General features: G+C 43.7%; 1 protein-coding gene and 2 long non-coding RNA genes across 14 annotated transcripts in view; 1 reads left to right on the forward strand and 2 right to left on the reverse strand.

Moving 5' to 3' along the window:
• The window catches only part of BBX (BBX high mobility group box domain containing), a 265993-nt gene extending 260169 nt beyond the window's left edge, over positions 1 to 5824 (forward strand). For all 11 annotated transcript variants that reach the window (XM_040621187.1, XM_040621192.1, XM_040621196.1 and 8 more), the window contains one exon: positions 1 to 5824. This exon is cut by the window's left edge and continues 8 nt beyond it. In XM_040621187.1, coding sequence (XP_040477121.1) covers positions 1 to 80 — 80 coding nt within the window. In that variant the 3' untranslated portion in view covers positions 81 to 5824.
• A 19563-nt stretch (positions 5825 to 25387) lies between these two features.
• On the reverse strand, positions 25388 to 27017 carry LOC121100483. The gene is made up of 2 exons (XR_005832255.1): positions 26703 to 27017; positions 25388 to 26602 (listed from the first exon to the last, which is right to left on the reverse strand). It is a non-coding gene; the product is annotated as an uncharacterized LOC121100483 (long non-coding RNA).
• A 7059-nt stretch (positions 27018 to 34076) lies between these two features.
• On the reverse strand, positions 34077 to 47253 carry LOC103677345. Of its 2 annotated transcripts, XR_005832256.1 has the most exons (6): positions 46394 to 47253; positions 42896 to 43056; positions 37701 to 37775; positions 36012 to 36236; positions 34462 to 34574; positions 34077 to 34359 (listed from the first exon to the last, which is right to left on the reverse strand). It is a non-coding gene; the product is annotated as an uncharacterized LOC103677345 (long non-coding RNA). The 2 variants fall into 2 exon arrangements; XR_005832257.1 differs by lacking the exon at positions 42896 to 43056.
• Between the last annotated feature and the right edge of the window lie 24836 nt (positions 47254 to 72089).

Here is a 72089-nt window from a genome sequence, read left to right on the forward strand (position 1 = left end):
GGTCGACTCCGCTCACCCATGACGGACAGCCAAAAGAAATGCCACAGGCTCCTGTACTTATTTCCTGCGCTGACCAGTGAAGCGCCCTTTAATTGTAAAACATTGTGCTTTACCTACTACCCTAGCCTTGTCTTTACCGAGGGATGCTAGTGAGTCCGTGTGGTGGGAAATACAGACTGCGAACCAGTGCTCATTGCCCTGCACGGCCCAGATTCACTTGAAGCAGAAGTTAGCATCCTGGGCTGGTGTGTTCTTTTGGAACCCAGAGTCTTTGGGGGTGATGTTATCTGTCTGATAATGAGCAGAATGATCCTGGAGCTTTGCTTTCTATTGAAGGCTTTTGATGGTAATCGGTGGTGACTTGGTAAAAGGCTGCCTTTACTGTAGCTCACCCAGCGTCTCTTTTACCAACCAGAGAGTGTGAAACTAGTTTCGTATATTACCTAGTTATTCTTTCCAAACAAAAAAACAAAAAACAAACAAAAAACAAAAACTGACGCACTGCACTAGTTATTATTAGATATTCTTAGTCTTTTTTGTACATGGAGATTTAAGTTCTAAGATGGTTTATATAATAGGTATACCTACATTTATATTGTAGAATAATATTAAAAAGCCTGTTCCAGAGACTCCCAAGCAGCACGGACAGGCAGACGTACCATTGTTAGCGGTGTATGCTCGGCCTCGTGGTCCATATATTCTGCACTTTTATATTTGCCACCAGAGTGGTAGTTTGCTGGCAAAAAAAAAAAGAAAGAAAGAAAAAAAGAAAAAAAAAAGAAAGAAAATTAGAATTCTTACAAGCTGAATTTTTTTCTTAGCCTTGAGTGACCAAGAAGAATTTGCTTGGGGCACATTGTGGCAAATATTTTCCCAGAAGAGTCCTGCAGATTACAGATTACTGATGTTTTCATGCCTTGAGGATTCTTTTATTTTTACACAGGGGTCTAAGTGACCAATGGATCGTTCATACAAACAAAAAAAGAAAAATATTATTCAGAAGTGACCTTAGTATTACTTCACTATTCTGAACACATTGAAGGCACTCACTTCATGTGGACTTTGAGCTACAGACCTTTTCCATCCATCCCAGACCGACTGGACGGGTAGCAACTGCTATGCACAGCCTGATTGCCGCTGCAGGGTTTTAGAGCCATTTTGAGTTGTGTGTTGTGAAGGAGGTATGGAATAAATGATGAGGGAGGTATGCCTGACCAGGGTGGGAGTCTTAGTCATAGAGCCACTGCAAGTTTGTTTCCTTTTTGTGTTCTGTTGCTTTTGAACATAAAACCAACCATACGAATGCCAGTGCCAAGCAGATTACCTGGCTTATTAGAACATTCAACATATTGACTTAACCACCTGACATTCAGTGTCTTGTTTCCTAGCAACACATGCAAAGTGATACATCAAAATTAGTCGGAGGCTACCGATGTTACAGGGTATTTGTTCCATAGCACAAAGTGTATCCCCACTCTTGCATCGCAGCACAAACTACCAAATTTTAATTATTGGATTCCAGCAATAATTTTTATTGGTTTTCAAACTGGCGGAATTTTGATAGCATTAGTTCGAGTTTGAAGCTTTTGAATTAGATCTCTACATGGTGACAGTTTACAAGGTTTTATCTAGCTTTCTTATTTATACTTGACTCAATTGTAACGACGATTTTTTTTTTCTAATCTTAATCTGACCTAACAGCCATACAAAAAAAATGACTCTATTAGTACTGACTAGGTTTAGCTTTTCATAGTTGTAGATATTACTTCAGTTTTGGTGCTGGAAAATATGTACAACATACTAACAGAATTGAAAAAGAATATAGGGATTTGTTTGGTTTGTTTGTTGTTTTTTTTTTCTTCAAAGCAGATAAAGAGGGCAGCAGAGCATTGGAAAGGTGTCCTCAAAAATGCATAATCATTGTGGGCATGGAGGAAGAAGGAATTAGTAAGCTAGGTTAGTCAGAGGTTAAAGCTTAATCCCATTCACATAGAAATAAATCAGGCGAGCAGCCCCAGATTTTAGCATAATATTTTTACTATGATGCTGTTTTATTAATATTTTCTAAACTTCAAAACACAAAGTGAATGTTTGAAAATTGCTGGGTCCCAATGTTGGTGGCTGTTGGAGTTTTTGGACCACTTGCTAGCAGTGATTTAAAAATTATAATTAGCTAAAAATCCAAAAAAAAAAAAAAAACCAACAACAAAAATTGTTTGGTGCAGAACATGCACCTTGACAATGGTACTAACTTGTTATTCTAGAGAACACGTTAGAATAGATCTATTTTTGCCAGAGCACACCCTCCTTCAGTCCTCCAGTTACATTTCACTAGATTTCCTTAAGAGATTGCTGTATATTCATGGGACCTTTTTTAAAAAGAAGCAAAACAGAAGATTACTTTTTTCTATGTGATTAATATCTTACTTGATCTGCTTTTCCTAAACCTCAGTGGCTTTTCCCTTAGGCAGGGGTGGGGTGGGAGGGCAATCTACTGGATATGACTGTTTTCAGATACTTTTAAAAAAAAAAAAAAAACCTTTTTGTAGAAATGCTTAATTTTTAAGCGGTTAGGCACTGAGAGTAGCAGAAATCCTGCAAAGCTTTATAGTCCTTTAGCCACTCGCCTTGTTGTTTCTCTGAGTGAAGTCTTGATTTCAATAATAGTGCTTTTCTCATGCCCTGAATCCGCTGGAGAGGGGTGTTGGTATTTTCAGGTAACAACATTTGTTAGCACAAATATTTCAGACCAACATGTAGTGCCCCCCCATCATTTTCATTTCATTTCACTCATTCTTTATATTTTGGAAAATCATATTGCTATGGTGTGTACCTTAATCTGCCAGCAAACACCATTGACACTAACATTTGTCCCACAAGCATCCTCAAGAGAAAAAGTTGTTGCACCTTATGTAAATCTCAAGCAAACCAAAATATGATGCTTTTCTGCTTTGTTTTATTCTAAATTGTTGTATCATATCTTTCTGAAAAACCATTCTGAATCTAGTTGAAATTATCGATATTTATGCTTTTAACCTTAATTTCTGGATTCAAACCTGTATATAAATCTTTTGAAAAAAATTGTCCTAGCCCTTCTCTGTGATGCCGAAGTGGATGATTTAGTCTCAGATGGAGACAGAGTACTGTTCCAGTTTTCTTTAGCCTTTTATTTATTTAGTTATTCTGGGTATTTTCCTATGTAATTTTGAAGTGTGTAGAGTATATTATAGTAACTGAAGCCGCAGCTCTAAGAAGCTGAGTGAAAGAAAAAAATACTGTAAGACATCCTTCTTAAGTTTTTTATTTGTTTGGATAACTGTAATGAGATCAGGAAAAGGAAAAATGTCCCACAGCCACATTGACGATACAGGTTCTTATCCCCAAATTAGGTTAGTTCCCAGATTTTAGATCAAAATGTAATTCGTCAAAGCCCTTTTATAAGGATAAATCCTACTGTTGTAATTCTGACAGTCTTTTCCCCACAAGTACCAGAACTGTGTTCACTGAATTCTGTCAGATGAGCTTTCTACCAATGCCAGCTCAAAGCCATGCTGAAATCATTCCCACATTATCACTGATTCTAGTTCCTGCCATTAAAACTGCTGGAGAGGGGAAAAAAAAAAAAAAGTGGTGGGACACTCTGAACAAAAGGAGCATCTGAACTGGTCCAGTTATTTATATTCCAACATGTGTATCCCCGTCACTTTCTTACCCAGTCAGATGCTACGCTGCCTAAGTCCTAGAAAGTTTTGTTTGCACTCTGCAGTCTTTGGCTCATCGTATGGAAAAGTTTGCACCTCTGTAAAATCTCAAGCAAATTATAAATTGATACAGAACCAGGAGTAAGCCGGAAACGGAATGAGACGTTTTGTTCATACGGTGTGGGGGTGGGGGGGGAAGGAGGGTGTCCGATGACTCTGTTCCAAGTTTGGCATTTGGCATTAATGTGAAGCAGTGGGACTGTGCTGCCTGCTGAACTACTGTACGAATCCCAAGCTTTCTGGAGACCGGAGGCTGGAGGCTGGCCTCCACAGAGCAGAGGGTAAGCGCCACCGCCTCGCTGGGGAGAAGGAAGGAAGTCCTGCAAGGCCTGGAACCACCCCTTTGGAAAGGGAGAGTCGGGAAGCTGTGGAGGAGACTCCCCTTCGACTGCACTGCTCCTTGGAGCCCTCACAGAAGGCCAATCCAACGGGCTACCTCGGCTTTCAGAGTTCCTCTCAGTAAGTCCCGTTTCCGAGCTTTGTCTTTTCTTGCTCCGACTTCAGTGCCACTGTTGCCCACTGCAGTGTTGTGACTTCCCAGACTGCCTTCTCCAGAGAGAACAATGTATTGCTGAAAACGGGCAGTAGAAGCAAATGTCGTTACTACATCTGACCTATAAAGTATTCAGAGTGACTGCTAGGTGGAAATTACATCTTAGCTCTCCCCACATAGGACCTTGTTTTGCACCTTACAAAGAGTGTACTAATTGTTAATTAGCTGTTGCTTTTATTTATACAAGCATTCCCAAAGAACTAGATTTGGATTTTGTTTTTATTTGAGTTTTGGTATTTTTTTTTTAAATCATCTTACTTAGACTAACATCGTACTTATAATAACAAACAGTTGTTCAGTTTATCTTACCAGATACGTCTGGTGAAGTATTCAGGGTTTGATGGACTGCTTTGCTTTAGTGTGGAAGTGATAGCTAAGTTTATTATACTCCATATTAAATCACCTTGTCCTGTTCACTGGGGACGTTATTTTCTTTACATTTCAGATGAAAGAAGTGACAAAATAGTGAATAACAAGACAAATCTTTTTGACTCCCCTGATACACTTCCATCTGTTTGTGCTAGGCTTTCCTTAAAAAATAGAAGTACACATTTTCTTCACACCCAAGAAAGAGTTTCCTCTCCTGGCCAAATCTTATTTGTGGTGGTAGGATTTATGCTAATAAATTGAAAGAGGAAACCTTATATTAAGTTCTATGGCCACTGTTTCCTTGTTGCAGTCCGTGGTCAAAATTGGTCCTGCCCTCAAATCGATTTTTGTGCACAGAACTAGTTATCGTGAGCATTACTACTCCTTCCAAAGACCTCCCACTACCTTGGGCCAGAACCTGTTACTGAGTAAAAAGGACCTAATTCGATGCCTCCAAACCTTACCACCCGCACCGCAAATCATACCTCACAGGCTCTAACCTGAATCAGAGGCACGTGGGTTTCGAGAACCAACACTGCTGTCCCTTTGTGGCCCCCAGGGGCTGGCTCGTGTCCCCTGACACCTCACGTTAGTGCCTCAGCTGTGAGAGCAGCAGAACGGGGATGGGGCAGGTTTGTGACCTGGAGCTCAGCACATGTTCAACAACGTCCTTCTCATTTCCTTCGCACTAAACGGTCTCTTGCTCTCAGGAATTTGTCCAAAAAAAGAATAAAAACCACCTGAGATTCCATGTACCAGATTATGAACTTTTCTCAGAGGTTTGAATTGCTTACTTACACGTCATAAACTAACCACAGCTTCATTTGACCACCGGGTCTTAAGTCTGTTGACTGTTTCAGCATGACCGAATCGCTCATTTTTTTGCTTTCAGAAATTGGCTTGGTTCTCTTTAGAGTTGGTGTAAACATGCCATGTAATAAATGATTTCCACTTAATGGTACAACAGAATTATTGCTTTCTTAGATGTATGTGTAGTAAAAGTCAATATACACATTTATATAATTTCTTTCTTCAGAATCTTATACTTAATTTGATATTTCTAAAAATTGCACATGTAAGTCATGTGTATAACATGCTAAAGTACTTTAACTGTGATCTTAAAACTGAATAAAAATATTTAATAAAAATTTGAAATATTTTAAAGAGATTATTCAAACATATTTCTTGACGTTCACCCCCCTGGCCAGACAGTACGGTGCCTTCAGTAGACCCTATCTACCAACGATATTTTAGCTATTTCAGAATGTCAAATGCTGGTCTCCCCCAAACTGTTTGCCTGAGACTCCCCATGTTTGAGCAGCCTAGGCTGCTTTTCCCTCATGGGTGGAGTAGAAATCAGCCTGACAGAAGAAAGAAGATACGCTTCATTCTGCTGCTCAGGAGGACAGCCTCCTGGCAAACGTCGACCTGAACATACCAACTTCCCCCGAACTGTAATCAAACTATGGAAGTGATAACATTAAGACTATAACCTAGAGTATAAATTCAGACCTCAGTTTTGCTGAATACAATGTCCTGAACCTTAGAACCTCGGATATGTTCTTTCAATCCTTCAGAATAGCACACGCACGCACACTCACACAGTGTATAAATACAGGGTATAATGATACCACAGGCTTTGCGTTCAGACTTATTTCAAAGTCTGGTTCCACCCATTTATTATTGGATTTTTCAACCTCCCTGAACTCCACTTCACTTACTACATGATGGTGGTGATAATGCCTCCTCACACTTCTTCTAGAATGTAAAGGAAATACATATGAAAATGTTGACATAGCGCCTATAAGGGAAAAAAATGTTCATTAAATGATAATTGTTGATTTTCTCATTTTTATTCCAACTCGAAGGTTGGTATGTTTAAGTATATTCCGAAGAGACCCTAACTATAGCTAGCTCCCTCTTTCAAATACACTCGTAAGGGCCTGATGCAGTAGGAGTGAGCTCCGTCAGGAGATACAGTGGTGTAGGAGACCCAGAACACGCTACATTCACACGGGTAACTCACACTTGCGTGTGTTGTGCTGTAGGAATGCTCCGTAAAATCGGTCTGCCTGGTGAATTACATGTTCTAGTTCTCCAGCACGCTTTTTTGAATAACTGAGAATAAAATATCTTGTAGTGGGGTGGGGGGAGCTCCGTACCAAAGAGTGTAAGTTCCACTAGGCCAGAAGATGACAGGTCATGCACACGTGTGCTGTGCTGGGTCTGCGTGGATTCCATGGTACGTCGGTCCTTTGCGGTAGAACATACAGTCTCTTGCGAGGAAAAGTAAAGTGGTTATCAAAGAGCTAAAAACCAATAACGCTGACTCCACTCTGTTCATACCGAAAACAAAATTGTTCATCATCACTTTTCAGAAACCTTTTCACCTTTTGGAAGGATGGAAATTTTCAAATATTTGCAAAGGGAAGAGACTAGCAGCATACTGAACTCCCTGGACCCATTGCCCAGCTCCAACAAATACCAACATTTTCTCAGTTCCAGTTTCATTTGTATTTCACCCATCTTCCTTCATTTCACCTCCCAACCCTAGCTCTGCATATCCCAGAAGTGTGATTTCGTGTATAAATACTTCAGAGACAGCCTTTAAAAACAAATATTTTGATATGCGCAAATTTTCTTTTTTTGATCAATCGCCCCCTCACGATTCCAAAAATATGTATGTTTCCTGCCCAAAGCAAAAGGAATCTGTGAGCCACGAGAGGAGTCGTGCTGGAGTGAAGATTATTTGGAATTAGGTTACGCTGTTCATGTTAGATATCTCTATATTTACCTTTCCCAATCCACAGTTTCCTAAAGAGATCATCAGAGAGACCCTTTTCTTGGCATGTCTTTATTTTTGGCCTTGCTTCCTATGATCTTTACTTTTTTTTCCCAGACAATGTCTAAAAAGGCCCAAGGGCTAAAACTTTTATAATCTTATGTAAAATTTTCAGGAACTTGTATGTCCTCTACGCTTTTCCCTCCAAGCCTGTTCCCACTTACGTTTTCCTCTCCTGGACTTGCAAGAGTGATGTCGGTTGTAGGGGAGCAGTAGAGGTAAATTTTTAGATACACTCTGGAAGGCAGGTGGCCAAAGATTTAAAAAATCTGAAGTCCTGGCTCAACAGGCCAGAAATTAAAGCGTAAAATGAAATCCCTGCTGGAAGAGAGAAAATGATAATTCCTACTTTAAGGCTCACCCCACTTGGAGATCCCTCACCTGAGGGAATTTTACTAAAGCTCATTTTGTCTCAAGGTGGTGTCTTGCAGAGCCAGAAAAGAAAGACGCGAGGATTGAACTTTCTTGAGAATGATGGAGGATGGAAGATGAGGGAAGTTCGTATAAACAGGTCTTTCAAGTTCGATGTCTACAAGTCCAAATGGTTTTAAAGCCAGCATGAAAAGATTTCCGAGGAATGGGCTCAAGTATAATGATTACGTTTTCCTGATCTTTTCTACTATTTGGCATCATACCTGTGCTGCTTATGAAAGGCAAATTGAATAGATACTACAATTCATATCTTCCAGAGACAGGCAGGAAAGTATTGAGAAGATATATATAAATAATAGAAACGCACTCAGTAGATGCAAAAATAGGTAATTTGCCATCTAATTTGAAGCATGTATTTGAAATACACTTAATGGGAAAGCAGTATTGATACAATTTAAAATTATTTTTCCTCCAAGATCCATAATCCTTGAGAGATGTTCAGATGGCGTTTTAGAATTTAAAATTTTCACTTCTCCCATGCTATATCTCAGCTTAGGTATTTATATTAGAAATAAAAGCAATGTTCTGCACAAGTCCTCGAAAATCTACACCCTTTTTGTTTAGAATAACCATTTGTTAGAATATGAGGTATTTAACACACTGATGCTAGCCTCACCTGCATTAAAACTGTTACAGTATACCAATCAAAATCAAAATTGCATTGTTAGAATAAAATTGCTTAAAAACAGTGCTCTGTTGCACTTCTCTGTTCAAAGCCCATGGAAATTATTTCAGCTCACTTGCTTTGACTCCAGAAGAGTTCTTTGTTATCCACACCTCGTGTCCATTAAATTGTATATGTCCTGCTCCTGTAACCATCTAATCGTTCAGCAGAGCTGCAGTGGATAGCTGCTCTCGGATGCAGGCTAAGTCCCAACAAGACTGTCTTCGGTGTATATTCTAGCGGGGGTGTGGATAGCCTAGTGGGGTTAGAGAGCTGCACCATTCTTTAATTGAAATGCAGTACAGACGAGGTTGGGCATGAAAATCAAAGGCTGTCAGGAAGAAGCTACATATAAACTCATGGGAAACTTGATAATCTGCATTTTGAAGACTTTAAGGCAAAAAAATGGGAATGTGTTACTCTGCTACTTTAAAATTTTTATTTTTTTAAAGCCCTTTCTCATAGAAGAGATCTTGGCACAAAAATCGCTGCTAAGACAAGGCCACAGATCTCAGAGAATGACAAGAATGAGAGAACAGTCTTTGGGGAAGATCCAGGATGCAGTGTGTTTCCTTCAGGTGTGTCCGGGGCATGGAACATCCCAGCTTATGTTGACTCCAGGACCCCTGAGCAATTAGATAGCTCAGCCTTGGCACAGCCTCGGAATCTGCAATGGTAACGTCAAGCAGCACGGTTTCAGCATCTGGCTTCAAGAGTTAGAGGTAATCCTGATAGCCAGAAAGTGCGGTTCTCTGACTTTCTTTTCCTTCTCCCTTGGCTGTATCCTTTCCTCAACCGTAGTCCCAGGTCTTGCGTACTGCTGAGGTGGAAGTTTTCCCATTGTTGCATTTTTCTTCAGCAATGGCACACCTCCCTGCTTGTGCACCCTTCACACACACAAGCTGTGCTAGGTGTCCCTTTCTTTCTTCTCCACTGAGAATATCTAAGGATTTCGTGACTGGGTGAATGACTCAAACTCCTTTGCTCCAAGAGGATTCCTGGAGCAAGAAAGAACTATTGTGAAAGATTCTAGTTTTTGATGTGTTGCCGCTATTTCAATTTGGGTCTGAATTGTGCATGTGAGACTTTATTTGCTAATCCGCAGTCATTAAAAAGGACCTTACTGGAGCACCTGGGTGGCTCAGTGAGTTAAGCATTTGACTCTTGATTTCAGCTCAGGTCATGATCCCTACTCAGCCAGGAGCCTGCTTCTCTCTCCGTCCCTCTGCCGCCCCTCCCCTGGCTCATGCTCTCTCTCTGTCTCTCTCAAATAAGTAAAATCTTAAAAAGTAAAAAGGACTTTACTACAGAAGTACCTATTCTTATCTAAGACTGCAGGATTACTTCCCTTTTGGGAGTACTTCCCCGAAGGCGGTGGATCTACTTTTTAAACTAAATATTCATCTCAGTATGGCCAAATCAACCCCCGTCCCCTTTTTAGGGATTGATAATTAAAGGAATTCTTTCCACTCTGAAAGTATCTGCTTTAAAAAGCAAGATGATCTCTCTTAGGTCTGCAAACTGCACTGTAATTTATGCATGAATTCAGAAAAGTTTTAGAAATTTCAAGAGTTTAATTTGGAGTTCATCAGGCATCTGTCTGTGGCCCCCTGAAGACTGTCAATGAGATCTGTGTTGCCAAAAGGCTTCATTGGTCTTCCTCTCCCCACTTCCCAAAGATCTGACTTTCCATGAGTGGGTTACTATGGAGCAACCTTTCTTAAGGACCTAGTTGTGCTGAGGACCTGGCTGAAGCCGCAGGAACGATGACCGTCTTCACCTGCACAAACCCACCGATAGGACACCTGAAATTCAAAGGGGAATACAGAGGGTCCACTGTTCCGCATGCCACCGTCCTCCCTAGGACACCGTTCAAACTAGGATCAGACCAACATCTTTTCTTTTCTATATGAACATTTATCCATGTGAATTACTTTTTTTGGGTTCCTCTTTCACTCCTACCCACACATCCAATATTCCATATGCCTTCTTTTAAGAAACAAATGGTTTTCTGGTCCGGGTGTGCACTTTTCTCTTCCGAGTTGCCTTTGGGTGACATTCTAGCCTGCCGCCACCACCACCTGCTCCTCAGCCCCAGATCTATTTTAGACCAAATCTGTCCCGGCGTTCGAGCCTGCTGCAGAGACCAGCATCAGTAATTGGCAGTGCAAGTGAACGGAGTCCTGCATTAGCCGATGAATACTATTTCCTGGGGAAGAGCAGGCTCGCGCTAGCAGTCAAACACAAGAACGAGCCAACCAAGTGGCAAGACGGCCCAGCGGGCGGGAGCCTGGAAGACACCCCAGGTGTGGAGCAGGGAACCGTGTCCCCCCCATGGATCTCCTTTCCCTGCTGAGGCGTGCTGGCTGCCGGGACTCTCCTCCAAGTCTCAAAACCGAGATGAGTTTTCTGAGACTAACCTGCTGCAGGTTAGCAACACGATTCACGCTTCCTGTTCCCCTTTCTTCCTAGTCCATTTTATATTAAGGTTAAAACTTTTGAACTTGAACGTTAACCTCCAATTAGCTTGAGCCATTTACCTTCCGAACTCACCATACACGTGCATAGTTCTCAGTTTGAAAATCAGGCAGAAGAGTGATCCATTTCATGTGTTGGGGAGCAAGAACGTCCTGTCCCCTTTCTGGCCGGACTGAGAATCAAACTGACATGAGACAGATTAACAGGAGAAAATCATATTTAATAGCATACATATGGGGAATCCACATAGAGATGGAATTATCCAAAGACAGGCGAAGTACGGTCTAGATGTCATCCTGAACTAAGGAGAATCGGGGAGACGTCTGGGACTTCAGAGGAAAGGGAAGCAATTCACGGGAAGATGAAGAAGAGTAAATGGTAAACACATGTCTGCTGGGCCGCTCAGAAACAATGGGACTTGGAGGACTTGGATGGAACAGGACTTGCCAGGTTCCTGCCCGTGTACCACACCCAGTTCGTATCATAACGTGGGTATCTATGGTGACAGCCCTCTTCCTGGACCAGGTCCTCTATCTCAATTCTTTTTAGGCATTTGAGGGGGAGGTAAGGAGCTTTTCCTAAATCTGGGTTTTGATTGCTTTTTTTTTTAATAGATTTATTTATTTTTTAGAGCGTGCGTGGGTGGGCAGGGGGGTAGAGGCAGAGGGAAAGGGAAGGAGAGAATCTCAAGCAGACTCCCCACTGAACCCGGAGCCGCATGCCCGGCTCCATCTCATGACCCTGAGATCACGATCTGAGCTGAAATCAAGAGTCAGACGCTTAACCAACTGAGCCACCGAGGCACCCTGTTGATTGCTTTTTAACTCAAAATAATCTTCATGCCACAGTGACCCAACTTGGCAGTGGCCTGCACTTGCCCCCCAACGCATGTAAACAAGACCTCATTGTGGCCCCGGGACACAAAATAAAAGCTAACAAACGGGGACTACCCTATCCTCTTTACCTGTGTTTAAAAATAAAGCTAGTATTTTTAAGGCACTTACGTGGCACTTGCACCCAACGTGTTTCAGTAGAATTCTGTGCACTGCAGATTCACAACACAGCCTGATCCGCATTTTCCGGTTTAAAAGTACAAATCTTCCCAGTTGCCCAGGTTTCACGGAGCAATATGCAACAATGTTGTATGAACCTAATTATGTTCATTTCTATGGGGCCGTGTTTTCCTTGACATCCATACCAGGTAAGTGTAACTCAGTGTATAAATCATGTTTATAAATCATCTCCTCTAACCTTGCACTTCCTAAACCTGAGTTGGGGACCTACTTCTCACATCCTGTCGGAGACAGAATGTCTGGCTCCTTTCCAGATCAATAGGCGCACCATCGCCCTGCAACGGGGCCTCCGGGGGACCTGAGAGGGGCAGAGCCACCAGACAGCCTGAGTTCATTTGCACTTTCCACTTGGCTATGATTATCAGCCAGAGCATATTCTCCTGAGATGGATGAGATCGGGTCTATTTCAAATGACTTCGAAAGGACAATGCTGTCATCGCCTACTTGAGGAAATTGCCGGCTGTACAGAGGAAGGGAAGTGACTTTCTGAAATGTGATAGTGAAGCATGACTGTAAAATGAAAAGCAATTTAAATGTATTACTGGACAAAAACCATTAGCCCAATGAACATAAATAACCTCATGGAGGAAGGGCACCTGTTTCCAGATAACTTCTCTTTAGTTTCAGGGAAATTTCTCTCTTACTGGAAGGCCCTTGAGTGTCATTAAGGGGGTTTACAACTGAAGCATGTTATCAAGGAGTCAGATTTTTCCACTTGTGTAAACAACTCCATTGAAATTACTGTGACTTTTTCTTTATTTATTTTTTCTTTTTTTCTTGCAGGCAGGGAAGCCACTAACGACTGGTATAACTAGAAACCAGGCAATTTTGCTTTCTGAAAGAAGGGTTGTCAACTCCTGATTATTCCTCTCAGATTATCCTCACAGATACTGCCAAATTCCTGTTGACATCACCCACACCATTACCCACTCCATTAAATTCTTTGTATTGTTAATGCTGTCTTTATTTAAACCAATTCAGCAAGAACTGGAAGAAAGGGGACTTTAAATCTCTAGGCTCGGGAAAGATGAGAAGCTCAGAGGCCCCAGTAAGGCCTTAGGCTGGACCTGGACCTCCAGGTGGGCAGAAGTTTGCGGGTGGGTCCCTGTGCTTGGATGACGTCATTGGCATTATCCACAATGCAGAGTTACCGTCGCAATTCCTTTGTGACTCCAGCAGTACACTGAAAGAGTTTATGCGGCTTCCTCCTGTGCCCTTGAGTGTCAGGGTGTGGTACCGTCCTCCCCGGAAGTTGAGATGGTAGAGTAAGATGGTGGTCAGCAGTCCTAGAAATGTGTGCACCGCTGAGCCACCAGGCAGCCCGGCACTGCCCAAGGAAAGAGGGCTTCAATTTTTCGTTCTAGTATCATTTGTTGCAGTTTGCTTGTTTGCCAAAAGAGGAGACGGAGTCTCTAGGACAATTACCTTGGACTCTGAAAAAAAAAAAAAAATTGTGGAATCTCTTGTCACAAAGTAGCTGCTCCCCAAGGGGACCTGGACTACAGGCGCCCAAGAAGAAAGCCGAGAACTGGTAGAGGGGGATCCCCCACGTGAGGAATGTGGGGTGAGGACTGCCAGATGTAGGAACTCTGAAAACCAGGTCCTCTTTAATATAAATCTTCAGGCCGGCACAAACAGAAAACAGACATTCCCATCAGAGCCAAGTTGGGAGGAGTGGGAGCCATTTTGTACGGCTTTGTAACAACTCGCTAGCATACTGCCAACACCAGAAGACCCCATTGATGCGGCAGACCTTTTCCCCCACTGTCCCCCAAACCCCCGAATGACCAGAATCAAACCACCTCACCTCTTTATTTCCATATCTCTAATGTGGGCATTACAACATCTACTTCCCCGGGGGTATTTTGTGGATGCAATGAGATACTACATTTGAACACATTTTGTAAACTTTAAAATGTGATTTACAAATGTAATAGTTAAAAAACTAGAATGCTTTAAGAAAATAAAAGACAAGCCATAGACTGGGAGAAAATATTTGCAAATACATATCTGATAAAGGATGCGTATCCAAACTATACAAAAAACTCTTAAAACTTAAGAAGAAAGTAACCCAATCAAGAAGGCAAAAGATCTGAACAGACACTCAGGAAAGAAGATATAGAGATGGCAAATAAGCATGTGAAAAGATGCTTACCATCCTACTTCATTAGGGACTTGCAAATTAACATGGGGGACCACTATCTTCCTACTAGAGTGGCCCAAATCCAAAATACCAACAGTCCCAAATGCTGAGGATGTGCGGCAACTGGAACTCTCATTCATTGCTGGTGGGAATACAAAATGGTACCGCCACTTTGGAACAGTTTGACGGTTCCTTACGAAACTAAACTTAGGCTTACCATAAAATCCAACAATTGTCCCCCTAGGTATTTACCCAAGTGAGTGGAGAACTTATGTCCATACAAAGAGCTGTATGTGAATGTTTATAGAAATCAATAAATAAACGCCCCACACTGGAAACGACCAAGATGCCCCTCAACAGGCCAAAGGATAAACAAACTGGTAGAACCGTACGATGAAAAATATCATTCTGTGCTAAAAAGAAGTAAAAAAAAAATGCTCGAGCCTGACAAAGACATGGAGGAAGCTTAAATGCACATTGCTAAGGGAAAGAAGCCTATTGGAAAAGGCTACATACCATATGATTCTAAATGATGACATTTTGGAAAAGGCAAAACTATGGAGACAGTGAAGGGATGAGTGGTAGGGGAAGGGGTGAGTGGATGAAACAGGGGGCATTTTTAGGTGGTGAAACCATTCTGTTTGATGCTGTAATGGGTGATACATGACATCCTGCGTTTGTCAAAACCTATCGACTGTATACCACAGAAAGCGAGCTTGTATGCAAAGTCAGTATTGGCCCGGCGCTGTAACAGGTGTACCACTCCGCAGCCAGACTGAAGGACAGAGGAACCTGTGGGGGGAGGGCGGGGAGAGCGACGGGTTATGTGTGTATTCTCTGCGTTCTGCTCAGTTTTATTTTTTTAAGGTTTTATTTATTTATTTGACAGAGTGCGAGAGAGCACAAGCAGGGGAAGACAGAAGGAAAGAAAAAGGGAGAAGCAGCCTCCCCACTGAGCAGGGAGCCCAATGCAGGGAATGATCCCAGGACTCAGAGATCATGAGCTGAGCCGGATGCTTTAACCGACTGAGCCACCCCGGCGCCCCTGCTCTGTTTTTCTGTAAACCTTAAACCAGTATACACAATAAAGTCTATTAACTAAACAGAAAATTAGAAAGTCTCCTCCATGTGTCTACTTCACAAATATCGCCAAAGAGGAGCAGTTTAGTGGCTGAAAATCCACGTTAATTTTCTCATCGACATTGTTCTGTTTAATGAGGTAGGTAAACTATACAGGAAAAAAAGAAGGTTTTTTCCTACAATTTTCTTCCTTTGGGGCTCAATCAAATGAGGGTTCCTCCCCCCATCTTGGCTGGAAAAAAAAAATCATTAATAAACTTTTCCTTTTCCTAAATTTGTCCACCTACAAAAGAGCCTGGGAAATACTGCATCTAAATACTGCATTCTTCTCTGTGGAAGGCCAGCTGCCCATTTTACACAGGTGCCCGGCTTGGTTCCAGATATAAAAGAATGTTCTTACAAGCATAATCATCAGGAAGTCCTAATGCCTCTCCGAGGGAGGGTGGTTATCTTGCCCTGTTTGACTAACCCCCTTTCATACTTAGATGTGGAGAAATGATTCACAAACTTTGCCACTATGGTGACACCCATGTCATATCAGGTTTGGAAGCAATACATTTATTAGGGCCTGGAAAAAAATCTGAGAAGCATGAATCTATTTTGAGAGGTGATAGACCTTTACTCTCTCATGAATTTATTTACCCATCCACTCAGCAAATATTTACTGAGCCTCCTGAAAATGGGGGCTTGAGCTATGTGGGGGGGGGGGAGGAAAGGCCTCATTTCTTCCTCAACAAAGATCACAATCTGTTGGGAGTTTTCTAAGACAAGAAACCTGAGAATTAGAATATGAAATAATCCTTTTAACGCCTGAGGGGCGCCCTGGAGGGAGCCCGCAAAGTTTCCCGGAGGAGGGGACTTACGCAGCCTGTAATCCAAGCAGCCTTCTCACCACCATGCCCGATCCAGGCAATCAGAATCCATAGTGCAGCCCGAACTCACTTTCACTGCAGAGACGGGCGTAAATAGCTCTGTTTTGTTTCTGCAGGAAGCAGGAAGACCACGGCATGAAGAGAGAAAAGGCACAGATTTCCAAATAAGCACAACCGTTACAAAATCGGATAATTCAATCCTGCTTCTTTACTACATTTTGGGCTCTTTGTAATGGTTCAGCTGGCAATGCTAAAGTCCCAATTACTTTTATTTAATTGGGTTTTCAAAGTAAAATTATGATCTTCCACAATACTAAATTAGAAATCATAATGACTTTTTGAATCTTTGTAGGAAAAGTATAGACTCTTTTGCCTTTTGACATCCCCACCCCGTTCTACACCGGCGGCCTTGGGCTGTCTAGACTTGAGCGCATCTGCCCTGCCATGATGATGTAGGGCGTCGCTCTTGCCCGCAACGTTCGAGACCGGTTTGCACTGCAAACTGGCCCTCACTTGAACCAATGGGTTACCCGAGAAAAAAACTCGTCTGTCCCGGGGCACCTGGGTGGCTCAGCCAGCTGAGCGTCTGCCTTCGGCTCAGGTCTTTATCCCCGGGCCCTGGGATCAAGCTCCGCATCTCTCAGACTCCCTGCTCAGTGGGGAGCCTGCTTCTCTCTCCTCCTTCTGTGTCTCCCCCTGCTTGTGTTCTCTTGCTCATGCTCTCTCTCTCAAATAAATAAATAAAAGCTTAAAAACTAAAACAAAACAAAACAAAAAAGCCTTGGCCTATTCTTAAGGCATAAACAGATTTGGGGAGCCAAAAGTAACTTTTAAAAAAAAATCAGTAGAATGCTAATTCGACATTTGCTATTGTATTCGTTAAGTCCCAGCAGGAAATCGATGGCACAATGGATTTGGGCAAATTTGAAATTAGTAAGGAGACTCTTCANAGGGAAACCACAGAAGAAGAAGGGTCCTTGGGCTGGGAGCCGTGGGCCCTGTAACCCTTCTCCCCCCCGTGCCCCCAGTCCTGGGGGGTCCCGGTCCTGGAAAGGGAACTTGCACTTGAAGACAAGTGGGGAGGGCAGGTGAGACAGAGCTGCTGTCTGGTATGGCGGCAAGGGCTTCACTCTCCTTCCTCCCCCAGTCTCCTGCTCTGCTCCCTGTAAGCCAAACCCATCTGGAGCCCACAGCAAGAAAGCCTGGGGACACGTCGGGTCCTGAAGCCTCTCAGGACACAGAGCAGGGTGGAGAGAGGTGGGGAGTGGACTAGGCCAGCAGACCACAGATGCCCGGCCTGGGACATGACACATTCACCGATGCACCTAAGGCTCTCGGCGTATCTTACATCACTGTATGTTACTTTGGAACATAGGCTGCGGGAGAAATCCTCATTTTTTTTTTCATGTTCTAGGCCTCTAAAGTCTCAGCGGGGCCTCCGCGTTTGGTGCGTCTGGCCTGAAGAGGAAGGGGGTTACGACGTGGCAGTCTTCAGTGGCTCCGGCCCAGAAGATCGAAGGCTCCCGCGCAGGGACCATATGTTTTGCTCAGCTGAGTTCACGGGGCTCCGACCTTGAGAGGAGCTGGGCTGTCAGCCTGAAGGGCAGGGCGGCGCCGAACCTGCTGGCAGGCCGCACGCGTGGCTCGGCGTCTGTCCGGGGACGGCGGCGCCCCGGAGCCTGTTCATCGCCGGGCGATGCATCCCCCGGGAGGCAGGCTGGCCCACTGGAGGCGAAAAGATACAGAGTCAACACACACCCAATTGAGAAAAAAAATTGGGGTCAGCACAGGGCACCCGATGGATTTTTCCAGGGGAAAATGTTCGTGGTTATTTAATAATGTTAATGCCTCTCACTAGCTCTCGGCAGATAAAAGCACTTTCATCTGTACTCGGTACCAAAACAGAGCGTTTGTATTTAAATATTTGAGTTAAACATATCTTGTGTTTGTCAGGCATTAATGCTGTTGACATTGTTCCGTAGCTGCGCTCTTCAGGGAGTTGGAATCTGTCTTCAATATTAGTCAACAAACCTTAGAAAACATTTGAATAGGAATCAGGACTGTGTCAGCCACTCAAAGGAGCCCTTGAACTGGGGAAGAGAGATGAACTCCAGCCGTGGGGAGGGCAGGGAGGCCGAGGATCTTGGAGATCCACCGAGCTGGCCGCCATTCATGCTCCTGCTAACCTCACCGGGGAGGGCAAGCTTCCTCCTGCGCCGAGCCTCCGGCCTCCGCCTCCAGCCTCCACCTCCAGAGCAAGACATGCCTCTTCCCTGGCGTGAAGCGCTCCTGTTCCCCTTAGGGCCAGCATCTACCCTGAATTCCTAGAAAACTCACCTCTAGCCTGTTGACGCTGGCCTCACACACTTGACTCCACTCTGCTTAGCCAGGCCTCTAATTTCAGAAGCTATGCCCTAATGTCTGGGTGGAGGGAAGGTAATCCTACCAGCGGGGAGCTGAGCCGCTGAGCCGGTGGCCCAGGTGGATGAGGTGACTGTGTTGATATCATCCTCTGTATCGGGAGCGTCCCCTTGTCACTCCCCTGACCCCTTGCATGCCCCACAGGGACCCTCCATGCCTGCTGCGGCCCAAGGCTAAGAGGGCCCAAGGAAGGGGCGGGGAGGAAGTCCTCACCATCTTTTCCATTCGGACGGTGTAGCCCTCTGAGCCGGTTCTGTTTTAAGAGCCTGATGTCGAGAGTACTTCATTTAATGGGCCTCACACGGGTGAAGAAGGAAATTGGAGCACTGACTGAGCGCTGTAAGCTTTCCTCTGTGGCCTGGGCCTGAGCTGGGGCAGCTGGTTTGAAGCTCACTAGCAGGATACCATCTGTGCTGTACAGAGGCACAGAGTGACAGCACGGGAGAAAGGACCTGAGCGGGGGTCCGGGGCTGTGAGGGGCAGAGCCAGCCCGAGATGACATGACATGACAGCTGTTCACTCCCCCCACCCTGACTTCTCCTGCTCCCCCAGTCTGCTTTCCTCCCACCTCTGCCGCACCCTCCCCACCCAAGCCCTGGCCTGGGGCCTGGGTCATGTTCTCCAAGTCACTCTATTCCGTGCAGGGGAGGGGAGAGGAGAGGGAAGAAGCCACCTGTCCCTGCAGTCTGGGCCTGGGCCCGGTGGGGAGCTGGCGTGTCCCTTTGAGAATATGTGTGAGGCAGCACCAGCTCCGTGGCCAGGCCACCCGGGGCCGAGGCAGATGCCATGGCAGTGCTGGACCTGGGGTGATTCGGGAGACGGTACATCACTGTCACTCATCAGGGCCTAGAGCCATGATCTGGGCCCTCATCGTCTAACTCGACTCCCCAGAGAGAGATATGCATGCTGGAGAAGCAGCCCTGCTCCCCCAACCCCTTTCTTTAACACCCCACAAGGGACCCCCACACTTGAGTTCCCAGCCCCGGAGCCCCTGGGAACCAAGTAGCCAATCCTCACCTCCCTTGAGCTGTTCCTTCTGGAAGAGTGTCCACTTCCACAAACACTGCTGCTGTCCCCAAGGCCATTCCTAACCCGAACCCCCGTGTCTGGAGGCGGGACCTCACCGCTCATCGCCCCTGACCTTCAGCGGCATTCTGTGGGTTGACCCCTCTGCCTTCCCAGACTTCTCTCCCTTGACATTCTCAACCTCCGGGCCGCCTGCTTCTCCACCTGGCTGGCGAAGCCCAGCCCGTCACCTTCAGCAGTTCCACGAGGTTATTGAGGCCTTCTGGTCAGGAGCTCCTTCCACCAAATCAGTGCCCGAGGCTGCTGCACAGCAATCTCCTCCTTGATTAGAGCATCTTAATTATGCTCTAGGAATTTGCTTAAACAGATTAATCATTCTCGGGGACAAATTTAGAAGCTGTGCTTGCTGAGGGCTCTGCTCTGAATATCCCCTGGGACGTTCTGATTACACCTGCCTACTGGGCCTTTGCCAGGCCTCTGGGTGCACCAGGACTTGGACACTGACTGAAAGCTCGGTGCCACCCCTGCACACTTCTCTTCGCTCCTCTGATCAACAACGCAGGCCCTAAAATGGAGTTAATGACGCCTGGTCATAAAATGGAGGATGGAGATTGGAGGTGGGCTGGTGTCGGGGGCTCTCTTCTCTCTAGAGTACAGTCTGCACTCTGAGAGTGGAACTAGGGACTCCTCCTCAAGCAAATTAAAGTCTTGGTCAATGTGTTTACTGGTAGCATCCTGGACCCACAGTGGTTCTCATTAAAATCCCTAGCTTCTAAAAACGACGGGCATCAGCACTTCACTGTAGACCACCTTAACCAGAATCTTCAGGATCCACCATCTTTATTTGGAGAAATCAACAGGCAGAGCACACCGGCTGCTTCCCATACACAGCGAGGTGGAGAACCACAGCAGAATCTGGTTTTGCTTCTGTGCACGTAAGTACAGAGTCAGCCTGGAGCCTTCGGTCCTGATGACAGATGGATACCAATGGAAAGTCATGTATGATCTACCCAAAGTGGGTTTTCACAGACCTTTGAAGCTGGGGCAGCAATGTTTCATGGTGGTTAAAAGTCAAAGTTTGGGGCCAGACTATATGGATCTAAGTGCTGTTCTACCATTTCCCAGCTCTGTGACCCTGGGTAAACTACTTAACCTCTCTGAGCCTCAGTCTTCTGATACAGATTGCACCAACTCACTGGACAGGAGAGGGAGGGAGGTAAGATGATACAAGCAAAGAGCTTAGAGTAGTGCCTTACTGCGTAAGCTATTAGTAAAAATTAGCTACCATTTGGGGCGCCTGGGTGGCTCAGTCGGCTGAGCATCTGACTCTTGGTTTTGGCTATCATTCTTTTCCTCATTATTCTCCTTAACATCACCATTTGGTTCAAGGATAGAACACCATGTACAGAAGAAGCCAGGTCAGTAGACTTCTCATAGTGCATTTTCAGAGTTCTAGAGAAACAGAACCAATAGGATGTGTATGTGTATATATGGAGAGAGAGAGTTGTTACAGGAAATGGCTAATATGATCATGGAAGTCGGAAGTCCCACGGTCTGCCACATGCAAGCTGGAGAACCAGAAAAGCTGGTGGTATCATTCAGAGTCTGAAGGCTTGAGAACCAGGAGCACCCATGTCTGAGGGCAAGAGAAATGGATATGCCAGCTCAAGCAAAGAGAACAAATTTGCCCTTCTTCTGCCTTTTGGTTTTATTCGAGCCTTCATTGCTTTGGTGTTGAATCTTCTTCACTCAGTTTCCTGATTCAAATGCTGAACTCTCTTGCAAACACCCTCCCAGACACACCCAGAAATAATGTTTTACCAGCTCTCTGGGCATCCCTTTGCTTAGTCAGCTTGATACATAAAATTAAGCATCGTGCCTGGCCAACAGGCTCATCCGGAAATGACTCCATGACAGCTCCTTTGCCAGTACTCTCCAGTGTAAGGAATAACCAGGAACTGAAATGTGTTCTCTTCAGTGTTTCTAGTCATATTAAGAGCCAGATTCGTCTATTGTTTGAAGATTGTCTTTTGGATGTTTTTTAATAGTTGGATGAGAACCAAAAATAAACAAACAAAGCTAATCTACTCAAAATAGGGAATTATAAAAAGAAGTATAAATAGAGCCTTCAGTAAGAAAACAAGCAAACATGTGTTTTTCAGGTCATCACAGTCCTGGTTGAACCATGCTTTATCTTTAAATCTTGTCGTATAAGGAACTGCTAATATTCCGTAGTTTTGCAGGCTGGCAGGGAGAGTGTGGCAAGCATCGGGCAGGAGGACTTGGAGGGGCTGGAGAAGGCGCCAAGTACCGTGTGGGAGTGGAGTGAGATAAATGAGCAGAATCCTGCCTCCCTAAACCGTGCCAAGGAGTATGCAATTAACTCTGGAGGCCAGGAGACTCGTTTTATTATGTAGAAAGAGTAGCGTGGAAGGAGTTTATAGACAGATCTAGAGAGGGAAAAAAGCCGAGGCTGAGAAACTGATCAGGCGCATGTTTAATCAAGGGAGTAGAAAAACGCAAAATATTTAGGCATTTTTTAGTATTGTGCTTGAAGCACTCGTCTCTTCAGGAAAAAGAAATACAAGTGATCCAAGTTTCTAACTAAGACATATCTTTGGCACCGGCAACAACATGGAACGTAAGACCACACTTTTTTTTTAAAAAAGATTTACATTGCTACACTGAGATACTTTTCTTGTTTCTAATGTTGCTTCTATAGATGATTAGATGTTAAAATATATTTGACTTTTCATTTCACATCAAGCACTACTTTTAATGCATCTCAGTGTGTGTGATACCATGGGAAATATTAGACTAAATTAAAGATATGATCTCTGTCATTAAAAAAAAAAAAATCACGTCCTAATAGGAGAGGCAAGGAAAGGCAGGTGAACAGCTCGCCATATGCGAAGACAACAAAACTGTCCATGACGTTGGAAGTTCTAGAAGATCGTAACCGACTTGAGGGTGGCATCATGGAGAGGTGGAAAAGGAGCAGAACTTGGGGTCAAATGAGCTGGGTCGAGTCTTGGTCCCGCCAGTGACTGGCATCGTCCGCTCTGGGCTCATTCCTGGTGCTCAGCCTCAACTTCCTCTTCTGCATATTGGAGCCAAGATGTCTGGGCTGTTGACTGCTGTTGTTCTAGTCTTGTACTTATGCAGCTCATTCCTTGGGTCCCTGTAGAAAACTTCACATTTATCTTAGTAGAATTTCACCTTGGCAGCAATTTTCAAATATGTGAAGGGTTAGTATATTTGCAGAAGGATTAGACGTGGTCTGCGTGAGCCGGGCCAGAAGCAAGACAGATGCGGGCCATAGAAAGGTCGAGAAAGGGCGAGTCTGAGAAAGACACTTTCTCCCTTTCACAACAAAAATAGGAAGCCCTCGTGGCATCGGGAGGGCTGGGTTTCATGTCCCTCGCGGTGTTTAGAGAGGGACGTAGCAGCAATGATTCAAGCGTCAGAGGATCTCTTTTCCAGACACGAAGTAGAATTAAAAATGGCACTAAGTGAAGTCTCATCAACATGCAAGGAGAGCACAAGGCAGGAGACGGCCTTCTGCTTGAAGACTAATGAGAAGGTTTCAGTTTAGGAGGTTCTTACTGCAGCGAGCTGACTTTGAATCTAATACCTTTTTTCCTTCCTCTTTTCTGAGATAAATCTATTTTAAATAATTCTTAAAATATATTGTACTGGGTGCAAATATGAGGCTTCCTTTCTTTCTGAGGGAAGTGATTTCAATGAAGTTGGTTAACCCTAACATGCCTGCCAGAGGTTTGACTATTCAACTATCCATGCCTTTGAGGATGTCTGTATTTAACTAAACCAGAGGAAAAATTAAATATGTCTTTTATTTTTTAAGGCAACTAATTACCAAGAATTTAATTTAGTAGGGGAATTAATTATAGGCAACATTAGCTCTAAAAAGGACTCAAATCAGTATTTTTCCACATGCCTGTTATCAGCCTCTTAAAGAGCCACTCCTGACGAGAGTTGTGAAATGATTATTGAAAATGATGGATTGTATCCCATCTGAATGCTGGATGAAATGGAAGCATTTATTGCTTTGTCATAATTATGTATTCACCAAAATGTCCTTCAGGACAATCACTTAAAATATTTATTTCAATGAAATTTATTAGGTAATAGTTCATATAAAATAATATGTACCTAAAATCCCAAATTCAACCATCTGGTCTAGAATACTCTCTCTCCAGGCAGGGCTTTAATCTGTCTGACCTTGCAGTTGGGTCCTGAATCCCTGCTCCGTCATCCTCTCACCATCACCGTTGTCCTGACCAGGAGCAGCTGGGCTGTGTGCCAGGGCCATGGGTAACGTCCCCTCCAGGGAAGTGGCCGTGTGGGCGCAGTCACTCGGTGTGGCCTCAGCAAGCTACACTGACTGGATTTCTCCGCAGAGCTGCATTTGGGGTGGAGGGGCAGCTCCCCGAAACATAGAAGTCTTAGGAGTTTTCCCATTCAAGCAATTTCTTCCCTTTTTTTTTTTATTAGTATGCCTCTGAAGTCACATAGCACTACCCTCCCAGTGAGCCCCAACCCTGGGTACATATTTTAATCTCGGGAAGCTTTTGACAAATACGAATGTTTGTCCCTAAAGCAGAGTGGGTCTCGGACGTCAGCATCGGAGTCACTGGCAGAGCTTGCTAAACAGAGGTATCTCACCTCCCGAGTTCTGATTCGGGAGGCCTGGGGTAGGCCTGAGAACGTGTGTTTCTAACAAGTGCCCAGGTGATGCCCTAGTCCTTGGTTCAGGGAGCACACTTGGAGAACGACCATCTGAAGATATGGACTGACTTAGTCTTTGATGGGGTCTGGACACTCCCAGTCTTGGGGACTGAGAATTATTCAATCTTGTAGACTTCTTTCTTAGAAACACGTACTTTTAAAAGCTCACATCAGGGACAGGTGTGATGTGGAAAATCTTATGCTAAATAGAAAAGTAGCATCACGCCAACAGCCAAATGTTTACGGTGACCTTATTTTAAATGCTCTTACTGGGGGCACCTGGGTGGCCAGCAGTTGAGGGTCTGCCCCTCTTGGCTTCGGTTCAGGTCATGATCTCGGAGTTGTGAGACTGAGCCCCGCGTTGGGCTCCTCGCTCGGCGCGGAGTCTACTTGGGATTCTTTCCCTCTTCTTCCCCCTCTGCTTCTCGCCTGGCTTGAGCACTCTCTCTCTCTCTCTAAAATAAATCAATAAATAAACGAAAACTTCAAAAAAAATTTTAAGCGCTCTTACTGACTTAACTATTACACCAACAACAGCTCTAGTTGTTAGCCCTCACGGAACTTGTAAGGCTACTCAGTATCTTCTTAAAAGAACCGTTAGAGTGAACTGAAAAAAAACAACAGGCTCATGAAATTGCGTTCCTAGATTTTTTTCAATTTGTTCTCCTCAGACTTCACTAAGTTCCTCGTAAGAAGCTAACGAAGTGTTGAGCAAACATGGGGAAGCTAAACAGACCAGTGTGGTATTGCCTCTCACGTGGGAGCACTAGAAGACCTTGAACATGAAGCAGCCTCATTTGAAATCAAAGCCATCACTAAAGAGCTTATAAAACCTTGGTTTAGAATTAAATCTTGCGTTGTTATCATGTATCACACTGGATCAGTAAGGACACCGTACGCAAAAACGCAAAAACACAAAAACGATTTGAGAAAAAATGTTTACTTTTTATTGATAAGTCACTGAAATGGAGTACTGGGTAGATATCTTCAAGGGCCCATGGGTGTGTTTCTCCACCTACTGGTCCTGGGAACCCCACACCCGGGCTTGCTTTGTGTAGAATAAAGATCTCCAGTAGAAGTTATCCTCGGGAGGGTTTTACCAGCAAGTTGTAACGGTGTATTTGGCATGTAGTTCTGCCTGTCAGGGATCACTGGGACTCTGGCGGGACTACTCCGTAATTTCATACAATAGGGATGTACTCTGAATGGAATTCTTTAAGATCAATATGATTAAAAATATGGATAAAGGGAACTTTCAACTATGAAAGCGGTGTTTGAATTTTAAGAACGTTTTTGAAAGCCGAAAATCAAGAGCGGGTAGATAGGTCTCTTGTGAAAGCTACTCGCCATTACGGAAGGGTTCGTTTAGATGGAACGTAACAGCTAATGTTTGGACAGCACTTGACAGTTTTCAAAGCACCTCGACGTGTAGTACTCACGGGATTCAGGATTCATAAAAATAATATTACCTTCTAGAAAAACAATCCCGAGAAGGAGAAGTAGTAAATAATTGTCCTGCTTTTGTTCAATGATATTTATCCACGATCTATGTGTGTTTGGTATACCAGCTGAACCGGAGGTGGAGGGAAAGCCACAAGCTTGGCAGGGATCAGTGGGGCGTGGGAGGGCGGGCGGCTTAGTGGGGGCTGATGGGACACAGGGCACAAGCAGAAACCCACTGTCCCGGGTGAGGCCGTCCAAGGACATTCAAGTCCAGAGCTGATGGACCTGGAGGCTGCAGATGGCCCAGCCCAAGTGAGCGCAGAAGGAGGGCTGAATCAGGACACTGTCCTCCACCAGAAAGGAGTCTAGACTCAGAGGCATGAAAGTGGACACTTGAGAGAGTTTCAAGATCAAAGACAATATAGCCAGAGGTGGGTCAAGATACAAAACCAAAACCAAACTAAAAAAACCCCACAAACAAACAAACAAACGAAAGCACAAAAAAACCCCAAACCCAAACACAGCAAAATGCAACAGGACTGAGAGGCGCGCTCCCAAGTGAGGGCGGTGGGGTGCGCTGCTCTGTGCCGCTGAGCCCCGCTGCTGACCCCCGCTCGGCGTCTTCCTGGGTGTGCTGGAGTCAGGCCGACACCTTTCCACGAGCGCTTGTCTCCATTTTATGAGTGAGCATCATGCCTGAAAAAGTAAAATTTCTTTTTAGTAGAAATTGATTACATGCCTTCATGTATCATATCAAAATAATAGACCCCATCTCAGATTATCTGAATATGCTTACATCACGTCATCTGATAAAATTAAGAAATCAGGTTGTTTCTCATCGTCTTGATGTGGCAGGAAGATGGAACCAGGTTAATCTTATCCTTTCCTATTGCCATAGAAAATAAGAAAGAGCCCCAGAGTTCTGAAAGCACGTTCTTAATCCTCTTCATTACCAAGCTAGAAAGGGTATCAATTCCCTTCTTCCTACACGTACAATAATGAGTCCCAGGCGTGAGTCCTTATCGCCCTCATTCCTCTGCACGAAAGCAGCTTACCCAGCTCCCTGCCGCCCACGTGACTCTGCTCCCTGTGCCATCCCCTGAAAAAAGTCTGAGGCTGCTTCCTATTTGCAAGACCTATTCCTTTCACTTTCTGACTCACGTTTGTTATCTCTCTTTTCACAGAAGCTGATTCAACAAACACGTACTCAGTTACATCTTCCCCTTCATCTCATGCAGTCTCACGCGTGCAGACAGGTGAACGCGGCGTTTAAAGCCGAGCCCTGACATGCCTTTGCGTGAGGTTTAAAGAGCCCACTAGGCGCTCCCGTACCACACGTGTGACAGCTCCATCCTGGTAACGGAGCGGCCGTTGCTTCGTGAATGGGCAGGCTGGCTCTTTCCTTGCAGCCACGTTCCCATCGTGGGCAATCCTCAGAGTGCCCTCCCTCAGTGCTGCTTACAGGAAGGTGCCCAGAGGTTCTGAAAGCAAGGCCAAATGTCGACATCAATTTTGCCCACGGATTTAATCCTGTGGCTGCTAACAACACCGAGAACCTGAAATGGACCCGTCTCTACTGCAGAGCCAGTTCTGGGAGGGGGCCTGGCTGCCAGTTGAGGCTCTTGGAGGCTGGGGAAGTAGGGGAGGGCAGTTGGGGCACCGGGTGGGCGTTCCAGGGGCTAAGCACACCCCAGCCATACAGAGGCCAGTAGAAGCAGGAGGGCATCCTGCTGGGTGAGCTGAGCCCACCAGGGGGACGCAAGGCAGGCCCTCCAAAGGCATAGAGCTGTGGCGGGGCCGGCTTCATTGGCCGGCAGCCTGTGCAGATGTCCAGGGCCCTGAGCTTGGCTTAATGTTCTGTTCTCATGGTCTTCAAACTTGGTAATCTTGATTATTATAATTATTATTTTCTTTAAGTAGGCTCCATTCCCAGTGCGAAGCCCAATACGGGGTTTGAACTTATGACCCTGAGATCAAGACCTGAGCTGAAATCAAGAGTTGAACCCCTAACCAACTGAGCCATCCAGGCACCGAGAAACTTAGTAATTCTTTTCAACAAGGTTAAGTAAGATCGAAGGTTGCTGACACTCAATTTTTTTTGGCTGCCTACAAGCGATGTCCAAGTTGGCAAGTGACAAGCTTGTGTTCTAAAACAGATATGGAAACCAGTTGCACTGAATTGTTCTCACCCCAGAAAATTGACGGCAACTTCCAAAGTTTCACAAAAGAAACTACTGATTGGACTTGCCTATGGGGCTTGATTTGAGAATGTGCTGATGACGTAATCCTGCAATGGTTTAGGATCTTCCTAAAACTAGCTGTTGTCAATGCGTTTCTCATTGTTTGCAAATGCCCTGTGCTCATGAAGCCCCGTACCCTTGTACCCTTGGCTGCAGAGGCTTTCAGGGGCCGCTTGACTCCGGAGTGTGCCTTGGACCCACGGTGACTCTCTGGTCCTTTGGAACTAATGCAAAAGGTTCCAAAGTGGAACAGCCTTTCCCCTTCTGATCTGAGTGTCTCCAGTCTTTCCTCATCTCTGGATTTCCCCCACTCTTCCTTCCTGTGATGTGTGTGATGGACAGACTTGAAGCGCTGTAGCTGTGATCCCAATAAGGGATAAGCTTGCACCCCTGTGAGCAAACCTGATAAATGTGGAGGCGTTGGGCATAGAAGAGTCATGTTGATTTCTGATTAGCCAGAATGACGTGCCTGGGGAAGTAGTTAAGCCAAGTAAGGTCTTCCATGCTGGCAGACCTGCTGCGGTGGCTATGATTGTCACTTCTCCTGATCTCAGGTTAGATAGACACAACTTTCTCCCTCTCCGTCACACCCCCAATTAGAGGTGGTGACGATGGGTCAAAGGTCAAGCAGCCACCAGGTTTATCATATAGGTGGGATGCAAGTTTTGCTTCCTAAAGAGGAGGTGATTTTTTGTGTTTGACCTTTGCCTTCCCTATAGCAAAATGGTTAAGTTCAAGGTCTCTGAAGGCAGCATGCCTGGGTTCAAATCCCAGCTCTGACACTCGTTCTGTAATCTTCAGCAAATCATTTAACTTCTCTGGCCTCAGTTTCCCTAACTGAAAAATTGACTCCTGCCTTATTGGTGAGGATTAAATGCGTTGGTCCTTTTGGTCAGTTTGGGCTGTTATCCCAGAAATACAATAGACTGTGGGTGGCTTAAACAGCAAGCATTTCCCTCTCACAGCTGTGGAGGCTGAAATCCAAGATAAAAGAATGGGTGCAGGCCCGTTCAGGGTCCGGTTCACAGATGACTGTCTTCTCGTTGTAACCTCACGTGGCAGAAGGGGCAGGCCAGCTCTGCAGGGCCTCTCAGAGGGGCCCTCATCCCAATCACCTCCCAAAGGCTCCACCCTTGATACTATCACCCTGGGGGATGGGCTTCAATGCGTGGCTTGCAGAAGGCCACCGACACCGAGTCTCGCACTGCCGCCCAGACAGAGCACCCGAGCCTCAACAGCCCGGGGCACGCGGACAGCGCTCCTCCTGTTGCTCGTAGCTCCAGGTTGGTCAGACCGCCTCTCCCCACGGGGAAAGCAGTTCCTTCTTTCGTTTATCACTTTCCTGTTTGGACTTACTGCTCCAAGGTGAGGGTGTGGGCTGAGCTAATAATTCCCAATTATTAATCCCTCGTTGACCCACTCAGTAGAGGTCTCACCGTTGGCACAAAGACAGGGCATGGGAATTTTTCATGTGGGGAGTGGATGGAGGGTGGACTGACTTCTGGAGGCTTGGCCTACGGATTGTGTCGTGGCTCAGCTTCCTGCCTGTTGGCTGTTCAACATGTTGACCAAATACGGCATGTGACATGCAAAGCGAACTGGACAGTCACTAGGGAGTGCATTATTTATGGTGTTCATTTAGGGTTCCCTAGAGTCCCATCAAGCTAAGGCTCACAGGAAAGAATGGGAACCAAATCAAATCTATTATCAGAGTGGAACATCTCTTTCCAATGCACCTTATAACCAGGCGTAACTCCAAGTCGTGTAATCTGCAAAACAGAGATAATTACACCTGCCTGCTCTGTGTCGCATAGAGACAGTTTGAGGATTAATTAAATAATGACTGCCAAGAACACTGAACTCCTTTGAGATAAATGCTCTACAAATACAATCTTAGATTATTATTCAGAACTCCATTCTGTAAATATCAGGACAGACCTTCAGCTTATGAGACCAGACCACATCTGCACTGCTGGAATTTCCCCAGAGCATTAGAAAGCCTGTCTGGAAAATTCCTGACCACCAAACTAGCACATCACTAGACAACCTCTGCCTCATATAGTCATATATAACTCGACAGGTTCTTTCTTAATGGTTATCAGAGCCTTGTACCAGGCACTTGAATTTGGAGTTATAACTTCAGTAGTAACATTGCTCCTTCCAGAAGAAAATCTCTTCCATGGTCATGACCTCAGTCAGCTGATCCCACTTCATGTGATTTTATCTTCCTCCCTGTAGAGTAACCGATCATCCCAGTTTGCCACGAATGCAGACTTCCAACGCCAAAATCAGGATAGATCTGGGAACACTGGGTTGGTTGGTCACCCTAACATATGCTATTAAATACTACTAATCCTAATGGGCTTTGTGACCTTGGGGAATTTGCTTCTGAGTCTTGGGAAGCTGTTCTATAAGATATTAAGTTTGGAACTGATAATAAGAAATTATTTTGTACAAGGTACAGTTCTAAATATTTTATGCTTAATACTCACCATAACTCCTGGAGGAAGACATTATCATTTCATCCATTTAATAGACGAGTCACATGGAGTTAAAGCAATTTGCTTGCGGTTACGCAGCTGGCAAATTGGTGGGATTGGGGTGTCAACCCAGGTGATGAGGTACCAGGCCCATGTCCCTGAGCACCGTGTGATGCCACCTCTCTCAGAGCCCTTCCAAAGTGCAGAGTTGATGATTATCCTACAAAAAGAAGCCATTTTTTTTTCTTAATTTTTATCTTAACAACTCAAACTAAGGGTACAAATAAGGTGGATATTTTCTCTATATCTCTAATAAAAAAAATACGTATCAGCTTAGACTCCCTATGCCAGATAGTCAGCAAATCTGTTCCCTCCCTTCTGAGTGTTCCCCTCTCACTGACTTGTCCCAGGTTGCAGGCCACACAGGACACAGGAGGACTCAGCTCGGTTATTGTAGAGTGCTTGGAAGTCCCCTGCCACTGTTGCTGCCATTGCTTTGTGCCACTGCCCACTGGCTCCAACGAGAGCTGGCCTCCCAGTAGCTGAGCCATCACAGGAGCTGAGCCATCCCAGGCCTGGCTTTTGCTTTCTGGGATGGACCAGATGCTCTCAGTGGCAGGGATAACCAGAGATGACACTCCTTTTCTGACTTGTTGGAGTCACAGCTCTCCTTGCGCTGGGTCAGAACTGTGTCGGGCATCTGCCCCTGTGCATACAGACCTTTCTCCCTTCACCTCCCTAAAGACTCATGTATCTTGGGGTGAGGTTGCTTTTCCTTTTTCAAGCTTAAAAAAGAAATTAATGAAGTGCTGGTTACGATTCTCTTCCACTGCAATTGGGTTACCTGCCCACAGGCCTCAGGGCAGTGGTCTTAACTCCACTAGCACAAAATAATACTGGAGGCTGGGGTTTCAACAACGCAGTTACTTCCTCACAGTCCTGGAAGCCTGAGCTGGAGGTGCCAGCATGGCTGCGTTCTGGCCCGGGCTTTCCTCCTGGCTTGCAGACAGCTGCCTTCTCACTGTGTCTTCACACAGTGGAGAGAAAGTTCTGTTGTCTCCTCCTTTTCTTATCAAAGCACTAATCCCACCATGAGGCCCTTCCCCATGACCTCGTTTAAACCTTATTATCTCCCAAAAGCTCCATCTCTAAACATCCTCACACTGGGGATTAGGGCTTCAACATACGAGTCGGGGTTGTGGGGGGAGGGGCGGTCACAACTCAGCGCATGGCAACAGCCAACTGATTATCTTCTAGGGACCTTGCACCCCACCCCCTCCCACAGGAGGCAACTAAGTTGGGGAACTTAAAGGTGATATATTCCCCGATTGTGCCCCAGTCAAAGTGACTTCCTGAACACTCCCTTGTTTCTGCAGAAAAAGAAAACACCAAATCTCTTAGATCTCGACCTGCGAAAACCGGATCGAAATGATGATCTAAGCTGCTAGTTTAAGACTCGGGGACTCAGGGATTGGACAGCAGCTCCCAGTGGCCTTGGCACAGACCCGTGTTCCTACCCTGGATTTTGACTTCAGAATTCAGATTAAAGTGGCTCATCAAAAGCAAAGTATTGTCCCTCCCATTCTGTAATTAGCCATCAGCATTAAGGAGGCGCCACGGCCTATTCACACCGCGGTTAGCGCTCCGCACGTGCGGCAGCGCTCACGCGAACCCCGGAGCCCCGGATGCCCCGCGCGGCAGAGAGGGATGCGATGGGACTGGCGGGAGAGGCAGATTGGGCCATCTGGACAGACGGTCTGATTACCTGAAAACTGGCTGATTGGAGGCGTTCTATACACCAAAAATTTCACCGGTGCTTCTAGCATCGGCCTTGTTTTCTGTTGGTTTTCACCCCACCACTGAAGCTTCAGTTTCATGAAAAAACAATACATTTAAAGCTTAAGTATTGTGGCATCATGCCACCTCCCTGGAACTACCATTAATAGTCTGTTTTCTAGGGAGGGTGAAAAAGCAGGTCAGTTAGAAATCTTATGCCAGGGTGGCCCCGTGCTAACCCACCCCCTGCTGCTTTCAGTTGGGTCTCTTTGTCTGAGGGGTGTTGCAAGAATTAAACGAAATAGTATACGTAAAGCAAAGCACTTAGCATGGTGTCCTGTGCAATGATTGTTAGTTTTATTGTTTTCATTCTCCTGTGGTACAAAGTTGTTATTTTTTTTTTTTGGTATGACATAAGAACAGGCAGATGAACGAAGATTTGTTGAATGAAGATTATCTAGACCAGTGGTTCCCAGGATTTTAAATTTCAAGGCCCATTAAAACTTTAAAAAAGAAATGGGGATTGATAGAGGGCTGCTTACTTATTTTTCTAAGCTAAGGCATGAGAAAAATAATTTCCAGCTACCAGCAACAATATGGTGTTAAAAACAAAGGGGATTGCATTACAGACATAATCTATAATTAAAACGGAATAAATTTGACTTATGGAAAAACATGATACATTGCTTACATAGTTCTCATTTTGCTGAGGAATGGTGTTGGCATGAGGGCGTGGCCCGGGGACCACCATTTAGAAATCACTAATCCAGCCCCAACCTTTGCCTGGGTAAACTGTCGGAGCCAAGCAGTTGTCTCTCCTAATTTTAGGGATGAAGATTTCACAGCCCTCCTGGCAGCGGGTTCTAAAGTTTCATCACACTTAAGTTATATCTGAGCCGCCAGAGGATTGAATCAAATCAGTGAAGAATAAGAGCCTGACCTGCTTGCCTTCTGGGCTGTTTGCATTTATGATAAAATCTCCTCCTGGTCATTCAGATTTGAAGATAAGCCCCGCACAGTGCAAGACCTCACAGTATAAAAAGAAGTGAGTACGTATGACTCTCACCAAAGGCTTTTTGACCACAGTCTTCCTCTTCTCTCCAGGGACATGTGAGCATTCTGGAAGTACTGGAATCCATTGAATTCATCCCTCTTTCAAGTCATGAGATCTTCAAGCACAGTGAACACGGAATGAAAGCCTCTTGCTGCCATCACCTGGTCTCCATGAGAACCAAGACGCCATTTGAGGCACCGGATGTGTTCTACTTTTCACCCAGATTTCTGGGCCTCATGAAAAGTCTTTTCAGAGTTACAGAAATTACCAGAAAGTGCAATCGGAATTTTCCTACTTGAGATTTGTAATAATTAGTGCAAGAATCTGAAGTCTGTTGCTATTCAGAAATGTGCAGTAACCTTGGACCGTCTACATTCTGTTTGGGGAAGGATCAAGACAAACAGGAAGGGGCGCCTGGGTAGCGCAGCGGTTAAGCATCTGCTTTCGGCTCAGGGCGTGATCCCAGCATTCTGGGTTCGAGCCCCACATCAGGCTCCTCCACTATGAGCCTGCTTCTTCCTCTCCCACTCCCCCTGCTTGTGTTCCCTCTCGCGCTGGCTGTCTCTCTCTGTCAAATAAATAAATAAAATCTTAAAAAAAAAAAAAGACAAACAGGAAGACTGATTTTATTTGTTATGAAGATTAATTCATGCTACAAATAAGCTCCACGTCGTGCTGACTTTTCCTTAACCCTTCACAATAAAATATACCGATTATCCACCACTTTTTGTCTCTTTTAAGCTGGGGATATGCAAGACAGCCAGTCGCCGATGGGCTTCATTATTTGCATCCATTTGGTGTCTACCGTGATGGCAGCGTGATCAGAAGATAAAGCAGAACACAGATTTAATTTGCAGTAAGTGTAGGAGCCAACCGAAGGATTTATTCGCTTCAAAACTCTTCCTGGTATAACAAATACATAGCATGAAATGAAGGTTGGGATAAGGCTTTCCTACATTTTGTGTATTTTTATCATGTTTTACAAGTCTCCACTCCAGTCCTTACCTCAGGTGACATCTGTTCTGTGCTCTCAAATCAGAATAAGTGATCTAACGACTGAACAGAATATTTGAAATGTTGACTCTCCTTGGAAACTTGAAGATGCGGGGCCACCATATCTGAATGTGAGCAGAAAATGAATTCGTAAGATATCACACTGTAGTCTCCATGGTCAAGGTCCCAATTTATATATATTTGGTCTTTTTAAACCCACCTTAGGCTGAATCAAATAAGTTTTTATACATACAGACAGACTGATGCGCATTCATGTCGTGAGCCAGAGAATTGCCAAAAACCCACTTCCCATTGTTACTAAACGTTACCACCACATTAAACATTTTTCTAGTTCTGAATCGATAAAGGTTTATGTTTTTTAAAAAAGTGCTCCCAAGAATCAGGCAGACAGCTGAAAACAGCAAATATGTCAAAGTTATTCCATACACACCATTTTTAATGAAAGCACCATTCCTCTGAGAGGGAGCATGCTCTGGGGAAGGGCAGAGGCACATTGCTCTGCGGGGGAATTCTCTTTACACAGGTGACCCCTCGAAATACATTTTGAAAACGAAAATGGCTCAGTAAATGCAGATTGCCTCTATGATACGTGGGTGCCTTCAGTAGCAGGGCTAATGGCACCCTTTGCCCTCCTCCCTAACAAAATAAGAACGAAGCAAAACAACAGAGAAGGGTCCCACGCTACAAGATTTCACTCGATGGGACTCTTTGCCAAACGGAAGATACATCACTGTGAAAATAGAAATAGAATTGGCTCGCGTGGGCTTTCACAAGCCAGTGCCCCTGCTTTTAGCAAATTCAAGAAACCAGGACATTACCAGGTCCATATACTGTCAAGGGATTATCTTTGGAATACAAAACACAGCCTAGACTGCAGGAAGGTCATTCCAGAAGGTCACAGAGACACCAAGCAGGGAGAAAGGTAGTGGTGTTTTAACGAAGTCTTTATCGGGCGGATTGGAAAGAGAGGCCATGGGGAATAACGCTTTCTGGGAGAAGTTTAGATTATAATCCTCAAAGGTGCAACTCTCCGTGTGCGTATGGGCCATGTCTCCATAAGGCTGCCAGTCTTTGCTGATGGATTACAGCATTAGTGCTATTTATAATCAACAGAATTACTAACGCTGTAATCATGTAAGTTTGGTGATAGTAATTATGACAGAATAAATAGCAGTCAGGATGCCTTGCTGCCGTTATTGATGTTGGTGGCAAACACAGCCAAGGCGGGGTTCCCCCCACCCCTTTTTCTTTTTAGGGAAGCCATCCAAGAGGGCAGAACCTGCGAGTGTTTGCCAAGAGAAAGATTCTATATGCCACTTAAAAATAGACTTCCTGAAGAACTGGGGGTTTTGAAATGCAGATGGGGAAGAAAGGATGAGCGAAGTAGACATCAGAATCTGCCGTGTGATGTCCTACTTGCCTTCAAAAGTCAAATCAAGCTTTCCTCTGTTCAAAAAAAGGAAAAATACAGAAAATAGACTGCCCGAAGGATGTCAGAAGGTACATTGCCCCTTTAGATGGTTTATGAATAGTTCACTTACTTTTAAAAATAATCACATATGTGTTTATATGAATTATACATGCAAACATATGCTCAGCAGTCCCCCTCGTGGAAAGGCTGTGGCTTATCCGAGTTTGGTGCTGCCAGTCTTTCCTCCGGTCCCCTCTCCAGTGAGAGCACACACTGCTGTCCCGGCACAGTGCCCGCGGAGAGCGCTCCTTTTGTCCTGCTGAAAGCACTTCTTACACACGTCTTACCATCAATGCTGGGTGAGAAATAAAATCCAGAGACTTTACTACCTATAATTAAGAGTTTCGCTGCTACTAGTGATATCAAGATTGAGTTGTTTGAGAAACAGACATTTTATCTGGTGATCGGTTTTATTTCCTTGTGGCTTAAATGATGAGTGAATGTTTTTCTTATTTCTTACTCTCCCCATACGTCGTCTTTTCAGCAGAAAAATTACTACTCATTCTTAATAACTACCAAGTAATAAAGTGAGGTGTCTATTTGGAAAACAGTGGGTGTGCATTCCAATTATTCCATTCATCATGATTTGAGGATAGCAAAAGGCAGGAATTTTCCAGAGCCTCTGGAAAGGGTGGCTTAAAAGACTACAGGAAGTTAGAATCCGTGCTTCGCTGCCTGATGGAAGTGTTGGCTTCATGATAGCTCTGGGATTGAACAGGCACGGGCAAATAAAATAAATCAATCCCCCTCCAGTTAGGAACCCGGTTACACAGAGCCCTGGCTTGAGCTTGTGTTATCAAGTCTGAGTCCTATGGATCCGCAGGGTAGTTCCAGGAGTATATCAGAAGGAACTGATTAGAGATGAGCATTCAATGGTACCCTGGGCATCGCTGTTGATCATTGTCCCTGTTTGGGTTCGGAGTCCGAAAGCAGGACTCTCCCGGACACAGGAAGTTGATTTCCAAGTTAATCCTGAGAAGCAGGTGGGAGAAAGGGAAGAAGGAAAAAACAAATATAATGAGGTGGGTGTCTGTGGCTACAGGGGCTCAACCCTCCTGTGCCCTCAGGGGCATCGCTCAGAAGGGCAGGATGCTGAGCTTCTCTTCATCCATTCTGTCTCCCATTGGTTGAACGCTGCCTGGGGGCAGGATGACAGCATTCTCTCTCCCTCTCTCTCTCACTTTAGGCTCCTTTAGCTTCGGAAAAACTCTGGTGCTGACTTGACCCTGGGGCGTGAGCAACAGGTGAGTCTGAGATCTTCTGACACTCTCTGTTGCAGTCATGACTGAAACAAGAATCGGGCCAAGGAACCCGAGCCTGGGAACGAGAGGCACCCCTGTAGCTCAGCATGCAATCGCCCCAAGTGTCCACCAGTCAGAGACTGCTTCAATACGTTATAGATCCATCCAATGAAATATCTTGCAGTCACCAGTGATTATGATTATGACATCTGTACCTATGTACTGACATAAAGTGGCATTTGCCAACAACCAATAAAGCAAGTTACAACGTGGTATATACACTATGCATTTATTTTTATTTTAAAAAACTATAAACATACGGGTTTCCCAGGTTCCAGGATACAGAACGGACATAAAGGTGTGCCAATTGCTCCATAAAGTGTATAATTTAATTCTAGAGATGTGGACATTTTCACATTTGGTCTGCAACACAAAGTAGCCAGCACAAGGGTAAGGGGGGGGAGGGCAGGTGAGAGCCCACAGCCGCCCCGCCCCTTCACCCCGGTTCCCTCTGTTACCTGGTGGGATCTCAAGTGTCAGCCCATGGTTCCACGTTGTCGGCGTCATCCTCCTCCCCTGCCTTTGAACCGCGGCTGCAAAGCGGTGATAAGGCAGAGGCTAGCAGTCTATTTGAAGGCATAAAAGGGAAAATACAACATCCATAGTACAAAGTTTGTGGCTGGTCATGGGCGGTTCAACGGTTTTGAAGATCTCGTCTTTTTCTTTTTAATCATATTGAAAGGGGCTGGTAAGACCGTTCGTGCTGATACAAAAGCAATAGAAGCAAATCTAAAACATTTCAATGTATGTGCAATGTGATTTCCTCAAGACCTTTGAAAACTAGCTGATTGCATAAATTGGGAGAAGCCACGTTCCCTAGGAAGAACGGTTTTCTCTGCATGGTAGGTTCTCAAATTAGTGTCCTTTGTTGGGCTTTTTTCTCATACAGCTCCAAAAATTGTGTTAGTGGAGCAACAAAGCATGATGAGGAAGGGGATGGGGAGGAAAGATAGAGCATCTTCTCTGTCACTTTAGGTTTTTGTGGGAAATGGCCATGAATAAACACACGAGGGGCAGTTCCAGACATCTCTCTAGGAATCTGTTGGGAGGACGAGGTGGAAGCTCTGTTTCATAGCAGTCTACATAAGACAACTGCCTGTCTGGCAAAAATGAGGGAGAGTAACTTCTAGAGGGTCTGGCCAGTGTCCCCTCCCCCACTTCCACCAATCCTTGACATCTCCTTGAGACACCTTACACTTTGACCCTCCCGGTCACAAGAGCCTGGACAGGGATCTCACCTGTCTCCGTGACTGACTTCACAGAGAAGGCTGGAACAGGGCTAGAAGCAGACCTTTGAAGAGGCTTTCTCTGCCCCCTCCAACAACACTGGTCAGTTAAGGTGGTCTAGCTAGTGATTCCCCAAATGCGAACAGCTCCTGTTTTCCCATGTGACGTAATGCCAGCGCTAGCTTTGACGATCTAACTAACGTAGACCTGTTGATTGTGGGCCCTTGTGCAAGAACCTGCTTTTTCGGTTATTTTTTTAAAGTTTTTATTTATTTGACAGCAACAGAGAGAGAGAGAGAGAGAGAAAATGCACAAGCAGGGGGAGCTGCAGAGGGAGAAGGAGAAGCAGGCTCCCCACTGAGCTGAGAGCCTGACTCGGGGCTTGATCCCAGGACTCTGGGATCATGACCTGAGCTGAAGGCAGACGCTTAACCATTGAGCCACCCAGGCGCCCCCTTTTTGGTTATTTTATTAAGCTTGGTAGTACCTTGTTTCTTGAAAATGAAAACACAATTATTTCCTAATTATTTTTATATGATGCTATTTATAAAGTGCCATAGGTTTTTAAAATATGCGAGTGCCCTGGCTGAATGCAGCTATAATGAATTCTGTAAATAGAAGTTAATAAATATTTAGACTTTTCAGTACATAAAAAAAGGTTGATGGGCACGGAGAACAGGAACTATTTAAATTTTATACATTTTAATGGAAGAAATGGTTCAGTTATCCTCCCTCCCTTCAAAGCGAAGATTTTTAGGCTTAGATTCCCAGCACCCCATGTTATCACCAATTATCCCGAAGGAGGCCATAGAATTGCCATTGCCTTGGGCTCAGCTCTTCGAATTCATCGATTTAATAGATCCACCTGGACATTTGTCAAAGACGGTAATTTACAACGCAGCCTGGCAAGTTAGCAGGAGTGGTGGGACTGGAGGGGACCTGGGAGGCAGGGGTAGAGAGGAGGAGGTGAACACTTGCTCATCAGCCCAGGGACTGGCCTGCATCGACCTGAGACCTGAACACCGGAGGGTGGAGGGCTCAAGGCAGGCACCTCCTTCCTGCTACTGACCAGCCCCAGAGTAGGGCTCAGTCCCGGAAGAGAGGCAGGAAAGTCACGTGACAAAACGATGCTGCTCCCGGAGAATCTAATAAGGTTCAAAAGTAGCCATGATATAGACCATGTGTTATTTTCTCCTATCATCACTATCTGAAATCTTGGGCTTTTTTTCTCATACAGCTCCAAAAATTGTGTTAGTGGAGTAACAAAGCATGATGAGGAAGGGGGTGGGGAGGAAAGATAGAGCATCTTCTCCGTCACTTTAGGTTTTTGTAGGAAAAAAACCTCCATCCCTCCTCCCTCCCTCCCCCCTTCCTTCCTTTCATTTTCTGTGCACTGTCTCGAACTCAAACTAATTCAGTTGTATTTCTACACACCCATGATTATTGTTGGTAGCACTCGTGGGTTATTAACTTTTGTAAAATATTTTAAGTTTTATATTTCATATTAACTGACATTTCCACCACTCTGTCAGTATTTCCACTGCTGTCTCCATCCCTTCAGGTATCCAGGCAGTTCTGCTCATTATTTCAAAGGAGGATGTGACTCAGTGGAGAGCAGGGGAGGGAGGGTCAGCAGGCTAAACATAAGCCCTTGGGCGATGATGAGCACTTGGAGGAAAAATGAAATCTTTGGGAAGGAGAATATTATAAAGGATGATAAGGGATGAAATCTTCTCTGGGGACTGGGAGGGGTTTCCCCAGACTCTGTGAGAGACCAGAAAGGAGAAGACAGATGTTTCCTTCTTGTTAATAACTAGGAGCCTGAGAGACAGTCTTAGAACTGGGTGACAGATGAGAACAGCGGATTGAATCTGGGGACAAGAAGACGGCAGAGAGGGACTTCAGTGAAAGAAAGAGGTCTTTACACAGCCTCACAGAAAAATTTCCACACCTCCAAGTAGGTGTAGAGACAGTGGGGAGAGTCACAGGGTCTAAAGGTGCCAGTTTGACAGAAAGGATATGTCACGGGCAACTTATGTGGGTCAACACCTGAGGACAAGGGGATGCCCCAGCAGACATCCATGGGGAGACTCTTGAGACCAGGTGCCATCCACCCTTACCAAACCCACACCTTGTTTTTCTGTGAAGCCCCAGAATTTACATTCATCTCTGTAGGAAGAAAGCACAAGAGTGACTGAGTCAGGGTTTCTAGGCTTGAAATAGACATTAAATTTAGTGGTGGAAAATAAACTATGTTTTAGTACATCTGAATTATGAACAAGGGGCCTGTCACCTGTGGTGTTGTTCATCCTTAGTCTATTGTGTGGATGTTAGAATGATTAAACGTACAGTTGTAGATTTTACCATTTCAAAGCATTTCTATGAACTTGTTAAAAACGTGATCCTTCTCCAAAGTGTATGAGGTGTTGGAAAGGGCATTATGCTCATATCACTGAGGAAGATGCTGCGAGACAGGGTGAGTGAGAGGAAGGAATGCGGTCAGCATCACAGAGGTGAACAGCAATCCTTTTTTTTTTTTAATGAAGATTTTATGTATTTATTTGTTGGAGAGAAAGAGAGAGCACAAGCAGGGGGAGCAGCAGGCAGAAGGAGAAGCAGGCTTCAGGCTGAGCAAGGAGCCTGACATGGGACTCGATCTCAGGACCCTGGGATCATGACCTGAGACGAAGGCAGACACTTAACCAACTGAGTCACCCAGGTGCCCCTATCAGTCCTTTCAATGCATCTGACCACCATCCTTTTCCACCACCACTACTGTTCCCCTTCCCTATGATAACCATAAAAAGTTTCAAGTCTTCTTTAGCATGATTTTTTTCTTACAATCTTTTAAAGCACATTAAATTGTGTATTTAAAAGAAGATCAAAGCAATGGGACAGGAACTTGCTTTGCTTTCAAAATCTGTCCTATCTAACCCCATCGTTCTTAAATATTATCAAATCAGACTGTGCTCCAGTTTTTGTGCAAAGACCACCTCTTAGTAACCTTTGCTGTGTTTTGCATGGAGTCAAATCAGGAAGTCATCCACTGATTGGTTCATCCCTTACAGATTCGTTCGGGCAGCATCAGCTGGAAATACCCAGAAACCTAGGGCTGGGGAGATTTGGGAGATGACCTGCTCAACAGCCCCCTGCATGTGTGGTGAGAAATGTAGTGAATGTTCAAGGTCGTCTAGCCAGATAGGGGCACAACGAGTAGTAATGAAGCCTGGTTTCCTTATTCTCTCCACACTGCACTGACAGCGAGCTGGGGCAAAAATAGACTCCAATTTTGACGACTTTAGCAATGTCCCCTAAACTCTATTTAGATATATAAAAAGCCCTCAAACCACTCCCCCCAAATTTTTAGTACATAATGTTCTCCGTACTTGAGATGCTTTAAAAATTTCTTCTACAGAGAAAAAAGAAGTCACAATAAATTTCTCATATTGAAAATGTCAAGTTCCTGTTTGTTAAATGATGATGTCAGGGACTACAAAATACGAATTTCTGGTTGGATATAAACTCTACAAAGACTTGGATTCCAATATCTGCAGAGATAAGAGTGATAACTAGGAAGTCGCTTTGCGTGAGTTGTTTCGAAAGCGTTGTTATGACTGTCGTTGTTTACAGCAAGGCTGTATGTGTGCATGGCTGAGAGAGAGATTGCCATTGCTGATATGTGTACCATCTTTGTCACTGTCACCCAACTCCAAAGCGGATATTGCCAAAGGGTCTCATTCTCATGCAAGAGGCTGTGGCTGACAATGGAAAGGACAAGGCACCAATATTTGTTGAGTATCTAATATATTTAAAGACCAAGCTAGGAGGATTGGTACCTCCACTTCTGTAGGAAACTGGCTGGCCTGCAGTGGCTTGAACACGCTATGACTAACTCACATGTCATTCACTGATACAGCCATTCAACAAATGGCTCCATGATGCACTTGGCTCCTAGGTATTGTTCTAGGTGCTGGGGATATAGCCGTGAACAGACAAGACAAACTTCTTGCATTCCCAGAGCTTACATTCCAGTGGGGTTTGGGGTGGGGAAGACCGAAAAATCTAAGCAAATAAATGAACAAGCTAATGACTTTCTTTCTATGCTGTGGTAAGCACTTAATTGTACCATATCATTTAATTATCAGAACAAGCCATGTGGGGACTACTATTCATTTGATGTTACAAGGGAGTAAAATGAAGGACAGAGGGGGTAAATAACTCTTCCCAAGCTCCCATAGCCTCGGAGTGACAGACGAAACACTGCCCCAGGAAATCTCATCGCAGGGCTCGTGTTCTCAACCATTACACTCTACACCCTTATCAAAACCACCGACTAGATGGTAGGACTGGTCTCCCAGGCTGGTAGGGGAAACAGCTGACATGCTTAGCAAAGTTTCAGCAGGCACACACAGGATGGACAACATACCCAGAATAGGGCCGTCTAAAAAGGTTTTCTGGAGAAGTTGAAGCCTGATCTGGGTCTTGAAGAATAAATGGGAAGGCAATGGCAGGGCACTGCTGGCCAAGAGGGCAACTTTCACACTATGCCTGGGCTGTGGTGTGTGCTGAAGCTGCGAGACAGGAAGCCTGAAAGAAATCAAAAGCGGCATTCAGAAGAGCTTGGGGTGCTACCGTAAGGAGTGGTTTGAACTTTTCTTGTAAAGGTAAAGGGAGCCAGTGACTGATTTGAAGAGAGTGATAGGATCTCATTTGCATTTTAAATGGCTCCCTTTGGGCTCCTTGTCTACTAGAGGCTAGGTAAGAATTGAATCCTTTTCTCTCCTATCCCCTAACCCCAACTCCCAGGGGCAGCCTGGGCCAGGCCTGCAATACGCACCCCAGACATCCTACCATGAGTAAAACATGTTGTTATTGATATAAAGAAACATTTTGAACTGGAATGCAAGCTGGCTAAATGATCTCATGGTCAGAAAATATTCTGAACCTTGGATCTTTTTTTTTCTTCTCCTGCCTTTACCCTACCTAATGTGGACCTTCAAACCAATAAGCTAAAAGTTTAACTAATTTCATAGGACCCTCTCAGCACTCCTCATCATTCCTAGAGCCTGAGGACTTAGCAAAGCTGGGACCGGAAGATCAGCTGGGGAGGAATCCAAGATGTTTTTCTAGGTCTCCCTCCTTAAGACAGTGGTCCTGCAGTGTGCAGAAATCCTGAGCTTTAAAGTCTGATAGTACTGGATTCAAATTCCTCCCATTAAGGCACGAACTGCGTGGTGACATAATGACATTTTTCATTATTTTTAATTTTTAAGTTTTAATTTTTATTTTTGGGGGGGGAGCAGAGGAGAGAGAATCTTAAGCAGGCCCCACCCAGTGCAGAGCCCAATTCAGGGCTGGATCTTATGACTCTGAGATCATGACCTGAGCCAAAATCAAGAGATGGATGCTTAACCAACTGAGCTACTCAGGTGCCCTGACTGACGTTTTTTGTTTTTGTTTTTGTTTAATAAATAAGGGGGATAAAACTCTTCATTCACTTTCACTTTTTATGCATGAATTAACTCTGGCAGGATACACAGAAACCAACACCAAGTGGCCCAGGGGCTAGGACAGAGGAACTGAGTAGATGGGGAGTAAGGGAGGGAAAATTTTTCATCTTCATGTATACGTAGCTTTAGCGCTTTGAGTCAAGAGGCTAAATCACGCATTCCTAAAATAGCTCGTCTCTAAAAGGGATGTAAACACAACTACTTGTTAGATTGTGGCGAGAACTGAGAGAAAGCATGTTAAATAATAGGACCCTCAAATACAGGGTGAAAGAGACCTAGTCCTCGCCCTTCAGGAGGGTCATGCAGCTCAGTATGTTTGGATTTAATGATGAGGTAAACCTAGGAATGTACTTCCTCTCGGTCGCAGTGCAGACGGCACAAGATGGTACCAGGAGAAGGCGATTGAGTTGACCGGGAAACTGCCAGTAAACATTACACAGAAACATGACAGTTGTCTCTGCCCAAACGATCAGTGAGCAGCCACTCTTTTTACTTTTTATGGTCACAAGTGGATTTGGGAACTGGAGAAGTATCTCATTGTTTCCAAAGAGGAAAAATCTGGACATTGTCATTGCAAAAATCTGCTCAACTGGTCTACAAACACACTGTATGATTTCCTTCTGAGCCCAGACTTTTTGGTGAAAAGTCTCTTTGAGAAATAGGTGGGTGAATGGCATGTGCAAAAATCAGAAAAATGGCGTCTCAGTGATTGAAGGCAATAGTGGTGAAAGTATTTGAATTCTTTGTAAAAGATGACCAGTAGCCACAGTGATTCATGGGTTCAAGTTTGACTTAACACTTGCTTCTAGTTTCCTTTTAGCAAATATTTATGGAGGGCCCCCACATACCTAATGCTGTTTTAGATGACGAGCGGGCTTCTAAAGAAACACTGTATATAATTCAGTCTCTGTCCTCAACATGTTTGTTTTTTTTTTCCTCCTCTTAGCAAAAATATACCAAGCATCATGCAAATGAGTCTTCACTTATATGTAATAAAACACCAGGGCAGGAAGGAAGCCATGTTGGCTGGGGTTGTCATGGAGAGGGAGGTCCTTAGATGAACTTGGAAGGATTAGTCAACCAGGCTGTGGAAAGACACCACAATGAATTATTTTCAGTAATAACAGTAATCTCTATTTCTTCATGGTGAGAGAGACTCAAATGTTAGTGGTACTTTGTACCAGAAAAATTAAGCGGTGCCTATAAAGCCGTGCCAACATGAGGACAACTAATCTTCCTGCTTAACCATTTGTTCCTGAAGTCACTTTTTATATAATGAGCTGTTCTGAGAAAACTGGGGGCAGGAGCTGGCTTCTGAAAACAGGAAATAAACTCTCTGAGGTGTGAAAATTACATCTCTTGCTTCTCGGGGCCTTGCAATTGGGGTGGGCCTAGACAGCAGGAGCACCCCCCGAGGTGTTGACAGAAGCTTAGCATGAGCCCCCTTGAAAGAGCTTGGAAAATAGCTAAAAGTGGGAGAAGTTCGTTTGAAGAGTCACCATTAAGTAGATTATAAATTTGGTGAGGGTTCTTAAACAATTGTGACCTTTCTGAGAATAACGCCTTTCGAGTAAAAATACACATACACACACGTACACGTACCTACATGTATATATGCGTATTCAAGTTATTTCATAATTTAAAAAACAGTGATCCATTGATAAAGCTGGTCCCCCCGATATCCTGAAGCAATGACTGAGCACGGTGACAACTTTGCCCCTCCCTGCCTTCCCCTGGTTGTGGGCACCCACCTTGCCGACAGTCCCATGCGGGGCCCCGGCAGGCCTGACCGCTGGAGGGGATGAGAAATGCAGACGAGGAACAGCAGTGCCTAGCAGCGAAGAGAGCAGTTGTCTTTTGTGGAGTGCCTCCCCCCCTCCAGACAACGCGGGCTTATCTTTACGCCTACACGCCAAGGGCGAGTCCCTCGAATTATGCCAGTGGTCACCATTGTGGCTCCAATAAAATTAATGAAAGGACTAATTAGATGCAGAATATTATGCTATGGTTACAGTCCACTAAGGAGTAAAAACGTGACAGTTTCTGCTTAGGAAGCTTATGGCCTAAAGGAAATACAAACAGACCTCAATTTCCTTTTTTCTCACTTGAGTGAATGTATCTTACACCCTACTGTCAAATCAGAAAGGCTCTGTCAGGGAGAATAAGCTCCTTTTCATATGTATGCAGAAAGAAACCCGAAGGGTTAGAGCAGTGAGCGCACCAGTCATGGTCCCCCAAGGCTGCCTGAGGGCCCCTGGCGAGAAACAGCCTCAGCGAAGGGCATGTGCCCTCCTCCGGCCCCTGGTCCTGGAGCCGACGCGCGGCCTGCCCACCTGAACACTGAAGGGAGTCATCTTCCAAAGACAGAAAATTAATGGTTGCAAACCCTCTAAAAAGAATTTTCTTTTCCTTACCTAAACAAGTATTATTTCCATCATGAGATTGTGCTCCCTCCCACCTGCGGATGGAAAGCTGGGATGCTGTGTCCCTGATGGGAGAGGCTCTGGGGACCGGAGGAGAAGAGCCGCTGCCGACGGATAGAAACACAAGCCCTGATGCTCTCCTCTGAGGGCAGTCCTCTGATTTCCGTAAGAATCGAGAGACACGGTATTCTTCTGTGAGTAGCCCAGAGTGAAGTGTGCGGGGCGTGAATCAGAGAATCAGAACATTTCTGAGAATAAACGCTGATGATACCTCCAAGCGTGGTTTTTCCTAGGTTGTTTTTCAGTGAAAATTCAGATATTTGTTTTAAGACTCTGTTCAGCTGTTTTCTGTGGGTGCCCTGCCTTGCTTGACTTGCTGTCTGGCAGTTACTCCTATGCCTTCCTTTCCTCTCACAGCACAGATATGTGGGTTTTCCCCCACCGATGATTCTCGGACACCAGCGGAATGCCCTCCAATCCAAGTCAGTTCTGACTCTGTGTACCTGCAGGTAGTGTGGGTCCCGTAGGTGAAGAGCTGACGCGCAGGACCGCGCCCAGTTCAGACACCCATCGCAAGCGCAGACTATCACCTGCATTTCTGACCAACTGGCTACAGATGGAGGGCCCCACAATCTACAAATAGAGGTTCCCACAATCTTCTCCTTGGAGAACTCGGGAAAACACTTCCATACATTTACCTGTTTATTACATAGAGTATAATAAAGGGTACAGTTGAACAGCCAGACAAAGAGATACATAAGGTGAGGTGTGGAAGGGTCCCACATGCAAGAGTTTTCTTTTCTTTTTTCTTTTCTTTTCTTTTCTTTTCTTTTCTTTTCTTTTCTTTTCTTTCTTTTTTCTTCTGTTTTCTTTTTTCTTTTCTTTTCTTTTAAGATCTTATTTATTTATTGGTCGGAGATGGGGTGGGGGAGTGCAGAGAAAGCACCAGCAGGGAAAGCGGCAGGCAGAAGGAGAAGTGGGCTTCTTGCAGCAAGGAGCCCGATGTGAGACTCAGGGATCATGACCTGAGCCCAAGGCAGATGCTTAACTGACTGAGTTATCCGGGCACCCCTTAGGTGCAAGAGTTTCTGTCCCGGTGGAGTTGGGGCAGACCATCGTCCCAGCACGTGAATATATTCAGCAACCCAGAAGCTCTTAGAACTCCATACTTTCGGGAATTTTGTGGAGGCTTCATCATCTAGGCATAATCAATCTTAACTCAATCTCTAGGTTCCTCCCCTTTCTGGAGAATAGGGATGGGGCTGAAAGTTTCAAGCTTCAGCCATGGTTTGGTCTTTCTGGTGACCACCCCCATCCTGGGGCCCACCAAGAGTCACCTCATCAGAACAAAAGAATTCCAAAGCAGTTAGGAGTTCTGTGTCAGGAACTGGGGTCAAAGACCAAACATGAGCGGGAATCAGGGGGAGACCAATACATATATTTCTTATTGTTTCACACCTACCATGTCAGTTTCCCAAAGTTAAAAGGCCAAGTGCATACGGCCTATTCAGAGATTGGCACTAAATTCGTACACATGAAAGAAAGGGTATATTAGGATGAGGCAAATCCTCACGCCTCCTCCTGTCATTTTACTCCAAGATTAGGTAAGGCTGGGTGATCATGTGGGTGTCACATGGAAAAACCTTCAAGAAAGCAAAGACCCTCAAAACCAACTTCCAGACCTTGTGTGATTTTCTGAGCCCCCTTTGCGCTGGTCCCCTCCCACCTGGACTATGATTTGGGGTTGTCCTATTTGGTGCTTGGGTTTTAGCTTCTGCCCTGATTTGTGATCCTCCTTCCCCCAGCTCTACGCATTTTCTCTTTTCCCAAAGTCCCTTGATTGGATAAGGTCAGCCCTTATTGTCTGCTTTTGTGTCTCAGCTACACACTTGGCTCCTTCTCAATTTTCTATCTGAAAACCTTCAATTTTGTAACTCTGGGGAAAAATGCAATAACGGGAGTGGAGAGCCTACTGTAGCCTTTTGAGTACCTCCCAGACTCCTGCTACGGAGGTGGGACAGGTTGTGACTTGTGCCTTTGGGCTCCTGGCAGGAGTATTTTTCATGAAACTGGGTACTCCAGGTGCTGTTAACTTTTTGGGTTCCAGTATGGAAAGGAAGCAGAAAACAGAACAAGATGTACACCAATCAAAGTACTTTGGAAGAGGAGTTGAAAACATGAGTCTGTGACAAGGTATGTGGTACAAATTGCTCGATTATCATAGAGGCTGAACGTGACCAGAAATATGTAGGCCTGATATCTGGCTATTAATGAAACTTAAAGGTCCTTTTGATAAAAAAACAAGACAAACCAAAACATCCTTCATGTCTTGTCATTGCATCTGAAAATTCACATTTTCATATCCAGAAGGCCTCTGTTCAAATGCAACCATTTTTTTGGAAAGTACATGTGCAAATTAATCACCATTAATGTATTAGACATGGTGAGTGACACAGTGTCCTAGATGAACAGGCTCTGAAAAAAGGCAAACACAAAGAAGGAATGTTTTATTTTATTTTATTTTTTTCCTTTTTTTTTTTTTTTAAAGATCTTTTATTTATTTATTTGACAGAAAGAGACAGCCAGCAAGAGAGGGAACACAAACAGGGGGAGTGGGAGAGGAAGAAGCAGGCTCATAGCGGAGGAGCCTGATGTGGGGCTCGATCCCAGAACGCCGGGATCACGCCCTGAGCCGAAGGCAGACAACCACTACACCACCCAGACGCCCCCAGATAAGGAATGTTTTAAACACAGGGAGCTGAGATGGTTTTAGAGCTGTGTTGTCCCCTGTGATAGACACTAGCTATGTGTGGCGGCTTAAACTTAAATTCAAACTTGAATTAATTAAAATAAAATCAACAATTCAGTTTCCCAGTCACATCAGCCACATTTCAAGTGCTAAGTAGCCACATGTGATGACCATATTGTACAGTGCAGATATGGAACGTTTCTGTTATTACGGAATGTTTTATTAGGTAACCCTGGTTTAGGGTAGACAAGACTTAGTGGAGAGGGCATGTCTAAATGGACTGTTTCTATGTGATGCTTAGAATCCCGAGAACAACGAAGAAAGTACTGGGAAACAGGTGGGGGAGGGGAAAGACTCCAGTGGAGAAAGGAGATCATACAATGCAGGGGTGGCAGGGAAACCAAAGGCAAACATTGCCTATTTTCCAATTTTGCTGGAAGACTCCTGATTATGTGTTCTACTAGGGAAAGGCAGAATTTTCCAGCAACTCACCCGTGGGTTCAAATTCCAGCTCTGCTAAATCTTAGTGGGGAGGCTCTGGGTAAGTTCTTAATCTTTCCTCATCTGTAAAATAGAAATGATAATTCCTATCCTGCACCATCATCAAGAAAGTTAAAGGTAAGATATGTAAATCTGGTCCATCATAGGTGCTCGATGAATTGGAGCTGTTACTTCATAGAGCCCATCAGCTTGCCTTGGACCACTGACCACGCCTCACACGTCTTTGTATCTGTCTCAATGTCCAGCACACAGTGGGCATTCCATAAAGAGTTGTTGAGTTTAATTGAACTGGAGTACTTCCGGGGCACCTGGGTGACTCAGTCAGTTAAGCATTGACTCTTGATGTTAACTCAGGTCATGTGATCTCAGACTTGTAGGATCAAGCCCACTGTTGGGCTCACATTGGGTGAGCAGAGGGGTCCTCTGCCCCTCCCCCTACTCTCCCTTTCTTAAAACAACAACAACAACAACAAAAACCCAAGAAGCCAGAGTACTTCTCTCTCTTTTTCACCTCTTGCTTTCACTATGAAGAAAGATCCTGTGAAAGATGTTGTACAAACTAGGATGTTATTGGTATTGCAAGAGTAATTAATATGAAATACGATCAGAAATACCACCATACCTCGGAAGCTAGTCCTTTTAAGTGAATGGAATTGAAATATTATAATTCACGAAATAACACTTAAATGGTACTGCTTGGACAGTTACTGCCTGTTATTTATATTTGTTGAATTTTTAAAATTGCGCCCTTCACAGAATTGCTTGAGGGCGCAAGTACAAAGAATTAATACATTAATTATCATAAATGAATCATTACACAGCAACAGTAATTAACAGCTTAAGCTACTTTCTTTCTTAAAAATCTTTTTCAACGGTAGCCTCGGTGTTCCTCTGCTGGAGAAGCTGGCTCAAGGCAAGCTGATCGGTAGAAATAGGGATGTGAACATAGAATCCTGTGAATTCAGCTTTGTCCATTCCACCGACTGTACTGAAACCAGTGTCGACTGATGACCCCTCATTGTAACGCTTTTTATAAGACATTTTATAATCTTTTACAGGCCTGCACTCGTTTTGTTATTTTTCTCTATAGATATCTAAGAAGACTATTAATCTGTTCCCAGGTACTAAAAAGCTGCATCTTCCTGATTTGTCACATGAACCATTTGAATCTTTCAGATGAGAAGCTTTTTAACTTGGCTCCAGGGAGGCCGGAACCACTAAGGGTCTTGGAGGACAGGAAGAAGGATAGAATGTGTGAGCGGACATGAGTCGGGACACCCTCTTCCCGACCCCAGCACTGCCTTTCCAACTTGATTAGGCAAGCACAGCCTGAATTTATGTACTTAATTAGTTTGCTTTAATTGGGTTTGAAGAAAAGTCTCCATCAATTTAAAAATAATTATTTTGAAAATCACCTAATTAGGTAATTCTAAATTTTCTGTTCACTTAAGTCCTGTAGTTCTTGACTCTCAAGGCCGGATTCTACCCCCACCTATTTTGATTTAATGAATTTGCTAGGGACCCTGACATTTAAAAAAATTTCCCCAGAGGATTTTAACTTGCAGCTGGGGCTGAGAACCACTTTTTAGTTCAATTGCATTGATCTCTTTTTCAGTAGAAATGAGTAAGGGCTATGCCTCTTTTTTTTTTTTTTTCCTGCCAGAGAATAGAGTTTTGCCTGGGAGAATTAATGTTTCTGGAAACTATTTTATTCTTTCTTCTCATATTCCTAATGTAAATCAACATTCCCACCTTGACACCCAGCAAGAATAACTGCTGTGACTCTCGAACCATTCCACTTCCCCGGTTAGCTCTGCTGATTGATATCTGTTATCAGGAAGAGGTGCGTTTCATTCCATTACGATGGGCTATTTTGGTACATCTGTAAGTGCCCATATATAAATGTTAGTGTTGAGATTGCTAAAACAGTGTTAGAGTGTATTTTGCCTTATTTGTGTAATTTTTTATAGGGAAATTGAATCTATTATTGTGCCTGTGCATATTAGGTTCACACGGAGTGATTACTACCACAGTAGGAACCCAGGTGTTATTCTGCTTAACTGTTACAATGTGTGTAAACATCCATACCACTACCAAATGCCATGTGCTCTGAGTTGGGTGTTTGCCATCACTGTAGGACCAAGAGCAAGTTAACGAGGTCAGTATTCCAGGGCCTTTTTCTTACCGCTTTCTAGTTAAGTGGCTACAAATTTGGTAAATAGGCACCAGGTGAATAAAAGAACCTGGTCCAATCTTCTGTTATGAACAGGAGATGTATAGCATTGGAATGTGTGACTCAATCAGACAAAATAGAATCCTCTTCCTTCCCTTCCTTCTTCCTTCCTTCCTTCCTTCCTTCCTTCCTTCCTTCCTTCCTTCTCTTCCTTCCTTCCTTCTTCCCTCCTTCACTCCTTGCCTTTCTCCTGCAGGCTCTTGAAAAACACTAAATGCAAGGAGAGGCTTTCTCTGAACTCCCCTTATCTGCCTAAAGATAGATCTTCCAAAAAGAGCTCAGTTGTCATAAATCTGCTCTTCAGGGGTTCAATCAACCGGGGAGGACGGACTCATCACAGGAGAGGAGAGTAAAGGCTGATGTCACACCCAGGCAAACTTTGTCACAAAATATCCTACCTCCTATCTCTTCTTCTAAAGGCCATCCATCTTTCCTAAAGATCACTTACTCTCCCTTAACTCATCTCCCTTCACTTTTTCCTATCAAGATGGTATTAATCCTGAAATCAAAGCCACCTCTTTGATTTACCCTTTTTCCCCTGGGTGTCTCCCATGTGTACATAAGGTATACATGTTAATAAACTTCTATGTGTTTTCCTGTTGTTAATTTGTCTTTTACTAGGGGGATCTCAGCTAAGAACTTAGAATGGTAGAGGGAAAATTACTTTCCCTCCCCTCCGTGCCCAAGCCCCTCGGTAATGGAAACAGGTGCCATTTCATCTCCAGTGGCCACAGCATCAACTCATGTACTTACTATCCTGGTTTCTAGTTGTTTCTCTTTGTTTTTGGCCACTGGAAATTTCTTTTACTTTTAGTATTCTCAGATAAAAATTTATGAGGATGTTTATTTACGTTTATCTAGTGTTTGAAGGTATTTGGTAGATGGAGGATTTCAGTTTATTCAGTCTATAATGTTGCTGAAACTAGCATCTAACCAGTTTTTCTAATCAAATACTTGTTGGGCTGGTGGGACCCTATGACACCCGAGACCTCACTGATGAGGAAAAGGCCCGGGCAGGGAGTCACAACGACCAGACACTGTGTGCTCTTCTGCCCTTAACGACCATGTCATGATGACTGTGAGAAGTCTCTCAGCACAAGTCAAGGCATGGGCCCAGGTGGAAGAAACCTCGGTAGAGTATTTCCCATGAATTTTCCTCAGTAGGCTCCATAGATGTCTCAGCTTCTCTTGCCTGTGATCCTGATATGCTTTTGTTCTTGGGCACCAAACCTTTTCACTTCTGGATTTCTTCTGAGCTTGCTCCATCTGAAGTACTAGTGGGCTGGATTTTAGCGCCTGACTCAGATTTGTTTTTTCCATCTCTCACCCCTCCCTCTGCCATATCCCAGGATTCCAGTGTGTGACCTCTCTCCCCTAGAGAAAGGATTTTGCAACTCTCGTCTCCTTCTTGGTGTTATAGTTTGTTCCTTTTATATATGGCTCCGACCCAGGAACATATTGCACAGCTACTTTGGAGAACTATGGGATACCCAGGCCATTGATCCCTGGGACTTAATTAGCCTCAGTGCCTTAAGGCTTATGGTGGGGGGAGACACATGTGAAGAATTCAAGGATATTTTGTCAGATATTCTAGTTTCTTGAGTTAAGTCACTGAAAGAAGGGGTTGAGGGGCATGACTCTGCAGCTTGCAAGAAGGAACTTTATTATGTTGGAGTACAGAGCCTCATATGTGAGTATTTTAATAGAGTGCTTTATTTTAAATTATTTTTAAATACTTCCTTTTTCTTGAGCTCAGAATGTTAAAACCTCAATTTCTAGGCTTTGAGTTAAAGTCCCTTAACAAGCACAGTGGCTAGGAGGTTCTTGGTCCCTGACAATGAGCTGCTCATCCAACAGTCTTCTGAAACTGAATCAGCCAGTGGTGGCCCTAGAGGACAAGCCAGGGTCACCCATGCAAGAGGTTGGTTAATTCAAGTATAAATCAAACGGCAAAGAGACAGCAGTTTGCTTCAAGTGCCCAAGATGTCCCTAATGAAGAACACCTTTTCTTTTCAGAAAGGTCTCTGTCCCCTGGGATGTGTAACAGGTCGAGGCCCCGCTGCTCAGCTGAGTCATCTCAGACGGGACGCCAAGCCGGGTCAGTCCAGCCTCAGGCTGCAGCGCCCATCCACACCGGGCGCAAAAACCAGGTAAAAGTGGGGTTGGCACAATCTCAGTGTCTCAGTTTTAACGATCAGACAAAATCTAGTGGCCGCATGCAAAGATTTTCAATCTTTGGCATTTCTGCCATGCTTAAGTGTAGGCCTGAAAAAGTGGGAGGGGGGGAGCACGTGATAGGCTTTTGCCCATTGACATCGATACTGTAAAATCCTCCATTTCTGAACTGTGGTCTCTAGGACAAATAGCTCCTATAAATGGTAAGATGCCAATTGAATTAAACAGGCCAGAAAGTTTCACTGTCTTTACATTGGATCTTTGTGGATTAATGGAATTCAGTTTAACCAATACTTGCTAAAAATGCATTGTGGGGGCACCTGGGTAGCTCGGTCAGTTAAGCATCTGCCTTTCACTGGGGTCATGATCTCAGGGTCCTGGGATCCAGTCCCGATTGGTCTCCCTGCTGAGCGGGGAGTCTGCTTCTCCCTGTCCCTCTGCCCCTCCTCCGGCTTGTGCCCTCTCCCTCTCTCAAATAAATAAATAGGATCTTTTAAAAAACAGATTGTGGAAGAGACAAATACAAAATTTCTGCCTCTATCAAACTTTTAATGTCATGCTATATCGACGCAGAAGAAGTACCTGTGATCCCTATTGAGTGTGTACCTGTCTTCTCCGGAAATTAAGGCTTCTCTACCTCATGGGAGGACCAGTCAAGAAGACTTTGGGACCCATAGTCATAGACCCATGGATTAAGACTTCCAGAATGATGGGGTTCAGGACATGCTACACTGAAATAAGCCTCCCATGGGAAAGGTGCCCTCCCTGTACGAGGACGAAGGAAGACATTCCTTTCAACAGAGACAGGGAATTTGGGGCCAGCAATCTGTACAAATAAAGCTGTAAAACTAATCCTTATCTTCCTAGTTACTTCTTCACCAACTGCTACTTCTGGCCTATACCCTTTGTCTCACCGATTCTTTGTTTTTATTTATTTTGTTGTTTCTTTGTCTAGAAGGTATAACAGCTTCCCGGTCTGGCCACTTCTCTGAAACTTCATCCTCTTGTGAAGGCCCCCGTGGGCATGCAAAAATTCAGTAATATTTGTGTGCTTTTCTCCTGCTACTCTGTCTTATATCAGTGTAATCTTTAGGCCCAAAGAAGGTAGAGGAGAATTTTTCCTCCCCTACAGATCACTTAAAAAACCCAGCAAATTCTAACACTTTCTGCGGTCAAAACAAATGCAACACTAAATATATACTAATATATATATAACACTAATATATTAATATAGAGAATTAAGAAATAATATACCTAAATAGATATACTTAATTATTTTGTACTGTTTTTGCATGGATAGGTTTTTAATTTCTATGTTCGTACAAACATGAGATGTCCTGAGCTGGGATAGATCATTACTCCATATTCATCGGTTCCTTCTGTCAGTTTTTCCCCTTGGAGTGATGTGATGAGAGCAATCCATCATTCTACACACAGGAGGGTCTGTATTGTGGTGAGGAACCTCCCACCTCCTGGAGATATGAATTTGGGAGCTTGCATAATATTTTTCCTCCTATGGATGGGAAATAAATTTAATCTTCCTAATGAAAGCAAAGTTCCCTTGGGAAGAGAAGGAGAAGATCCTAAATTGCCACCCTTTGAAATACAAACACATGTCAACAGGGGAGAGAGAAGACAGTCATCTCTGAATTTACAAGCTCTGGAATGTCTCCAAGGCTGTGGGTCCCAGGCCCCACCCCCATCGCCAACATGTAACCACATAATCCTGGGAGGTAAATCTCTTACTCTCTATCCAGTTATCATACAACTTCTGTGGCCTATCCTTTAACCAGTTCCCAGTGACATTTGCTAAGGACGCCCTAACGATGCAGAAACAGGTGTATTCACCTCCTGACACATATGTGAGACATGCCTCTGACTCAAGTGTTGTCTAAAGAAGTATTTGTAGTGTATTCCTCTCTTTTAATCACTGATTTCATTCGACAATTTACGTTAGAGTCAAAGATCCCAAGATATTTCCGTATTATGTTTTGGGAGAAATTTATCAATGTTTACACTGTCTTCATAGCCTCGTCTATTCACGGGCAGTCTCTGTAGCTTGCACTTCCTGCCCCACAGGGCTGTGGAGAGGGGCTGCAGAACATGGGCCCTATGTCTGGCATTCAGTGCTCCTGAAGATAGGCATTTAGTTGATAAAATACAATGCCCTCAAGTCTCTGATAGCTAAAAATGAAGGTTATCTTTTGTGATAGATTGTATCTTCCAAAACCCTCTGCAATATATATCGAAATCCCACATGCACCTCCAGAACCTTGCCATAGCCTCACCAAGAGTTGGAGTCTATGTCCTCTCCCCTTGAACCTGGATGGGGGGTTCTTTGTGATTGTCCTGACTAATGGAGTGGGGTGGAGGTGACCCTATGTGACGTCTGAGTCAGGGTAGTAGATGGTGGTCCAGCCTCTGACTGGTTCTCTTTCACATACCACGTGAACCTTCAGAGCCCCACGCCGCCCTGTGAAATGTCCAGCTTCCCTGAAACTGCTGTGCTCGACAGACCAAGTGGAGAGACACAGAAAGATAAAGAACAGGCTGGGGGTCTCTAGAAGTTCCAAATTCCAGCTGTCTGAGTTTTCCCAGTCTGACATGTGAGGAGCCACCATTCAGAATATTCCAGCACCAGCCATTGTGTGACTACAGCTGCGGGAGACACCCTGAGTGAAAACCACCTGACTGAGCCCAGTCAGTCTCCCAAACCAGGCGAACTAATAACAAGATGTTGTTATTTTACACCACTAAGCTTTGGGGTGGTTTGTTACGCAGCAATAGATAACCAAAACATTCTTTATTGTGAAAGTAGTCAAAGCAATTCAAGAAAGGGCGAGATTACCTGCAGGAGTAACATTAGATAATACCTCTCCATGGGGGGCAGGGTGACTTAGGAACACCGAAGTCCATAGAGGCAAAAATCTCAGGGGGAAGAAACAGGTGTGATGGGAACCAAGAAAGCTTGCTTCTGTCAGGGGTAATGCACCGGAGCTGAAGGAAGACTGAAAAGCAGGAGCACGGAATCTATGGAAAAGAGAGCTGCCGACAAGATTTTACTGGTTCTTATTCCGCACTGTTCAGTAAACAAAGACAATGGTTCTGGTGAATTATGGCAACAGAAATGGTTGATGAGGCTTTTACAATACCCTGGATTCTACGTCCTGGAGGACTAACTGCTCACCCTTGTGTGATTTGCATCAGGCTTCCCTCTGGATCTCCCCACAAGGAGAAACTGTGATGACTGGACAAGGGGCAACAATAATTCTGTCGGTGAGTGATGTTGCCTTTATACATCAATGTCTTACGAGATTAGTTAATGTAAATCAGTCTCCTATAGCCTTGTCAACTCCAAGTGAACTGAGAAAAATTGAGTTCCTCGATGGGCAAATGTGACACGTGGGAAAGGCCCCGGTAACCCCTCAGAGACTTTTCTCTCTGGCCTCGCTCAGCGTGGGCATTACACAGAACACGTATCCAGCTCATACCTGAGCAACGAAACTGCTATTGTGATGATCACTGTTGTTTGGCAACATGACACCTAAGACCTTTTGCTTTATCGACCTAAAATATTGGCCCTATAGAAACAACACGGACTCTGGACTCTCAAATACAGCAAATCCTAATCTGTGTTCTACAATAAATAAAACTGTCCCTAATTTATTAGTTTTTCCATACCATTGTCAACTTAGACACTAATAATGACCACAGTAATAATAATGATAGTGACAACAACAGTAACTAATATTAGGGGCTTGCTTAGTGCCAGACACATTGTTTAAGAAGTTTAAAAAAAATTAATCAACTTTTAATGGTATCATTCATGATTTTAAAAATCAGGTTATTGGGGCGTCTGGGTGGCACAGTGGTTAAGCGTCTGTCTTCGGCTCAGGGCGTGATCCCAGCGTTATGGGATCGAGCCCCACATCAGGCTCCTCCGCTTTGAGCCTGCTTCTTCCTCTCCCACTCCCCCTGCTTGAGTTCCCTGTCTCGCTGGCTGTCTCTATCTCTGTCGAATAAATAAATAAAATTTTTAAAAATAAATAAATAAATAAATAAATAAATAAATAAATAAAAATCAGGTTATTGAGGTTACATAAAGTTCACCTTTTTAAGTATACAGTTTTCTGAATTCTGACAAATGTATGTAATCATGCCACCACCACCCAATCAATCAAAATATAGAATATTTTCATCACTTCAAAAAGCTCAACTATGCCCTTTTGTGGTCAGACTCCCATCCCCACCTCTAGGCTCTGGCGACCACTGAACTGTTGTTGGTCCTTACAGTTTTGCCATTCCCAGAATGGCACATTTCTGCAGTCATATTCGCATGTAACTCTTGAGCTTGGCTTCTTTCACTTAGCGTCTTAATACTTTTAAGTGTCACTCATGTCGTTTCAGCTGTCCATTCCCGTTTCATTGCTGAATAGTATTCCATAATAGAGATATACCGTATTTTGTTTAGCCATTCATCAGGTGTCAGTTAGGGCATCATAATCATGAATAAAGCTGCTTTAAAAAAAACCCCATTCATGTATAGGTTTTTGGGGTGGCATATGTCTTTATTTCTGTTGAGTAAATATCTAGAATTGGGATTACTGGGTGGTATGACATGTGTCTTAAATATAGTACACCATGTCATCCTCACCAGCTGCATTCATGGAAAGTGTTATTGTTAGCTCCTCTGTAGACGTGAACGCTAAGGCTTACAAGGTTATGCAATCGCCTAAAATTACATGCCAGTGGGGAGAAACCCAGGCGTGACTGCAGACACCAAAGTCTTAACCACTGCTTCTGTAGCTACTACTAACTTACTCCCAGCTAACAATTAACCACTCTGGAAATTAAAGTATAAAGTGTGACCTCAACACCCTTGTGATGAAGTGTGACAAAAACTCGATTTCAGATGAACAATGAAAGGATGAGAGGGTATAACATGAAAAGTATTCATAGAATTGATTTGGGGGAAATTGGAATGAATCACACAGTGACAAATATATGAAAATGACAATGAGAGTCAATTCAAAACTCAATTTAAAGATGAGTCATGATCTTTACCTTTTTATCCAGTTCAAATAGTACAGGATGGCAGCAGGCTCCAGCAATGAGCAGAGCTCTGATCGATGTTTTCTCATAAGGCTCCTCTGCTGTTAACACCTACTAAATACCACGTTAGCACTACAGCAAGCATAAACAGTATATCCCTGCAACACATACTTACATTTGTGAATTTCTAATGTTCTTTCGTCAACATAATAATGGTAATACATTTGGTATATAAATAATTAACATCTTCAACAGTTGCATCTTATATTCAAATACATATGTATTGCTTGGGTTCCCAAATGATATTCATAATATGAACGAGAGAGAAATTGTAGTGAAGATTAACCTCTAAAATGTATTGTGGAGATTTTGGAGCTCTTCTGTAGAATTGCAAATAATGGGAAATTGACAGTGAAATATAAAAGTAGATCATGAATAGTTAATACCCAATTCTTCTATGATGATGGTATTAAAATAACAACTAAGTAGTCACCACAGTGACAATTTAAGACAAATTTGTCTTCCCCAGTGCCTAGCACAAGATCTTACATTTATTATGAGCTGAATAAACATTTGCTGAGTTGAATTTAATCTTTCTGAGATGAATGTTTATAGAAATGGTGGCAAATACCCTGTGAAAGTCTATGGGCTCAGCATTAATAAAGGCAATATATTTTTGTCTTACTAACATAACAAAAAGGAAATACAGGTGTTATCATTTATATGGCAACCAGTTTCCCCAAAGGAGTCCAAACTGAGTAAGATTGTTGACAGTTGTGACTGACACTTGGCTTGCCTGAGACATTTGAGCACTAGTGTGTTTTTTTCTCGTAGAAGGCGATACTAAGGAAAACTCTCATCACATCCTTCTGAAGATCATACATGGGACTGTGGCAGAACACAAACAAATGTGAAGAATCCAGTATCTGGAATCTTCTACCTTGTGAGATAGAGCTTATCTCCCATTCTAGAAGCTGAAATTGATAGGAACTCTCCACCTACTACCTTCCTTGCAGCCAGAGCTCGGCTAATCAGATACGCTGGTCCCTGTTTGAATGGGGACTGGTGACATGAAGAACGAACCCTGAGGAATCCATGCCATTTTTTATAGCTGGGTAATATGACATTTATGCTGCAGGGTCTGTGCCCACTGTTGGTAACAGCAGTGTCCTCATGTGACTAATTCTGTGGTGGAATGTTAGGTGGTATTCAAGGATCCTTACCCTTTTAATCTGGAACTAAGAACCTAACTGGTATGTGACTGTTTTCATAAAACAGCTGCAAATAACCAAAACACATAAAGTATTTTTGAGGAATAAACCAAATGGGGGCATATGATTTACTCCAGAGGAAAACAGAAAAACTAAATAATGGTCTGGGGCTTAAAATCAATGAAAAAAAAAAGAAAAAGAGTTTGTTAATAGTGCAAAGGGTCATTTCCCTAGTGATTGCAAAATAAGGATCCTGCGTGGGTGATGGTCATAGAAGTTAAGTGTTCTGTGCAGCCAGCCTTGACTGTGGCCTCATATTAGGTCCGTTGCATGACCCAGTGAACCACATACAGCAAGAATGAATTTCCGAAGTTTGCTGGTCTGGGTAATATGACTTGTTTCTTCTTCCTAGGAGAAACATCATTAAAATAAGCATCACAGGAAAATGCCGCGGTTGCCTCTCTAGCATTGACTCTCTCTTTCCCCTTTCCAATGGGACTCAGAGTTCCCTAGCCTTGTAGATTGGTTGGAATTGATCTCATAGCAGCTCTAGGGATGGGCTCTAGTCACGCGGTTGGGATAAGATCACGATTCAAAGGGTTTCAAGGGACAGATGTTTGATGGGTAGCATCTGGAGAAGAAAATGATTTTCTGCTCTCCTGAACGCTACAAAAAAAGATGCTCCCTTCTTCCATTGTTCGTGAAGGTGGAAGCAGTTAGCAGCAGGCGATGCTCTCGGGAAGAGTGGCAGCCTTAGGGCTAATCTGCACCGAGGAGGGCAGAGAGACGACAGAACGCGGGCCCCGTGGCATTATTAAACTGCTGGACCATTCGGGTCCTTCGGTAAGCAGACGAGAGGATTACCTGCACCCAAGACCTACTGCGGTAATACTGGGGGAAGGTGAATGTAGAGGAATTGTACTGGGCGGTGAAAGTCTTTAGCCCTTTGATTCAGGTCCGACCCCTCTGAAAGTAGGGGTGAGGGGGCCAGGGTTGGGCAGGCAAGCCTACGCCCAGATGCCGATTTTACAAAGTCTTGGTCAATACAACAGGGAGCTTTGGAATAAAGATTGCTTGTGGGAGGCTCCCCACATTAGGCAGAAATGCCCAGGCCCTGACTCCCCTGCCGTGCTTATTACCAGGGCTGTCTGCAAAGCGTATGGTCCCAGCTCAAGACTGGGAGGAAACCCACATGCCCATGGCTATCAGTTACCCACACTCCTCACATTCAGGCAGCTGCTTCTTTTTGGAAGGGAGATCCGAGTGGTGTACTTCCTCTATCTTTGTTCTCCTTAAATTACTTGAACCAGTAAATCACTTTCTTCTTCTTGCTGTTGCTATTATTATTATTATTATTATTACTAAAACGCTTGGACTTCAGTTTTCTGTTACTTGTAATCAAAGGAATTCCAACTAGTATGTGAGGTAATATTTTCACATTTAAAAACATTTTCAGCTCAGTTCAACACACTATTGAGGAGAAAGGTACTTTATTTATAAAGTATCATCTTCAAAAACAAATAAATGAACAGACTCAGCATATATCACAGAACAGACATGCAGTGTAGCATAACAAATAGTAGCTACTATGATTGATCTTATTAGAGTTTTATTGTTCTTCAGTGTTTAATAATGGTAACTGAGTTTTTATTCTCAAAAGGTGTTTTTGTGCAAAAACATTTAGTTTTTTATGTTTGGGTTAATATTCAGTTTATAAAAGGTATAAATTTTGTTCCCTAGTTTTACAAAACTTTCCTTTTAACTCACAAATCTTGTGACTATACTTGCATATCTAAGGTCGCATTACAATTTTAAACACTTTACCTGTTATTTAATGAATGCTATATTAGCTTATAAATTTAATGCCTTAAACCCCTCAAATATTACACTACTCAGAAACTTTATTAGCTAGGTTTTCTTAGACATTTCAAACTATCATTGCCAATTTGATAAACTGATTCTGTCCAGTATTTCAAACAGCTAATAAAACAAAGTTACAAGTCTAACATGCACGCTATTTGTAACCTTTATAAAACTCTTATAAATTTGATAAATTTATTAATTTAATGAAACAGATTCTCTTATCTATTTCAAAAAGCTTAAGACGGATAAAGCATATATAAAACAGCACAATAACTACAAAGCAGCTTACACAAAAAAGATCACCTCTGTTTGAATGTATGCCTTCCTGGACTCGCATACCGTTATCTAGCTGGGGGAGTAGATTATCGTCGGGAGCCTGCTGTGTGTGACAGAGAAAGACAAATGCTGTATGATCTCACTTATATGTGGAACCTAAAAAAAAAAAAAGAAGAAGCAGCCAAACACATCAAAACTTAGAAGCAGATAGTAGGATGGTAGTTGCCAAGGGCTGGGAGGATGGGAGAAATGGGGAGTTGTGTTGGCCAAAGGGTAGAAGCCTTGAGTTATAAGATGAATGAGTTCCGGGAATAATGTACTGCACGTTGACTCTGATCAATAGTACTGAGCTGCATACTCAAAATTTACTGAAAGAATAGATCTTCAAAGTTCTCACACACACAAAAAGTAACCAAATGAGGTGATGGATGTGTTAATTAACCCGATTGTGTTAATCATTTCTCAAAGTATACATATTTCTTTTTTTTTAAGATTTTGTTTATTTGTCAGTGTGAGCCCTTGCGTGCGTGAGAGAGAGAGAGAGAGAAAGAGAGAACAAGCAGGGGAGCAGCAGACAGAGGAAGCAGGCTCCCTGTTGAGCAGGGAGCCCCATGCAGGACTCAATCCCAAGGACCCTGGGATCATGACCTGAGCCGAAGGCAGATGCTTAACTGAGCCACCCAAGCGCCCCTACATATTTCAAATCATCATGTTGCGTACTTTAAATATATAGTTTTATTTCTCAATTGTAAGTCAGTAAAGCTGGAAACAAGAAGTCGATGGAGAGAGAGGCAGTGTACTGTGCTCACATATGAAAGACTTGGGCCCATGAGGACGTTACTGCTCCAGGTCAGGGTAGGGATACGGCCTGGGATCAGCATCCAGATGTTCTTCAGGGATGGCGTTACCTGAGCCTCAGGGTCATGCCTCTGAGTCCCTTTTTACAATCTGGCTTGAGTGGCTTTATCCCTGGTAGACTTCAAGCTTGCAGTTTTCAGCTGGGATAAAATGTAGTTTCATTCCCAACCTATCATATGTGGCCTTTTGTTTGTCTTTCAAGTTCCATCCTCACCCACATTTTCAACTTTTTATTACTTAATTTAATTTCCATGGACAAAATTCTAAATCCCCTACCTAAATTGCAACTTATCTCTTTGCCGTCGGATTCAGCACCGTCTTATAGTTCAGCACCCTCTTTATCGTTTACTTTTTTGTTTGTTTCAGCTCTCTTTCTTCCAATGTAATTTATTGAGGGGAAAAAAAAGAACCCCAAACTTCTCTGCCCTAAGGAGTTATCTTTCTATTGGAGACAGCTAAGACATGTACATAAATCACCTATAAAAAAGGACAAAAACAAAGATGACTATTAAAGCATTGTAAGTATATTTCTAGAAGATTACTATGGTTGACAGAATTCTAAGATGGCCCTCGTGAACTCTGCCCCCAATTATACTTGTGTTGTTATGTTATCTTCCGTGGCAAGAAAGATGTTCCAGATGTAACTACAGTTACTAATCAGTGGGCCTTAAGATAAGGAGGTTATCCAAATGAGCCCACCTAATCACAGGAGCCCTAGAAAAGCAGAGTTTTCTCTGGTGGCTGGCAGAAGAAGTCAGGGATTTTGGAAGCTAGGGAATGAATGTGAAGCTCTTGTGGAGATGAAGGGACCCTCAGCAAAAGGACCTGAGAGTGACCTCTAAGAAGTTAAGTGGAACTACGTGACAGCCACCAACGAAGTAGAGACCTCAGCCCTATAACCAGAAGAAATGGAATTCTGCCAACTATCTGAATGAGTTTGGAAGTGACCCTTTCCAAGAGGCTCCAAATAAGCTGGACTGACATCTTGGTTTCAGCCCTGAGAGAACCTAAGTGGAGAGCCTTCAGCTGAGCCTACCCAGACTTCTGACCTACAGGACTATGGGCTAGTAAATGGCTGTTGCTTTAAGTCATTGTTTGTGCTGATTGGTTGTGCTGTGGTAGAAAATAAATACAATCATATAAATAAAATTTCTACTCAAGCCCAAAGTCTCAATTTATTAAAATAGTGGTTAATATACATATTAATTATGTATAAATGATATATATGTGTAGGTATGTATATATACATGAAGTATAAATGAAGACATCTTTAAGGTAAGGAGATCTCCAAATATAAAGGCTAGTGTTTTATGGGCTTTCCTGTTGGAACCAGGAAGTGAGACTAAGCCTAGGAGGTGAAGTCTTGCTTGGATTAGATACAGTTTGGGAATATGGGTAAAAATGTTTCACAGGAAAACCTTGAAAGGCCCACAGGATTTTCCTCTATTGGCAGCTTTGCCAGAGATGTCTATGCCATTTTCCTGATGGCATGAGGCATTAAAAGGAGATGTCTTCTAGGTCAGGCATGTATCAGTGAGAAACATTTTTGTGTATATTGTTTATCCAATTGGCAAGTTTCCTAGCAAGACTCTTGAGAATGGAGTTCAGGGCAGGTAAATGCTCGTGGAGAAGGACAGGGAGAGAGAAGATGAGGACATAGGGGTGTTTCCTAAGAGGCAGGTACAGGTGGGGTCTACACTGAGGGCCTCTACCTTGGAATCAGGCGGGGGGCGGGGGGCACAGCAGCAAAGAGAAGGAAAGGTACAAGAAACGTGATGAAGGAGGATGTGTGAGTCCACTGGCCTTTGTCCAGAGCTTGCCCACACTCAAAGACACACGAGTGCAAAACCAGTCTGCTTTTATTTTCCCCGTGAAAGCCCATGTACAAAGGAAGGGAAAGAAAGTTCTAAAACAACCACTTTTATGTTGTCTGTATTTCTCACCTTATCCTTTCTGAGAAGTAGTAATGACCTGCTCCTACAATGTCTTTAACTCATACGGCACTTTAACTTTTTCAAACACAGGCTGTACAAAGATCTTTCATTTCCTGACTGCACATGAGGATGAAGTTTATAGTCTTTTTATTGCTATTATTTTGACATTTTTATATACTTGTTCCCACACAGCATAGAACATGTTACCCCCTATAATTTCTTTTATATACTACTTGACTTAAAGATTGTTTCAAACCTGCTTGCTTCTAAATCATTTTTATTTTTAGGCAGTCAGAACAAGGGCGAGGTGGTTTTTAAAAAGTACCAGAGTGTTCGAGTTGAAGGTGCTTTTTTATTCCTTTCTTAGGTTCGCCTACCTAAAATGATACCAATGGTTTGTAAAGAAATGAGACAAAAGATATTTTGAGTTTTATCTTGTTTAAATCCAATTGTTATTATATGATAAATGCACTTAAATAAGTATATATTAAATATTCATTAAGCCTTCTAGACTAGATTAGCAGATAATAATTTTGAGGTACTTTCCTGATAGCATGTTTTTGCACTAGCTTTTTTTTTTTTTTTTTTTTTACTAGGATTTAGATCGGGCAGTATGTCTAATGATCTCATCACTGGTGTTTTTATAAGTGATAACAACAATTAACATCTGTGAAATGTCCTTAGTGCTCCAAGAGTTTTATAGAATCTCTGACGTGGCAAATTTCTACTCACAATCTTATTCAAGGACATATTATTCTATACCCTATCATTTTAAATGGTGAGAAAATGATTCAGTTTTGCAAAATATTTCATTCCCAACTTTTTATCTTAGTCGCCCATTAAAGTGTTACATCGTAATTTTAATTAAAGGTCTCATCAATCATTACTAAAATATAGTTTTTGTTATAAAAACCCTCAGAGTAATGAATACAAAAGTATACAGGAGTCTAAATTCCTCATCAAGCACCAGGCACTTCAGCTGTTGGCACCTGAGGGTTCAGACCTCATGTCTCAGGTTCAGAGTCCTTGGTCTCAGAGGCTCCGAGTGTGAAAATGAACAAGGAATGTAAAGCAGTAACCTTTTGACTCTGTATTTATTATGTTGCCAATGATTATGTACATACTTTTATTATATACAAATACCAATACTGAATGACCATCTAAAGAGTTTCATGAATGGAACAAGCCAAGTTCTCTAAGAATGGGGGGGGGGGAAGATGGTTTAGATGAGAAGGAAATAGAAACAACTATTAGAAATTATTACCAGCAACTATATGCCAACAAATGAAGCAATCTGGAAGAAATGGGTGCCTTCCTGGAAACTTATAAACTACCAAGACTGAAACAGGAAGAAATAAACAATCTGAACAGACCAATCACCAGCAAGAAAATTGAAGCAGTAATCAAAAACCTCCCCAAAAGCAAGAGTCTAGGGCCAGATGGCTTCCAAGGGGAATTCTACCAAACATTTAAAGAAGAAATAATACCTATTCTACTGAGGTTGTTTCAAAAAATAGAAATAGAAGGAAAACTTCTAAACTTGTTTTATGATGCCAGCATTACCTTGATTCCAAAACCAGGCAAAGACCCCATCAAAAAGGAGAATTACAGACCAATATCCCTGATGAACATGGATGCCAAAATACTCAACAAGATCCTAGCCAATAGGGTCCAACAGTACGTTTAAAGGATTACCCACCACAACCAGGTGCAATTCATTCATGGAATGCAAGGGTGGTTCAACATTTGGAAATCAATCAACGTGATAGAGCACATGAATAAAAGAAAAGACAAGAACCATATGATCTTCTCAATCGATGCAGAAAAAGCATTTGACAAAATACAGCATCCTTTCCTAATTAGATGAGGAGGAAAAAATAGAGTCATTGCCATAAGACAGATTATGGGGTTGAAACACCTCTGACCCTTATCAGACAGACCTTGGACATATTATTACTTAACCTTTCCAGATTTTGGTTTCCTCATCTGTAACGACAACATCAGCAACAATAATTTTTATTATGTATAAGGAAGTTAAGGATTAAAGCTCCTGATATATACAAACTGATAAAAAATAGTTTTATTTTTCTTAATGTATTGTCTATAATGTCTCCGAAAGAAAAATTAATACTAAACTTACTTATAAAAAGATTCTTAGGCCAAATCATGTGTATTACTCTGCTCAAACTGCCATAACAAACTATCATGGATGGGGTGGCTTACACAATAAACGTTTATTTTCTCACAGTTCTGGAAACTGGAAGTCAGAGATCAGGGTGTCAGCATGGCTGATGTCTGATGAAATTTCTCTTTCTGGCTTATGGGTGTCTGCCTTCTGTGTCTTCACACGGTGCGGAGAGAAAGAGAGCAAGCTCTCTGATGTCTGTTCTGAAAGGAGCACTAATCCCATGGGACTGAAGCCCCGCCCTCATTAGCTCTTCTAACTCTGTTTCCCTCCCAAAGGCCCCAGCTTCAAATGCTATCATATTCGGGGCTGGGGATTCGGCATATAAATGTTGGGCGGGGACATAAACAATCAGCCCCTAACAACAAGTTTTGATCCCTATGTCAAGTAAGGTGACAGCATGAATGGAGAGAAAGGAACACATATGGAAACCCTTCCAGATGAAATTTTGATATAACTTGTTGATTAGCCGTATACATTGTTATTTTCTAAACCCCAAATGAAAACACAATTTATGATCCATGGCATATTTTTTGAAATAGCAATGACTTGGGCTGCCAATAATAACTAACCCACTTGATGATATCTTAATCAGTGAAGGCACTTGATTATTTTACATCTCAGCGAGTTCCAGGGGCAATCCTATGACTCAGTGACATCTCTAGAGACTCAGGTTCTTTCCCAGCCTATCCCTGGACTATTCTCACTGGAATTGCTTTATCCTCAAGTTGCCCCCCAAGGTCACACGATTGCCACCACAGTTGGGCATAATGTTCCAACACCAGCACTGTAAGCAAGATGGAATTGGCAGAACCAAAGGCTTTTGTATCTTTTATCCCATGAGCTTTTCCGAAAGCCTCTTTTTGGCTCATTAGCTGGATTTGGGTCACATGCTTACTCACTTCTGGCTGAAAGGGAACCCGGGAAAGCAAATCATCTCACTTTTTCAGCCCCAATGGTAGAAGGTGGATGAGGATAAAGAAGGGAGGAGCTGAGAATTACTGTTGCATTAATCAAATAATAATGTTACCCATTGCATGAGAACAGGATAGAAATTGAGATGCCTTTGGAAACTGCTGGACATCTACCACTGTAGACATGGGGGCTAAAATAGAGGATTTCTGAGATACCTGCAGTGTGGGGCATCATGGTGACAGCATTGACAGAAATCGTAAAGTTGTTGAGAAAATCAGGCCAGGAGTTTTAAATACTGTTTTTTTTTCTTCCAGGCCTGTTCTAGGACTAGTGAGACGATGATCTCTTTGATATGGTTGAGAACCTTTTGTAAAACCAGGGCTGGAGAGTGTCCCCGGGAGCTTCTCTTCTGGTCTGGAGTCTTCTGCCACTTCCTTACCTTTAGGGAGGAACAGATCTTCCTATGTGTTCATAGTAAGTACCACTACAAGACATTCTGGAATCTTCTCTTATAAAAATAACCCAGCACAAAACAGAATGAGAGTTACATATTACAGTGTATGGCATCTCAAAAGATCTCTGAACCATGTTTTTAGTCATTTCTGACTACCATTATAGAAGAAACGTGATTGTAGAAATCTCTTTTACTAAACATTGGGAGAAAAAAACTATCTCATGTTCAGAGCTGTGTCACTGGATGGTTATGATTCAAGAAATGACAGGTCAGTTTCCTGGGACTAGTGATCTCTGTGGAACAGAGTAAGCATGTCAAGGAGAACAGCGATATATTTGATTAGTGGTTTTTGTGTGCACTGGCATTTTTGCTCCCTGTTGCTTATAATAATTGTACACATGCCGTTATTTAGCTCTTAGAAGTTGTAAGTCAAGAAGCCCTGTACTAACATTAGCTTAATAGCTGTGAGAGCTTTGAATTGAGAAGCTATTTTATATAAGTGGAAGGTGTGGGCCCTCCTCCTTTTTAATTCTGAAGGAAGCCCACGTTTTCTAAGTGAAGTTTGAGTGGCAGGAAGGAATGATGCTGTGATATCACAGTCCTCTTCCTGTCTCTGCCCCGAAACCAGTACCGTTCTGTGATGCCTGGAAGTGACTGTTCGCTGCTGGACAGAATGTTCCTGTGTGTGGGCCTTCGTGACTTTCACAATCAAAACACAGTGACACAATCGCAACACGCCAGCCAGCAGCTCTGCGATTGTCCCTCACCTCCAGGTAGGCATTATCCGATGTGAAATGGGATCAGCTAGACTTGGAAGGCATGTTTAGAAGGTTCGAGATGAACCGACCCAGGCCTCACACACGTCACAGGAGCTGTCAGCCTAACGAGTCAGGAGAGGTACTCTCAGATTTTCACCATGGCTCCTGAAGCTAGTGAGGGAAGACAAGAAGCCATAAGTTCTCACCTGAAGGTGTGAAAGTCGAATTCTTTTATAACCTTAGGAAACAACCGAGTAGGTTCTGTTCTACCATTTGTATTATTCTGCAAATAGCCACAGAACTGGATCATGACTCATACTTCTCAGGCAGTGGTTCTCACACTTCACCGTACGTGAGAATCCTGGAAGGCTGGTGAAAACACAGATTGCTGGGCCCATTCCCAGAGTTATGCTGCGGGAGGTCTAGAGAGGGGCCCGAGAATTTTCATTTGTATTGGGTTCCAGATGCTGCTGATGCTGCTAGTCTAGGGGCCACATTCTGAGAGTCATTTCCTAAAGGAACGATAGGGAATTCTGGGTCTCCCCATAACACATGTTTTTGGTTGACTCTGAGTTACTAACATTTACCATGGTCTGAACTGCTTTTTCCAATGACAGTGGGTCTAAATTATTCACACACTTCAATTGTGAGTCAGCACTGGGAAAAGAGCTCTGGCAGTTTGGCCCTGGATGTGCTAAAAACACGTCAAGGTTGCATTTGTGCCCTGCACCAAACCCCGCCCAGCTGAGGCATGGTGGCTTCGCCCCCGAGAGACTGCAGGGAAGCAGCGTGCACCCGAACCCAGTTAGAGGGTGACAGGAGCGTCACACAGATGCCCTCCGCGGCTCTGGATAGGAAACGCATTTCCTCGGCTCAGTGGCAGGGTTTCTCATGCATCTTTGGAGTTTGTAGGAGGGATGGCGGGCTCCCAGGGAGGTGTTGCTGCCTATGAGCTCTCAGTGGTACAGCAAATTAGATCTTTCCACGGGTTACACTGACTTGATTTGAGGGGGGTTGCATTTCCATGTGAAGCACACTTCCTTCCTGGGGCACAGAAACTGCTCCACACACCTACCACTGTTTTTTATAAGAGGGGATTGAGTGTGTGTGTGTGTGTGTGTGTGTGTGTGTGTTTAAGAAAACCTCCAACACCTTAATTACAGGTTTCTTAATAGCACTGCAGGAAAACACCCAGAGCTTATAAGCATTTATATAATCTGGGTCCTTCGAGTATCTCTTACACAGCTTTTTGATCTTTGAGGTTTTTTTTTTTTTTTTCTCGTTTACTTTGCTTAACTTAGACGAAATTCATTTTCCATCTGTGCCACAAGTTTCCTGTTGAAGTGTCTGAAAATTTCTGGCTGGGAAAAGCATGATGAGACTCGAGGTTTTCAACTCTACTGATTTTCTATGATATGCACCTTTCCTTTTCATGTCTGCAGCTCTCTGTGGAGAGGGCATATTTCGTCTCTGAAAATGAAAAGAACTCCACTTGATGCTGCAGAGATAAAAATGATGGGTTTATCATTAGAAGTCAGTGAGTGATCAACTCAAAAACCTTAACTAGGAGGGCATAATTAATCCTCTCCGAGTTCCGTACTTCACATCCCAGTTCCTCTCCCAGAGGCCACTGTGGCGGGTTGGAAGGAGGGGGTGGATGTCTGCCATTACATCAAACTCACAGGACTACAGATGCCTCCTCCGAGCAAAAATCATTTTCCTTAATAACCAAGAAGGATTCTACCATCATCAGGCACAGTGACTGACACAGAAAGGGGCTCTTAAGTGACTCGGGAGTGAATGAATAGATGAATATCATTCATAAATATAGCGAAGCCCTTCTTGAATGTAGGAATACATTCACATTATTACACCGCATGGGCTAATGAGTTCCATAAATTCACTTTCTGCCTTGGAAAATATTATTTTCTTTTCCCGCTTAATGGTATCTTTTTCCAGAGGATGTAGAGAGGAAGGAGAGCCTATTTCTAATATGCGGGGAGTTGTTCAAAACAAAAAATCTCATTGCATGTATTTGTTATCTTTTGCTATGTAAAAAATGACCCCAAAATTTATCAGCTTAAAGCAACAAACATTTATTACCTCACAGAGTTTCTGAGGTCTGGCTTTGGCTCAGGGTTTCTCAACAAGTTTCAGTCAAAATGCTCTTGGGCTACAGTCATCTGAAGGCTTGACTAGGGCTGGAGGACCTGCTTCCAAGACGGTTCACCGAGTGACTGTTGGCAGGATTCGGAAGTTTCACCCCACATCACTGTAAGGAACTGGAACGTTCTGACGGGGCAGCTAACTTCCCCAGAGCAAATCATCCAAGAGAGTGTAAGCAAATGAGGAAAAAGCCACAGTGCCTTTTGTAATATAAAATTCTGGATTCAGAAGCCTTACACCACCCCCTGCTTTTATATATATATATATATATACTTAGAAGTAAGTCAGAAAGCCAGGCCATATTCAGGGAGAGGAGAATTCGGCTCTGTCTTTGAAGGAAGGGAGGGTAACAAAGGA

Source organism: Ursus maritimus, unplaced genomic scaffold (genome assembly GCF_017311325.1).
Source record: "Ursus maritimus isolate PB19 unplaced genomic scaffold, ASM1731132v1 scaffold_4, whole genome shotgun sequence".
Lineage (NCBI taxonomy): Eukaryota > Metazoa > Chordata > Mammalia > Carnivora > Ursidae > Ursus > Ursus maritimus.